At 41.4% G+C, this 66,134-nt stretch overlaps 5 protein-coding genes, 1 non-coding gene and 1 pseudogene across 6 annotated transcripts; 3 read left to right on the forward strand and 4 right to left on the reverse strand.

The window, feature by feature from the left end:
* The first annotated feature begins 5,577 nt into the window (after nucleotides 1-5,577).
* On the forward strand, nucleotides 5,578-8,824 carry LOC130724991 (uncharacterized; annotated as a pseudogene).
* An 8,012-nt stretch (nucleotides 8,825-16,836) lies between these two features.
* Nucleotides 16,837-23,995, forward strand: LOC130722195 (protein RETICULATA-RELATED 5, chloroplastic-like). The gene is made up of 7 exons (XM_057572852.1): nucleotides 16,837-17,725; nucleotides 18,063-18,192; nucleotides 18,752-19,279; nucleotides 19,991-20,098; nucleotides 20,212-20,760; nucleotides 21,324-21,437; nucleotides 21,761-23,995. The coding sequence occupies exons 1-7, from the start codon at nucleotides 17,004-17,006 to the stop codon at nucleotides 21,911-21,913; spliced, it is 2,304 nt and encodes a 767-aa protein (XP_057428835.1). The 5' UTR covers nucleotides 16,837-17,003; the 3' UTR covers nucleotides 21,914-23,995.
* LOC130722196 (arogenate dehydrogenase 2, chloroplastic-like) lies at nucleotides 22,692-24,477 on the reverse strand. The gene is made up of 7 exons (XM_057572853.1): nucleotides 24,165-24,477; nucleotides 23,824-23,992; nucleotides 23,577-23,732; nucleotides 23,379-23,461; nucleotides 23,217-23,286; nucleotides 23,016-23,090; nucleotides 22,692-22,905 (listed from the first exon to the last, which is right to left on the reverse strand). The coding sequence occupies exons 1-7, from the start codon at nucleotides 24,347-24,349 to the stop codon at nucleotides 22,840-22,842; spliced, it is 804 nt and encodes a 267-aa protein (XP_057428836.1). The 5' UTR covers nucleotides 24,350-24,477; the 3' UTR covers nucleotides 22,692-22,839.
* A 3,088-nt stretch (nucleotides 24,478-27,565) lies between these two features.
* On the forward strand, nucleotides 27,566-28,030 carry LOC130724992 (uncharacterized). Its single transcript, XM_057576253.1, has one exon. It carries the CDS (start codon nucleotides 27,566-27,568, stop codon nucleotides 28,028-28,030), a length of 465 nt encoding a protein of 154 aa, XP_057432236.1.
* Nucleotides 28,031-33,055: 5,025 nt separating this feature from the next.
* On the reverse strand, nucleotides 33,056-34,018 carry LOC130724993 (uncharacterized mitochondrial protein AtMg00820-like). Its single transcript, XM_057576255.1, has 2 exons — nucleotides 33,706-34,018; nucleotides 33,056-33,189 (listed from the first exon to the last, which is right to left on the reverse strand). Exons 1-2 carry the CDS (start codon nucleotides 34,016-34,018, stop codon nucleotides 33,056-33,058), a joined length of 447 nt encoding a protein of 148 aa, XP_057432238.1.
* A 4,744-nt stretch (nucleotides 34,019-38,762) lies between these two features.
* Nucleotides 38,763-39,377, reverse strand: LOC130724994 (uncharacterized mitochondrial protein AtMg00310-like). Its single transcript, XM_057576256.1, has one exon. The coding sequence runs from the start codon at nucleotides 39,375-39,377 to the stop codon at nucleotides 38,763-38,765; it is 615 nt and encodes a 204-aa protein (XP_057432239.1).
* A 2,079-nt stretch (nucleotides 39,378-41,456) lies between these two features.
* LOC130727096 (small nucleolar RNA R71) lies at nucleotides 41,457-41,563 on the reverse strand. The gene has a single exon (XR_009015135.1). It is a non-coding gene; the product is annotated as a small nucleolar RNA R71 (small nucleolar RNA).
* Nucleotides 41,564-66,134: the final 24,571 nt, after the last annotated feature.

Below are 66,134 nucleotides of genomic sequence, written 5' to 3' on the forward strand. Positions count from 1 at the left end.
TTCTATAGCTAAAATACGAGCTACGGTCAAATAAGGTATTAATATGCGTAATAACTATAAGGTCAAGCTTAGACAGTATAAGTAAGTTAGGTGTGTTTGCACACGCTACGAGAGTAATGGAATATATTATACTGAAATGAGAAAGAATGGTTAGAAAGTTACCATCGTTCTGTTAAGTTAGACAAACAGTTAGTACTCATCATAAGATAGCATTTCCATAACTATACAATATGATTAAGCAATAACTTCAATCAATTTAAAGCGAAAAATCGCTTGCAGACAATCAATTTTCACTCTTTGCAGAGTCACACAACCTAGCACAGAAGACCTATTCCCCAACAACTCCCGAAAGACTCGACAAGCTCTGATACCACAATGTAACACCCCGATTTCGGTGGCGTCACTTTAGTAACCAAAAGTAAACTTAATGCGGAAAAACGTAAATATTTTTTTTTGATAATAACTAAGACAAGACTGAATTAAATAAAACACAAAAGCGAAAAGCAATAAAACTAATATACAATATATATAAACAGCCCCCGCTGTAAGTAGCAACCTCGTCACGAGTAAACCTCCAGTGGCGGGTAATAGAAGAGTAGCGCCCGTAGGCAAAAGGTACAATCCACGAGAAAGGTCAAGTGTCCGCAACACCATCCCTCAAAACTGAGAATAAGCTGGCCCATCGGCCTGAAGCAAGACCTCCTAAGTCCAACCAACTCTCTGTGATTCTCGTAAAGAACCACACAAAAGCTATAGGTGGGAAACTACCCTGTCCCCAAAGAAAACAAATGATGTTCAGAGCTAAGACTCTACTCCTACACTAATCCCATCTCGAGGAGCTCACACCAGCACTAAAACCTACATACTAGCATGATCGTCGCCCGAATCTGAATCCGGAACGACCTAGTCTATGTACACCATCCATCCTCCTCTCGCTACCGCGATACGCTCCAGTTCCCGCATCTCAACCCTAGTTCCTCCCGAAGGATGAACCATCATGAATCAGCCCGCCAAAGACATCTGACAAAGGGCGTTTGTTCGCCAAAGCACACACAGAAGACGCGAGGGTCAACTCCAAAGAATTATGTAAATAATAGCACCAATAGATATAAATAAGATAATAGCCACTTAGGCTTATAACTAGGGATAACATCCTAGGGTTGCATATTTCTCAATGAACATCAACGACAGTAAATCACAGTTAACATGCCTCAAATAGAATTAACAAGTACCAAACACACTCATCAACTATGTCAGTATGCATGTTGCATGAAATGATATGCAGGTTAACCCAGTCAACCAATATGCAATCCGGAACGGATGGACATCAACGGATCAGCCCTTCACCAGCCACGGTGGTGCCATTTCGGCCCGCGTGCCTCTTACACCACACAAAGGTAGTCAGATCAGCCGTAACCCGTAGGTCTGCCATTTCGGTCTGCTACCAGAGACGTTTACAAACGCTCTTTCACGGAAATCCGGGTCTTATGACGATTTTGGAATCCGACGAGGTCCAGAGTACGTCCTGTGTTAATACCCCATTAATGTTGCATGAATGCAGGATGATTAGTCAACCAACGTCTCCGATCTCACTCGACACGTCGCCACGTGTTCTAGGTAAATTAAAGTTTCTAAAAGCTTACCCTAAGGTAAAGTCGATTCTGCGACAAAATACAATAATCATAAAATGAGTGCAACCACTCACGATGACTCTTCGGGTCATCAATGCTCTCACGAAGTCTCACGCTTCAGTGAAGTTTCATGCTCTCACAAGGTCTCACGCCTCAGTGGAGTTCCATGCTTTCCACAAGGTCTCACGCCTCAGTGGAGTATCCCGCATTCACAAGGTCTCACGCCTTAGTGAAGCTTCATGCTGTTCACGAGGTCTCACGCCTCAGTGAAGGTCCATGCTTTCCACAAGGTCTCACGCCTCAGTGGAGTATCACGCATTCACAAGGTCTCACGCCTCAGTGAAGCTTCTCGGCTCATCCCTTGGATGGCTAACAAACTGCTCAACGAGCGAAGGAGTACCAACATACTCAGAACTTACCAAACTCCTCAACACTTGGATCCGACGACACTCCTCGTTTTTCCAAAACTATGACTTGACTTCCAATGCCTTCCTTCGAGGTTGTTATCATTACTTAAAGATTTTGAGGTTATTTAAGGTCTTATGAATTTTCTTTATAAAATAGATTCCATTTCGTCTTATCGCAAGTCTTATACATTTGCAGGATCTCCCAATCCCAAGTCGCTTCCAGAGGATGTCTCGATCCACTAAACAAAATTAAGGCCCGAACCTCGTTCGTCCTATCAAACTTTCTCAAAACTCTCAAAATAAAATCGGCATGACCTGCCCGCTATTCTCACCATTCAGAATCTCAGATTCCAATACAGAGCATATTTAAATCATCACAATCAACAACATGTCATATATCAATAAATCGCATCATAAACACTTAGCACTTAGCATATAAAGCATGCACCACACATCCTAGATTACCCACATAGCACATAGCATGTAAGACAATCTCAAAAACATTCAGTAGATGAAGCATCTACATTGTCAGCCGAAGCCTCAGAAAACATTTTCCAATCACACACAATTCCAGTGCATAAACAGTAAACAATGTCGAAACATCGACCCTAAGCATTAACTAGAGATTCAGTGAGAAGCCCTCACCTGTAGATTCTCCAGGACGATCTCCTAACTCTTCCTCACAAGCAAAGCGTTGCTCCTCAGGAAATTCCTCAAAAGTTCCTTTAAAGCAAAGTCACAGAAATACTATCAGAATCTATCGAGAACTAAGCTATCGATACTTACTAAGGTTACACGAAGTAATCTATACTCTAAGGTACGATAATCTAGCATGAAAGACAAGTTTTCGGAAAAGGAAATTTTCCTCCTCCCCCTTAATAGGGCTCGGCCACTTTGTGCAATTATGGGGCTCGATTTTTCTTCGATCAAACTTGGTTCCTATGCTTTCATTAGCCGTAACTAAGGGTATTCTGAACTCGGAAAAATTATCGGATCAAAAACTGTCGCAGGGGTATTTTGGTCATGATTTTTAACTTAGAAATTTCAAAACTGAAATCCCAAAAACCAAATTTTGCAGGGACGTTACTAACGACGTTTATGACAACTAATCCTACTAACACTAAGCTAAGGCGATAGTTTTTAGCCTAAAGGTTGAAGCTTTACCTCAAAAACTCCAAAAATGGGTATTTAAGGCTAAAATTGATTCCGGCGGAATTCCGGCGACATAACGGAAAATCTAACCCGGCAGAAGTGATCTTGGGCACATATAGAAGAGGTTTAGAATCAGAGATGAAAGATTCAGGATAGTTTTGCAAAAACCCATAAACTATCAGCTCAGAAAACTCTACAGAAAAGCTATGGAAAAAGCGATCAGAGGTAAGGATTAGCGACTATACCTCGAAACCTTGAAGTAGCAACTGATTGATCGACGATCGAGCAAGAAATGAAGAAAATCTCTCCTCCTCCTCTCCTATGCAAACTCGCGGCCTTGAATGGGTTTTTGGGTGAGTTTTGTGATTTTTTTCTCATTTCTTGGCTATATATAGAGGTTGGCAAAACGCGGTAAAATGAAAGTTTCGCGAATCTGATTTTTCCGGCTTCATTCTCCATGAATTCTAAGATAGGTTTTGGCGAAAGAATTCCAAAACTAAAATGAGGTCTCCTGGTATTTTTAGTGACTAATGCATAATCGGTATAAAACTATTTTACCCGATAAGTTGCTTTTTGCATCGAATGTCGGAATGGAAAACTTCCTTCTGAAGAAAGATTGAAATCATCAAGAGAAATGGGTGTACGCGTGTAGAATATTCATTTGAAGCTCTGAATAGATAAAATCTTCATTGCCAAGAATTTCTAGGGTTTTGAAATACCAGGGTTTCGGTTTCGGCAAACTTCCGATGATTGGAATCGGACGTTCGTAGATCCTAGAGTTTCGCCTCGAAACGATTGTGATATATGGAAAAAGAGAAGTTCTAACATTTCTCTGAAGATTTTTGGAATTAACTTCCGTCGTGCCTATAAATGAAAATTAGCTATATATTAGGGTTTCTGACCTAAGTTTAAGCGTATAACGATCGTGCTATAACTTTTATCGACTTCGATACGATCCTTTGCCTTTTCCTGAACTTTCTCCTTCATAAATTTATTTCATTTGGTAAACTCTTGTTCAGGTTTCCTTTCACGATACATCAAGCCTAATCGTAAATGGAAATCTCTTCCACTTATTCTAAGCTTAAAATCTTGGGTCTTACATATCTCATTCCATCCGTTATATTATTTTCCTTAATCTAAACATAACTTTATATTTTCGAGTCTTGAAATTTAAAATTTTGTGAAATATAATGAATATAGGCCGTTAGTCAGTGTCAATCACATCATACCACGTTTTTTTTATTAGCAAAAAAGCATATATTTTGTGTTAAAAGAAAAATATATTAACTTTCAGCAATCACATCATACCACGTAAAATAATGATAACTTTCATCTTCAAGTTTAGTTAAAAGAAAAATATATTTTTTGTTGCGGTAAAATTGAGTGAGATGAATTTGTGACACACCCTTAATTCAATTTTTGTGTTTATATGTCTCTTTCTCTCTTGGTACACTTCATTGAATGGTTTTGCAATGCTGGGTGAACCCTCACCAAGACATTCGTTCTCTCTTCCTCGCATTCGAGCGATTGTCCTTCGCTAGTTCTCACTGTAACCCGTGACGCGATTTGAGTTCATCATCTTCTTGAGTTCTTTCTCTCTTAACACCGGTATTGTTTCACTCTAAGATTACAATATTTCCTTTTCATTGCTGAACTCATTGTAGATTTCATCGTCTTTTTTATTATTGGTTTTATAAATTTTTTATTAGAGAGAAATGTTTATTTAACAGTAACAGAGCAGCTTAATTCACATTTTATGCTATACAATGTGATCATGTTAATATTAAGTTTATCAAATTTTATTTAGTTTGAATGATGAGTATGAAGTGGTTAATGATATAATTATTGGGGATTATTCAAATGTCATTTCAGGATTACTGTTGTGGCATGTTTTTGTTTGTGTTTTTCGCGCTGAAATCATCCTTAAGTTATCTTTTTAAACTTAGATTTATTAAAAGGGCTTAACTTTTTTCTGAAAGAGAAGTATCATTCTGTGGAGATTATCTAGAGATGCCCTTGATCACTCAATCTTATCTTGTTGGTTTGTTACAATTTCTTTCTTTGGGTGGTAGAGGGGGTGGAGTGTGCTTGGGTTTGTCTTAAACTCTTAAACTCCTAGGACTCTACATTTCTAGTTAAGAAAATTGAGCTAAATTGTAAACATTTTTTGTTTTTAATTAGATTTGGGTTGGAATGGTGAGTTTATGCCTGATTTTGTGAGTGTGATTGACAACAACAAAAAAATAGCCCAAAAAATCCCCAAAACGATAGGGTTCGTTCCCCATCTGTGGCAAAGGAAGGAAATCAATGTGTTGTTTCCAATGTTCTTAAAATCGGACTAGACCGACCGGTTGGACCGGGAACCGGTGTGCTGACTGGTCTGAATCATGGGCATAACCGGCGATGCAGAAAACCGGGTGTGAACCCGAGAAACTAGTCAAAACCGGCAGTTTTCCGGTTTGAGCCGGTTCAATGAAAATAGCAGTGTTAGCGTCTTTTTTGTTTCCAAATTTCATTCTACATCCTCCTTCAGCTCATGACTCACGACTCGTTGATGTAAAAATTGGAGATCTAGTGGCAGTCTCATATATGAAGAAGGAGTATTTGTGAACATGAAATTGGGGATGATAGAGAGATGGGAATAGACATCAGATATCAGACAGAGGCACAGAGCATGGGGGCGAGACTTGGAGTATTTGTGAACATGCCCAGCTTCTTTTTAACTTTTAAGTTACTTTTAAGTAAAAGTTGGGCCAAACACAATTTTTAATAAGATCTTAAAAATTAAGTTACTAATTTTTTTTCAAAGAAATATAAAAAAGTAACTTTTAAGGAAAAAGTTAAAAAAGGAAGCTTTTTTTTCTAATAAGCTGTTGAGAGTGTAAGAGTGTTGACCCTTATTCTACCTTGCAACACGTTCTCGTTTAGCCTCCATCGTTCTCATCGTCCCTCCTCTGGTATGTTTCTCTTCTCTTTTTTTTTTCTTTTCCTCTCTTCGTTGCTTTCTTTGTTTTCTGCTGTGTACGTGGCTCTTCCATGCTGGTGTGTTGGGGCTTTTTTTGTGTGTTGCGGGCTGTGTTCATCCTTATTTTTCTTGTTAGTGGGGCTGTTTCTCTTGGCTCTTGATTTTTCATTGTTGGTGGTACAAGCTGTGTTCGTTGATTTTTCATTGTTGGTTGCGAGTTGTGTTCGTCCTAGTTCTTAGTTGTTTTTTTTCTTTGTTTTGTTTGTTTGTTATTGCTATTTTGGACGATATAATATGGGGTGTTTTGTGTTTTCTTCCATATAATACTAGTCCAATCATATTGCTTCATGTATTTGAATTTTGTGTGGCCAAAATCATGCTGCTTCATGTATTTGAATTTTGATCTTTCAAGGACCAATAACTTAGCAATAGAAAAGATAAAAATCAGTCATTCATATAGTACGTAGATCTCTTCCCCAAATGAACATGTAGTAATTTACGGTTAGTAGCTTAATTTGAAAGTTGGATGACTAGTGATTTCTAATACATTGCAGCCTATGAATATCACTTTAAAAGAGGGTGTGAGTAATTCTGAATCAAGTCGGAAAAATGCAAAGTGGATACATACACTACGAAAGTTTTACTTGATCTCTGTATGGATGAAATTCGTAAGTGTGGAAAACCGGGAATATCATTTAAAAGTAAGAAATGGGAAGAAATACGTGACGAATTTGAAAAACACACCACTAATAGCTATGCCCAAAAGCAGTTGAGGAATAGGATGGATAGTTTGAGGCTTGATTGGCTTACTTGGAAACAACTACGGGGTAAAGAAACTGGCTTGGGTTGGAATAATCAGACAGGAACTATTGATGCTGATCCTGCATGGTAGGATGCTAAGATTAGAGTGAGTATTGTGAATATCCTTTACATTTGTCTGTTGAAATGTACATAGTAAAATTTGATTTTTAAAAAATCTTATGGACATGCAGGAGAATCCAAAATATGGGAAATTTAAATATCAAGGATTGGAATTCCACGATGAATTGGAATTCATTTTTTGGGAGACAGTGGCAACAAGTCAAGATGCATGGACACCGACTATGAGTGTACCGATTGAAACAGGTCCCGGAAATACAACTCCAAATGTGCCACATGAAGTTATTGATTCTGATAGTGATGATTTCAATCTTGAAGGTGATTTTAGTCCAGTGGAAACCCCTCAACCCAAAAAGAAAAGAAAGGTGTCACAAGATAACAACAACGAAGTGACAATGGCTAAGGGAAACGTTGGGACTGCAACAGCTATGTGAAAAAGTTTAGAGCGCTTAGTTGAAGCAGCAGAGAATCACAATGAAGCTGAAAAAGAAGAAACTGCTGCCATATCTCATGTCCATGGCCAGTACTCCATCCCGGAATGCATTCAAGTCTTGAAAAGTCTAAAGGAGGAAGGGCGTTTGGATATACGCCAACATAGCTATGCATTAGAATTACTTAGAGATGAACAAAATAGAGTCATTCTTATGTCCTTAACAGATTCAATGGAATCTTTGGTAGCTTGAATTTTGTTTAAGTATGTGCCGTAGGAGCATCTCTAGTCACTTGGGTGAGATTTTGCTTTATATTTTTTATAAACGTGTTTAACATTAAGACCTTGCATTGGATTTTATATTTATGAATTTGAATTATTGATATAAATGTGTATTTGCATTCGATGATGTTATTAATACATTGTTTTTAAATTGTTCTATAGATGACTTCTATTCAATCAAGTGAATATTCAAGAAAAGTTAAAAAAAGGAAATGTGCAAAGTTCTACAAAATATGTTATAGTGCAGCAGCTATTGCATGTGTATATCATGTGAAATTTTGACTGAAACAGGGTAATAGATTTGTTTATTCTCAAGGACGGAATTGGGTTCGGGAAACACTTAACACTCCAGGTGAAAGTTATAACATGTTTAGGATGAAGTCTCATGCTGTCTTGAAACTTGAATAGTTATTGGTGTCTAGGGGTTGGTTACATCCATCTAAGGAAATGACATCCTTGGAGGCACTTTCTATGTTTCTTTGGATTTGTGCACATAGTGAGACAAATAGGAATGTACAAAATAAATTTGGAAAGTCAGGAGAGACGGTAAGTAGGAAGTTTGGTGAAGTTCTGGATAGTTTATGTTTATTAGCAAAGGAAATTGTAAAGCCTCCGAATTTTAACTTTGTTGAAGTTTCAACTAAAATTAAAGATGATAGACGATTTTGGCCTTACTTTGAAGGATGTATTCGTGCTATAGATGGAACACATATACCTGCCATTGTCCCTTCCAAAGATCAAGTTCGTTTCATTGGTAGAAAGGGATATCCAACACAAAATGTCACGTTAGTGTGTAACTTTGACATGTTATTCACTTTTGTTGTTGTTGGTTGGCCTGGTACTGCACATGACACACGTATCCTTTCATCGACGATTGAAGAAATGAAAAATGTGTTTCCTCACCCTCCTGATGGTACATAAAATTCTATTTTTCTAGTATAATTTGCTATGTGCATATTTTTGTCATTGAATTTTCATACAAACTGATGATAAAATATTTTAATCTATAGGAAAGTACTATCTTGTGGATGCTGGATATCCAAATATGAAAGGTTATCTTGCACCATACAAAAGGTGAAAGATATCACATTCCTGATTTTAGAAGTGGCAGTCCAGCAGAAGGATTACAAGAGGTATTCAATCATTCACATTCTTCACTAAAAAATATCATTGAAAGAACAATTGGGGTGTGGAAGAAAAGGTGGCATATCTTATGTGATATGAGACCATATCCATTGATCAAACAACAAAAGATCATAGTTGCAACAACAGCTCTCCATAACTTCATTCGAATATGTGGTGTTGAAGATGAGGAATTAAATAGATGTGATAATGTTCCAGGATATATGGCTGAGTATGAAGGAGAAATGATTAATAATGAACATATGAGTTCATATAATCCTAGGCGAGCGTTAGATAACGCTATGGATCGAGTTCGAAACCAGATAACACTTGGATTAATAGAAAATAAAAACCATTGACATGGATTCTTTTATGGATTTGTAACTTGCAATTTTTTCGAGATTTAGAACCTGGATTTCTTGCAAAATATATTATCCTGGTGTGGTTGTATTTTTTTTGGTACTAGATATGGATATAGTTCAGTTTTTATTTAACTTAGTTTATATAATTTTTTTCAATTTATAAGTTTAACACAAAATTAAAACTTTCAAAAATATTTTATCAAACAACTTTTAAGCTATTAAAAAATGAAAACTGACAAACAGCTTTTGTCTTTTTTAAAGATCTTATTTTGAGCTTAAACTTAAAAGTAACTTAAAATCTAGAAAAAAGTTGGGCCAAACTCTATATATTTTTTGGGTCCATGTTTTTACAAACTGATGGGCTCACAGCTAGGTCTTTGTTTTAAACTGCTTTCATTGTGTCTTTACCAATGTTCTGAAAACCGGACCGATCATTAAACCGGTGGAGATTCTGGTAAGAGTCTTGTTCTGTACTAGAGAAGCTTACTTAAGGAAAGAGGAAAAAGCTAACCCTAGCAGAGCACCAAAAATGGCAAAGATGTCATAAAAGGTAAATTCTCATTAATGTTGAAAAAAGTGGTTCGTACAAGTTCATGACCTCCCCTTTTATAGAGGATGTGGACATGGTATGGACTTTTCCTATATTTGGGTCTGACAATCAGGGCCCAAATCCCTATGTATATAAGACAAATCCAAAAGAATCTTCCAGCTGGCTCGTGGGTCCTCCTGAAGTAAGGGTGAGGATATTCGTTGTGTCGTTGATTCCCGCCATGGCTGTCTTCGTTCGGTTGAATGCTCATTTTGGGCAGGCATAAGAATCCTTTATGTCCCGCCCAGTCCACATGCCCCCAAGACATGAGGCTCGGGTAAATTGAGTCGAAATGTCTTTGATATGCTTACTTCATCGCCTGCCTTCATTGTTTACCTTGTGATTTGTCGTGATATCTCCGTTCATCATGGTCGCGGTCACGTCGCCACATTTTGTTTATTCATTTCCCGCCATATTAATTTTGTTGATATGGCGCCACTTCAATGTTCATTATTACATCGCCAGTTTTATTTTAGCTGACTCGGCCTGTCCATTGGTTTGTGGATGTTCTACCGAGGCGAATCGCATTTCAATTCCCATTTCCGCGCAAAATTCCTGGGTGACATTACTTGTAAATTGGGTCCCATTGTCCATTACCAATGCCATGGGAACCCCAAATCTGCACACAATTCTTCGCCACAGAAAATTCCTGACCTTAGCGGCTGTGATAGTCGCCACTGCTTCAGCTTCTATCCATTTGGTGCAGTAATCGACCGCCACGATGATATACTTCATTTGTTCCTTTGCTACTGGGAATGGACCTAAAATGTCAGTCCCCCACATAGCGAATGGCCAAGGTGCCATCATGGTTGTTAACTCTTCCGGCGGGGCTTTATGTAAGTTAGAAAAGACTTGGCATTTTTCACATTTCTTAACATATTCCAGACAGTCCTTCTTCATTGTCGGCCAATAAAATCCTGCTCTTAAAACCTTTACTGCCAATGATCGCCTACCGATATGACTGGAGCACACTCCTTCGTGGACTTCCGCCATTATTCCCGGGGCATCCTTAGTGTCAACACATTTGAGCATAGGAGACATAATTCCCCGCCGATATAACTCACCATCCACCAGTGTGTAAAAACTAGCCTCCCTACGTTTTGCTCTCGTGTTCAGATCGTCATCCTTTGGAGGGTTCTCTAGGAAGATCTTGATTGACTCCATCCAAGAAGGCTCGCCTTCAATCACAGACTTCACTGCTTTTAACTTTATTTCTACCAAATCAATGCTTGGGCGAGGCAGGGTTTCTTGAATGACTGTTTGATAATTGCCCAATCGCCCCGTACTTGCCAATTTTGCTAACACATCAACTCTCTCATTTTGACTTCTCGGAACATGTTCTATCCTAATATTTTTGATCTCCATCATTAATCTGCGCACCACTTCCAAGTTTTTAGAAAGTTGCGGATCCTTCACTTGATACTCGCCTTTTACCTGCTTAACAACCAACTGCGAATCTCCTTTGATGAATAACTTCTGGACGCCTAACTCAATGGCTAGCCTTAAGCCGGCGATCAAAGCCTCATATTCGGATTGATTGTTGCTCGCCTTGAACTCGAATTTCAGAGATTGCTCGATGACCATTTTGTCTGGACTTTCAATAGTTATCCCAGCCCCACTTCCAGTGTCATTGGAGGATCCATCCACAGATAGGACCCATTCTCCTTGAGTTTTCTCACCTTCCGTGGGTGTTAATTCCGCCACGAAGTCGATCAAAATTTGGATTGTAACTTGGCCCCTTGGCTCGTATTGTATATCATATTCTGATAACTCAACTGACCAGCTGACCAATCGCCCTGATAAATCAGGCTTCTAGAGTACCTGCCTTAAGGGAACATCGGTTTTAACCTTGACTTGGAAACTTTGAAAATATGGCCTAAGGCGCCTCGCTGTTTTCAGAATTGCCAAAGCCACCTTTTCAATTTTTTGGTACCGCAATTCCGCCCCCTAAAAAGTATGGCTCACAAAATATATAACCTTCTGCTTTTTTCCTTCTTCCTGGAGCAACACCGTACTCACCGCCTTGTCAGTGACTGCTAAGTAAAGTATCAAAGGAACGCCTGGCGTTGGCTTGGAGAGTACTGGTAGCGTTGCTAATGTTTCTTTTCAACTTGGTAAAAGCTTGTTCGCATGCCTCTGTCCATTGAAACTTCGAATTCTTTTTTAAACAGGTGAAGAATGGGGCCGCTTTGTCACCCGCCATTGGCAAAAAACGTGATAAGGCGGCCATTCGTCCTGTTAAATGTTGAACCTCCTTTACACTTGTTGGGCTTTTCATTTCCAAGATCGCCTTCCCCTTATCAGGATTCACTTCTATCCCCCTTGATGTTAACATGAAACCCAGGAACTTTCCCCCCTGAATCCCAAAAGAACACTTCTCGGGATTTAACTTCATTCTATATGTTCTTAATTGAGCAAACGCTTCCTTTAGATCATCGTCGTGGTCACCAGCCCTGGCCGACTTAACGATCATGTCATCCACATATACCTCCATATTCCTGCCTACTTGTCTGGAAAATTTTTTATCCATGAGCCGTTGGTACGTAGCTCCTGCATTCTTCAAACCAAAAGGCATTGTCTTGTAACAATAATTCGCCTGATTAGTCATGAATGCTGTACTTTCCTCGTCTGAGGGATGCATCATAATTTGATTATAGCCTGAATAAGCATCCATGTGACTTAAAAGTTCATTTCCAGAAGCTCCATCCACAAGCTTATCCACATTGGGAAGTGGATACGAATCTTTAGGACACACTTTGTTCAAACTTGTGTAGTCCGTGCACATTCGCCATTTCCCATTGGCCTTCTTGACCATTACAACATTGGCGAGCCAAGTTGGGTACTGCACCTCACGGATGAAGCGAGCCTTGATTAGTTTCTCAGTCTCCAGTTGCACCGCCTTATTCTTTTCATCACTCATTCTTCGCCTTGGCTGGATGACTGGTGTCGCCCCAGGTCGTATGGCCAGTTTATGAGTGATCACATTGGGGTCAATCCCTGGCACATCATTGATGGTCCATGCAAAGAGATCCAAATTATCACCTAGAAGGGCGATCAATCTTTTCTCTTGCTCCTTCGTTAAACTGCTACCAATCTTTAAAAACTTATCCTTGATTTGCACCTGCTTGGTTTCTTCCAGAGGTTGTGGGCGAAAATCATCAGCATCGTCTCTTGGGTCTAGACTAAATCCTTCTTGTGGAAAGATTTCTGTAATTCGGTGGCTTTCCTTGGCGGCCTTTCGCCCATAGAGCGCCACACTTCTTAGATAACACTCTCTTGCTGTGTTCTGGTCTACGCGCAGTATCCCGACCTTCCCATTGCAGGCTGGATATTTGACAGTTAAGTGAGCAGTTGAAATGACAGCGCATAACTTGTTGAGGGTATCTCGCCCCAGGAGTACATTGTAATTGGCTCTACACGCCAAGACTAAGTACTTCACCTGAAATTTCTTAACGAACTCTCCTTCTCCAAAGGCAGTTGGTATTTCCACGTATCCCCGCACATTGACACGGTACCCTGTAAATCCCACCAAGGTTCCTTTATATGGTTTCAAGTCTGATTCCTTCAACCCCAGGCGATCAAAGGCATTTCCATAAATGATGTCCGCCGAAGATCCCTGGTCTAAAAACACTTTTTTCGTCATGTAATTGTTAACCCTGATTGTTACTACAATTGAGTCGTTGTCATGGGGAATAACATGCGCAAAATCCTGAGGGGTAAATATAATGGGAGAGTGATTCAACCAACATTCGCCCTCGTACGCCTCATGTACTGAGTGTACTGCCGCCACATAACGCTTTCTAGCCTTGCTTGAAATTGCACCCCCTCCAAATCCTCCCGCAATGGATGAGCATTCCCCAACAGGATCGCCCAACTCTTCAACTATCTCCTTTCCCTTGCCTTTGTCCCCTTGTATTATCTTAGCGGCCTCTGGTGTTGTTGTGTCTTTAACAAAATTTGCTAAATGGCCAGCCTTGATCAGGCGATCAATTTCCCGCCTCAAGTTCCAACAATTATCCGTGGTATGCCCCAACGCTTTGTGGTACTCACACCATCTATTTGTATCCACATTAGGTGGCGGCCGCCGAGGCGGCGGTGGATACTGCACAACATTTGTCTGCCCAACTGCTTTTAAAATGGTACTTAGGGGAGCATTCAACTTAGTAAGTGGAACTGGAGCTGGCGAGGCACCATGCTGGCCAGTTGAGGCCGCAGTGGGGCCTTGGGAATTTCTGTGCCATGTATTTTGAAATCCAGGTTTGGAGTTTTGATATGGTCCAGGTCTTGGTATACGCGGAGTTTGTGCTACCCTGGTTTCCTTCCCCGCCTTGAGTTTTTCCTATGGAACACCGCCAGATTGGGCCTGCTTGCGCCCTTCCTCCCTCTCTTGTTTTTTCTGATCATCTTGTTCAATTAGGATGAATTCCTGAACGCGAGCGCGAAGATCCATCATGTCCCTCGCTGGTCGCCTCGTTAAGTCCCGATTCAAATCTCCTGCCCTAAGGCCATTTTTGAAAGACGCCAAGCATACATCCGGGTTATCCTCCTCCAACTGAACCACCATCTTACTGAAGCGTGCCATGTAGGTTTTTAATTTCTCCCCTGGCTGCTGATGTATGCTGATGAGATCAAACATTGTTGTTTTTGTAGTTTTGTTGGCGGAGAATTGAGTCAGGAACTTGGTAGACAGATCAGTAAAATTGTCAATGGAGAAAGGCGGTTGTCTGATGAACCACTGCATCGCCATTCCTTTGAATGTTGAAGGAAATAGTCTGCACTTCACCGCGTCCGTTGCCCCACCAATTACCATTTTGGTGTTAAAATATCTCAGATGTTCCATGGGATCAGAGTCGCCTGAGAAGGCGTCTAATGCCATTGTTTGTAGATGCTTTGGTATGTCCACCTTGGTAATGGCTGGAACAAAAGGTTGAAATTCGACTACGTCCTCTGCCTCAAGACGTTGTCCTTGCTTAAAATCTTGCCTCTGAGTTAGATACTCGACTTGGGCTTGTAACTGCTCGTTTTGGGTTTGCACCTTCTGCAAAGTATCTAACATTTGTTGCAAAGCCGCGGGCGTGATACCCGTCACTACTTCCTGCGTTTTCCGTGGAGCACTGGTTTTAGGGTCTTCTAAGTTCACATATTCAGGCGGCGTTGATCGTCGCCTGACACCTGGATCTGACTTGGCTATCAGATCTGAAGGTTTTTTCGGAGCTACGTTCACCAGCGACGCTGGCGACTGCGCCACTTAGTGGACCCCCTCCGAGGAAGCCTCCTGCTCTTGCTCGTGAAGCATAGGACGATTGTTGTCTCGTCCGCCGCCGCGGCCGCCGTGACGTCCACCACCTCTCCGGCAATGATCACGGCGACCCACGCCGCATGAACGAGTCTCCATGAGTCGTAACTCCCACCTTCTCCGTCACTGGTAGATCTAGGTTAGAGCCACAGACGGCGCCAATGTTCTGTACTAGAGAAGCTTACGTAAGGAGAGAGGAAAAAGCTAACCCTAGCAGAGCACCAAAAATGGCAAAGATGTCATAAAAGGTAAATTCTCATTAATGTTGAAAAAAGTGGTTTGTACAAGTTCATGACCTCCCCTTTTATAGAGGGTGTGGTCATGGTATGGACTTTTCCTATATTTGGGCCTGACAATCAGGGCCCAAATCCCTATGTATATAAGACAAATCCAAAAGAATCTTCCAGCTGGTTCGTGGGTCCTCCTGAAGTAAGGGTGAGGATATTCGTTGTGTCGTTGATTCCCGCCATGACTGTCTTCGTTCGGTTGCATGCTCATTTTGGGCGAGCATATGAATCCTTTATATCCCGCCCAGTCCAAGTCTCCCCCAAAATAAGGTAGATTTGTTTTACCTCCCTTGCGCTCATGAACAAAACAAGAAGTTTATATTCTCTCTTTCCCTTTCTTCCATGCCTCCAATCTTCTTAACCAAACATGGTAAGAGTCTTCCCTCCTCTTCTTTGAAACAAATACTTCCTTCGAGAATTTCAATTGGTGGAGATTATTAGAAATTTAGAATTTAAACCATTGTGCTGGTAGTTGTTATTTCAAATAAAAAGGCTGTGACTATCAGGCCCGACTCATATCTGACTCAGATCATATTTATCTCATAAGAAAATTCCAAAACCATGGGAGATAAGTAGGCATGGCATCGGGTAGGGTCGGGTGCGGGTTTCACCCTGCCCAAACCCGAACCCGAAATGACAAACCCGAACCCGAACCCGAACCCAAACCCAAACAAGTTTCGGGTACACGCCCACACCCACACCCGCACCCGATGGGTTTCGGGTTTCCACACCCGAACCCGAAACCCGTTGAGAACATGTACAATTTATTTTTTTAACCAACATGTACAGCTCAATAAACTACATTTTGGAAAAGAAAAAAAGCTAATAAGTAATTGTTCTCATTTCCCACCCTTGATTCATAAAAACCTTTTCTCATTTCCTAACTAATATATATATATATAAAGCTATTTATGTAAATTGAGGCATATAATCGGGTTTCGGGCAAACCCGAACATAGGTTTTATAATCGGGTAAAACCCGAACCCAAACCCAGTCAACTCGGGTTTCACCCGTCAAACCGGGTCGGGTCGGGTCGGGTACCGTGGGTTCGGGCCCCACTGCCATGCCTAGAGATAAGGAGACCATGCCTAAATCCCACTTGGCATCTCTATCTCTGTGGTTCACGGCCAAGTCCAAATTTGAGGCCTTCACAAATCTACGTGCCAAAGTCATGAAACGCTCAATATTCATCTCAATTTATTGTGACCACGTTAATTACGTGAAAAATAAAAATAGTGTACTATATTTTAGCTGTATTTTATGGAGTGCAAAAAAATAATGATTATGTCGACGCATGTGGACTTAATTAGTAATATTGTGGATTTGATTTTCACTATTTTTCATGTGAGATTGTATTGGTGAACAATCGATAAGTAACTCGTAACTCGATAACCATCTATTTCAAAAGCAAGTCTCGACACGTAATGGTGATTGGAGCCGATCGGACAGACTTTAAAAATAACATAAAGATTATGCAATATTTGTTGTAAGGCTGAAATTCAACCACTGCTTGTTTCATTGTTTATGTCACTGAATGAAAAGTGAGGTGACCAAAGTTCACTAGTTTGTTCATCATCATCACAAGGTTCCATTGAAGGGAGATGAAGCCTCACACTCAGGCTTCATTCGCCACCGGCCCGCCGCACGTGACCTATTTTCGTCGCGCACGTGCCTCGCCATCCAAGACTCATCTTCCGCTGCCGCACCACGAAGTCCGGCGCGTTTGGACCGCCAAACGCCGCCGTGTCAGCTTATCCGTCCGCCACCCGAACCGCGTCGTCGCCGCATGGAAACCCGAACATTCCGACCGGAGCGAGAGGGAAGACTCCGTCGAGCCAACAACGGATAGTGCTCGAGCTCGAAGCAGCCGGCGAGGCGTCCTGGTCGCGCCGTTCCTGGCCGCCGGCGCGTCGTTTCTGCTCTCCGCAGCGAGAGCGGAAGAGAAATCGCCGCCACCATCTCCGTCGCCGACACCGTCGTCTCCGGCGGCGGCGGAATTGACGGCTGTGAAACCGGACGAGGAGAAGAAGAAAGAGGAACCGGCGGAAGTGGTGACGTCGAGGATTTACGACGCGACGGCGATAGGGGAACCGTTGGCGATAGGGAAGGAGAAAGGGAAAGTGTGGGAGAAGTTGATGAATTCTCGAGTGGTTTATTTGGGGGAAGCGGAGCAGGTTCCGGTTCGTGATGACAAGGAATTGGAGCTTGAGATTGTGAAGAATTTGCAGAGGCGTTGTGTTGAGAAAGAAAAGCGATTGTCTTTGGCTCTTGAAGCTTTTCCCTCTGATCTTCAGGAACCACTCAATCAGTACTTGGATAAGAAGTAATCCTTTGACTTTGAATTTGAATTTTGCTATTCTTTTCAGTGTTCAATTAGCATGATAGATTGATAGCTAAGTTTCTAAGTACCAATTTGCTTCCATAGCCTCTTGCATGAATCAATTGTTATCTATTATCTTAGATATAGTGTTTAGCATAAAACTGTTGAATTGTCAATCTATATTGTAATAGTTGGTCAAAATTTCACATAGGTTAGCTATGGATTTCTGACTGTTTTTCATTTTCTAACTAGTTTTCTTGTAAACTCATCTCTTTCGCATTGGTTAGGTTGCTTCCCATGATTCTGAATTACTTATATGATAACTTGACTTACATGGCAGGATAGATGGAGAAACTTTGAAGACTTATACAGGGCATTGGCCGCCTGAACGATGGCAGGAGTATGAACCTATTCTTAGTTACTGCCTTGAAAATGGAATTCGACTTGTAGCTTGCGGTACTCCACTGAAGGTACGCTAACATTTTCATCCTCACTGATGAAGATCCTTTGAATGTTCATTTTGTCTCTGAAATTTAGAATGTTGACTAAAGTAGAACTGAAAAGTACTATATTAGACACTCAATGCTACATGCCAAATTGACTTACAATAGGTGCACTTGGAAGGCACAATAAAGAGGAGTCTACAAGGATTTTAATTGCATTATGAGATTTAACCTAATCAAGAAAAGACAAGCCCTGAATTAGAAGGGAATTAAGAATAGTCAAGGTTCCCAAATCAATAATTCAGATTTTTTTTAGAAGATTATGGAAACTAGCCTCTGGTGGTTTGGTCATATCATGATATAAGAACAAATTGTATGTAAAAAGGGTGAAGTACTGAGAAACCTTTAGGAGCATTAAGTTGTCCTGGATTAAATGGTTTACTAAATTTTTGGTATTTCATAGAGAAAATTGGTTTCAGTTGATCCATATAGCCAATTTGAACCAGTCTGAATAGGCTCAATTCTTTTATACCTAGATCAACACATAAGAATGATAATTAGGAATTGACAGTTTTCTCTTCAACAGATCTTAAGGACTGTCCAGGCAGAAGGAATTCGTGGTCTTACAAAGGCTGAACGTAAATTATATGCACCTCCAGCTGGTTCAGGCTTCATATCTGGCTTTACTTCTATCTCGCGTAGATCTTTACTCGATAGCACTCCAAATCTGTCTTTTCCTTTTGGTCCTAGCTCATACCTATCTGCACAGGCTAGAGTAGTTGATGAGTATACTATGTCCCAGATTATCTTACAAAATGTGCTTGATGGAGGAGCAAATGGTATGTTATTAGTTGTGACTGGTGCGAGCCATGTTACATATGGATCTAGAGGAACTGGAGTGCCAGCAAGAATTTCAAGAAAAATACAAAAGAAAAACCAAGTAGTCATATTACTTGATCCTGAGAGGCAATTCATTCGCAGAGAGGGAGAAGTTCCAGTTGCTGATTTTTTGTGGTATTCTGCTGCCAGACCCTGTAATAGAAATTGCTTTGACCGTGCTGAGATTGCTCGGGTTATGAATGCTGCTGGGCAGAGGCGAGATGCCCTCCCACAGGTTAGCAAACCATTACATTCACTCATTTCTCTGACTGTTACTTTTCTTGCTCTGTAGAACGGTAGAACCCCACCCAACCCCCTTTTCTCCTTCAAAATTTTAGCCTTTTGTGTTCTCTTATTATCCATTTTGGTGATACAAACCTGAGAGATTTTTCATGCTACCATGTGTCACTTATCAGTGCTATTTTGCATATTACCATCTATCTTGCATCTGTCAGCTTTTAAATTTTTTAGATTAATATATTTTAGTTACTTCATAGCCATTTTATCCCTTTTAATCGAATCTTTGTTTGGTGTTACCTGACACAAATTACGCATCTGAACCTATTTGTGGGGGCGTTTCACTTAAATACGTAACATTTCATAGTACTTTCTCTCGGTTCTTTCAAGTTCAGATTTATTGCACCTATTATAGAAGGAAATGAAAACTTTGGGATGGGTAGCTTGTGATAATGAAGTCTGTATTTCTTTGATTTTTCAAAAAATAAACTATCTCTGTTCAATAATTCGCATACATGGATCCCAAGTTTTTCAAGATTGTAAATGTGCAATCAGTAGTGAATAGTGATACCAAGTGAACGTTGGTTGCATACTTGTATTTGATGATTAGGTAGTTTGTGTGTTTCTAGTTCTTTCTTCTTTATACTTGTTCAAACTTTTATGTAAACACCCTTTAGACAGTATGGCAATAATGTCCTTTCGGTTTCAGGATCTTCAAAAGGGAATTGATCTTGGTTTAGTATCACCAGAGGTTTTGCAAAACTTCTTTGATCTTGAGAAGTATCCTCTGATTTCAGAACTCACACACCGTTTCCAGGTAGATTTGCATTTAAAAATGAAACCTCTTGCTTTACTTTTTCATCATGAGAATATTTCCTCTCATTGTTCCTTTCCCATTCCTTCCTTTTGATCTGGTTCTTCTTTATACAGGGTTTCAGGGAAAGATTGTTGGCAGATCCCAAATTCTTGCATAGATTAGCCATAGAAGAAGCTATTTCAATAACAACTACATTAATAGCACAGTATGAAAAGCGGAAAGAAAACTTTTTCCAAGAGCTTGACTATGTTATTACGGATACTGTTCGAGGATCAGTTGTTGATTTCTTTACAGTGTGGCTCCCTGCACCAACGTTGTCATTCCTTTCATATGCTGATGAGACGAATGCACCTGATAACCTTAATTCTCTAATAGGTCTTCTTGGTTCTATCCCTGACAATGCATTTCAAAAGAATCCAGCAGGGACAAACTGGGATCTCAACCATCGAGTTGCATCAGTTGTATTTGGTGGTATAAAGCTAGCTAGTGTTGGATTTGTTTCAAGCATAGGAGCCGTGGCTTCATCAAATTCTCTGTATGCATTTCGTAAATTCCTTAATCCAGCCGCTTTCACGAATCAGCAGATTGTAAGGTCACCAATACTTAAAACAGCACTCGTTTATGCATGCTTTCTTGGACTATCTGCAAATCTCCGTTATCAGGTATGTGGGGAACCTGTATGTTAAATTTAAATTTCTTGCTGCAACTAACATATGAAAAAAGACTTTAGAGATTAAAGACTATTGGACCTAGTTTCTAGGAAATGGCATCTATATTATCACTTTGATGGTTTTTTTTAATATATGATTATTGAAGCAGGAACATGTAATACAATTGGGAAATTTAAGTGTGTTGACATTTGAAACCAGGACATGACCAACTGTTCTTGAATAAATAGCCCTCGAATTAGCATAATCAAAATATTGGACAGTAATGTAGTTTGCTTCTTATCTCATTGATACCTTTTAAAATAATTCTGAGAGAAATTGTTAGTTCAGTAATAACTATTTTTGTCTTGTTAACTTTCTCCTTCTTTTTACTTCATCAGCTTTTCTGTCTGCTGGATGATTTAGTGAGAAATTTTTCTTTGTCAAAATTGGATTTCTTGTTCTCTGGTTATACCATTGGTTATATCATATTGTACCGTAAATTTTCATTCATTTAAGGTCTTCTACTTCTTCTTTATCTATATGAATACTGAATTTTCAACATTTTTGTTATGCAGATAATTGCAGGGGTAGTCGAGCATCGCATTTCTGATCAGTTTGCTTCCCAAACATTTCTTGTGAATATGCTTTCTTTTGTATCACGGACAATCAATTCATATTGGGGCACCCAGGTCAGATTATTTATTCTTATTTGTATCTGCTTTGTTTCATTTTCATAGTTCTCAATGCTCACAATCTCCTCTTAAGTAAACCATTTCATTTATATATATGATCGAAAACTATAAATTCTTTTCTATAATGAACAAGGATGGCAATTGGATCCTGAAGACAATTATAAAGTTGGGAGAATTTGTTTTTGAAAGTGATAAATCATTCAAAATAAATTTTTGAAGCCGAGCATAAATTAGTTTAATGTGATTCATTCATCTACATATAAATTTCAAAAATTGACTAGGATTTTCCAAATTTGATTTTTTTCGGTAAATTGTTGCAGCAATGGATTGACCTTGCACGCTATACGGGACTGCAAGTCAGAAAGACAGAGTCACTAGATTCACCAGGGTCACCTACATCAGATACTCCAAGTCAAGCTGCAGTTTTATGCAACGAAACAGAAGAAGCTAGCATTGATGAGCCTAAAAAGTAAATGAGGTGTAAATATTCCTGCGACACTTTCTTAGTAATTTGCATTTTGCACTATTTTTTTGAATAGCTGGTTAAATAGGCACAAAGGAATAGGTTTTTCTTTTCATAATAATCTCTCTCCCCCCCCCCCCGCGCTCTCTTTCTCGATGAGTCTGTTTACAATTCTTTATTTGCTGAATTGTATATTTTTTTTTCAATATATACCCCCCTTCCCAATTCAGTGAATGTAATAGTTTTTGGGTCTTCAGTTACATAAGAAAAGTATGGAAGATGTGTGTTTTTTATCTATTAAGGTGTACTAATGTTGTAAGGGCTCAGTTCAAGTCGAAACCAAAAAAGTTAACGCCTGTTTAGTTACAAGGATATCTCTTGGTAAGCATTTCTAAAATGGTGTAAAAAATAGGTGCACTTGTATTTGGACTTTCTGATATGGAGTTTAAAGTTTGGAGATCTACAAAGATATAGTATTATTATGAAGTCAAGAACCATCATATTGATCTCCAGTAATCACTTTTGAGTAATTTTGGGTTATTTCTCTATAATTTGCAAGGGAATACATGTTCACTGCTTAGATTCCATTGATTGGAAGCCTAGAGGGTGCGTGTCAAGATCCTAGACGATCACAGGGTAGTGTTGTGATTTATATATTGCTAGGAGAGGAGATACTTGAGATTTGGCATGAAATCATGAATCCAGTATGGTGAAACCAACTGGATTTTGTAAATGGTGATTAAATATCTGTCTTTTGAGTTTCTGAAATTACTGAGAATGTACTGTGATTCTGTGAACCAGAAAGCTTGAGCCTTGAACCCCTTTATTACAAGTGATTGAACAATAGAATGTTTGAAATACAGTTCATGAATATATCTTCGGCGGCATATGGCATATGGCATATTATGCATTAACTTTCAGTCTTTCTGGACCCTGCTACTCATCTATACTTTGAATCAGCTTCTCTTTAACTTTGTATAAGGCTTGTTCAAGGTTTTCCAGCTGCATATGTTTCACAACTCATCAGTGTATTGAGTTACTTGGTTTCATAATTTAAGTGTTATTTTCATGATGCTTATTTGGAAATAACCAATTCGCTAGCAGTTCATTACCTCTTGTCTGGCAAATCTGTTATGCACGAATAATCCACTATACAGATCATAACTGCTTCCCATGACAGTATCCTTCTGCAAGTGATTTTTTTATGTTACAAGAACACATCAATTATACCATTCCTATTTGTGTAAAAAAAATAAAGAAATGATAGCTTTTGGAGGAAGTATTCAAAAGAAAGAAAAATATATGAAGTTTACCACTTGAATGAGTGCCTGAAAGCCCTTGGTGTCAACAGGTGTGGGTTTAATATCCATTTCACCTAATGCCCTGGTAAAGACACCAAAAGTTGCTGCTAGTGAGCATTTATTCAAAATTTTAAATGCTTTTCTGGTTGTTTAGGTATGTAGAAGGCTTCATACCTGCCTATTGTGTGTGTGATAAATTGACTCTTCGCAGCTGCTTTATCATGTTCCTCACAGGTCATTTCTACCATTTTGCAACCCTGCGCAAAACTAAAAGTTGCAAATTTACCTACCTTAAAGCTGAAATCAATTTCAGTGAGAAGCTTCTGTGAGTGACAAAATTAATTCCGAGGAAAATAAGCTGATCCAACCTACCTCTGTTGCAAAAATCTGAAGGTATTTAAAGCAGGTAGCTTCATCTCGTATTCTAACTTTATCAAACATGAAAGTGAGATCTGTCCACCCATTCTTGCCACTCACGGGTCCAAACATTGGGTGGGTGCAGAGTATGTCTGACTCCTCTGGCAACACCTTAACAAACAAAGACAAAAACAAACCGCTGCAATTGAAACTAAAGTACAAGTAAACTAAAAGCACTGGCGTGGCTAATATAACTGCGTACTTTAAGCAGAACGTCCTTTGGGTGCTCTTTGACTGAAAGTACATCAACAAACAGCGTTGGTCGCTTCAGACGATCTAGTGGCATTGACCCGACAACCTCAGACAGCGACAAGATCGATGTGCATAACAAGATGACATCCATGCCAGCATCGAGGAATGCAGTGACATCCCTGCCGTGTTTGATATATGTAAGAAGAAAGAGATATAAAGAAAATTGATGTGTCTGTTGCATATATGCACTATTACAATAAATGAAATGGTTGATTATGAGGGAATAGATGTTCAGTTCTGGATCCCTTTGTTTATTATGTATGCATGCAGATGCAAGATTGATTTAGTTACCTGAAAAAATGGATGCCCAATTGGTGACAGAGTTGAGAGTAATCTGTTCGAGAAGTTGCCATTAAAGTGTGGCCTTGTTTGATCATTGTCTTTGCAAGAAATTGGCCAAAAGTGCCAAACCCAACTATGCCAATTTTCAGAGATTGTGATGAAGATGATGAGGAGGAGGAGGAGGAGGTTGACATGGTTGAAAAACAGATATGATGAGGAAAACAACACGGTTTGCTAGCTCTAACTGGAGGCGGCTATGATATGAGAACCATTCATTTAGGGTGAACGCAACAAGGTCTATTTAAAGTTTAATTTCTCTTGTCTGTTTCAAGAGCCGAAACTTGAAAGTTACAACTGCTAGCTACTCAACGACATCGCACAATTAATTTTGCGTCAAGTTTCAATTCTTGATTCTTAACGCGGCAAGCAATCCACGAATAAAGGAAATAATGCTTAAAGTTTTTTTTTGAAAGGAATAATGCTTAAAGTTGAATAAACTTTAATTAGACAAATTTTTTTGAAACTTTTAATTAGACGAATTAGTGCTTCAAATTTGTCATGTGAGCATCATTTTCATCGATAAAATAGTAACTGAGGAATTTTATGTGGGGTGTTTACTGTTCAGGGATTAATATTAGGGTTAATTAAGCTTTTGGTCTTGGAAAAATAGAGTCGGTCCAAATATAGTCTCTCATCGGAATTATGTTGCTAAATCATCCTTAGAGCATCTCCAATGGGAGTATGTAATGTTAAATACATACTCTCACCAATATCTATTACCATTGGAGCATATTTTTAATTCTAACATGACTAGTGAGGGTATGTTTTTTTTTTTGATAGGCAATGACTAGTGAGGGTATGTGAGAGTAGACACTCAATTTAGTCATGAAAAGTGTGTTTGCATTTACTATTGCTTAATGTAAAAGGTTTAAATAAAATTTGCCATTAATAAAATAATTTTTTTATATAAACTTTTAAGAGTTTTTGAATTGGAGTAAAAATTAATAAAATGATATAGATGATGTGACATTATTGGAAGTTGTAAAAAGTAAAATGTAAATACTTTAATAAATATCATAGTTAAAGATGCTCTTAATATTTAGGAAATAGGTGATTTTGATTTTAGCTGAAATCTAAACTCTAAAAGCTTTATCAATTATCACCACTCACCACCGTGCCTATGTGACACTAACACAAGATTTAAAAAAAAAAAAAATAGACACTAACACAAAGCTTATGTGCATTTTAAATATATTTTTCAATTGAATCTTAATTTTTACATATATATAATTAAATAATTGATGGGTTTGCCGGAAGAAAGAGGAGAAGAGAGGGAGGTGGGACATTGGGGTTGTGTGGTGGTGGGGGATTGGGTTTGCACTGGGGCCGGGGTCGGTGTTGAGGTTGCTGTGGGCGGGGGATTAGGTTTTGTTTGATTAATATTTTGAATTTATGTATTTTTTTTGGGTTGTTATTGTTGTTGTTTAGGATGAAGATGACGGGAAAAGAATGATTAAAATTATGAGTTTGAATTTGGACCTGTCATGATGAAGAAGAATGATTATAAATTATGGATTATGAATTTTTATATTTTAAATCGAATTATTTTATTAAGTTCATTTATAATCATTTTTTTATTTTTTATTTTAATTAAAAAATTAATTTTTTTCATAACTATATAATCTAACGTGGAATTCAAATTAAATACAGAACAAAGAAAGAAAAAATTCAATTAGGATTCATGGTAGTGCCACATAGGCGCGGTGCCGGTGATGATGAATTAAAAGGTAAAGTTGTCGGAGTTCACACTTTGTCGAGGACTAAAATCTACTATTTTCTAAATATTATGGACGGTTTAGCAACTTTACTGCGGCGAAGGATTACATTTAGACTATCATATTTTAGAGAGACTAAAACCTTAATTATTAATGTTGTGTCTCCTAATTACCAATTTTTTTTTTGTATTTACACGTTTTATTTATTTTAATGTTATCGTTTATGATTTCAAATATGATGTCATTTGATGTGCGGGTCTAACTTCAAGGGAAAGCCAAATGAAAAGCGATGCCTATCTAACTTCACCGAGAAGCTGAATGGATGAAAGGTGATATGTGCGTAATGGTGTTATGTCCACATATTTTTAACAAATTGATTTAACTTCATAAAAATTATGGATCGCATGTCCATATTATTAGGACATAGATTTGATTTTAGGGTAAAGGGTGAGCATTTTTCCCTGAATACGATGGATTGTTTAGATAGTCTTTACGGGTAAAAAAATTTATGATCATCAATACGAGAAAACATAGGTCCTCTGGTGGTCATGTGATACCACATAAGTTTGGATAAGATAAAAGAGTTGGCTAAAGATATTAGATATGGTAATATAAGAGTGACACTTTTGGCTACCTATGTTGTTATGAAGAATTTTGCTGCTTTATGGTGCAGGAACTATGCGTCTTTTGAGAGGTGTGATATTTTGTCTCTTTCAAATGTAGTTGGACTGGGCGAGACCCAGGACCCTCCCCCAGGGGCGCTTGTCCCAGGGCAGTGATGTGAGTTAGGGAATTTGGGCCTCCCCCGAGAGGCCCAACTGGCCCACCAAGGGCGGTTAGGGGCACAAGGCCCAACCCTAAGCCTATAAATATGGGGCGGTTACCAATTGTAAGGGACTCTTAGTTCATTTGAGAAATAACAAACTTGAAATTCAGTTATATTCTCTCTCTAAGCGGTTACGTTCTTTCTCTCTAAGGTTCTCACATCGCAATCCTCTCACTTTAGGTACTATACCTCATCTTTATGTTCTTGGATAGAACATTTGGCACCGTCTGTGGGTAACGATAGATTTTGATTCCCGGACTACATGGATTGTGATTTTGTTGAGAGAAGTTTGATTTTCTGCAGAATTTTCTTTGATTTTCGTATTTCCGGCTGAATTCCTAGTTGTGATTGGAATTTGATGGAGACATGTCGTCGACGACGCGACAGAGAGCTGGAGCAGAGACGCGGTTCACCATCGCGTTGTGTAAGAGGAAGGCCACGCCGGGAAGAGGTTCGTCGCGAGCAACCTGAGCAACCGACTTCTCCTCCGCCTCCACCACCGCCTCCTCCTCCTTCTCCGACGCCTCCGCTACCTTCTCCACCGTCATCACCTGAGCGACAGGGATCCCCGGCGCACTCACCGGAGATCTCAGGAGATGGAACGCCGCTACCTCAGGCTCCGATCACTGCCGAGATTGGAGACGCCTGATCCGCAATGTTGATGACATACGGCAACAAAACGATTACTTGCAGGAACAGTTAGAGTACTATCGCCTCGAGCAGCAAGACGAAGGAGAGCGGGAAGCAAAAGTCGTCACGGAGTTCGAGCCGTTCCAGCGGCGGTGAGGGAAGTGGCCATCCCGGACAACATGAAGAACCTTGTTCTCGAGACGTATAGTGGGAAGACCGATCCAAAGGATCATCTGCTTTATTTCAACATGAAGATGGTCATAAGCTCAGCTTCCGACGCAGTGAAGTGCAGGATATTTCCGTCGACGTTTAAGGGCACATCGATGGCCTGGTTCACGACTCTGCCTCGGGGATCTATCACAAATTTTTGCGACTTCTCGTCGGAGTTCCTTGTTCAATTCTCTGTGAGTAAGATTAAGCAGGTAACGATCGACGATCTGTATAACGTCCGCCAATCAGAGGGTGAAACTTTGAAACAATACGTGAGGCGGTTCAGTGGAACATCTGTTGAGATTGAGGAGTCGGAACCGCATGCCTATGCGCAAGCTTTTAAGAATGGACTGCAGCCAGGGAAGTTGAACAATAAGTTGAGTCGTAATCCCGCTCGGTCGATGGCAGAAATACGTGCTCGGGCGAACACCTAAATCTTGGATGAGGAGGATGACGCTTTCAAAAGGAAGCGCACAAAGATGGAGAAGGACAGCGATCAGAGGGATGTCTCGCCGGCGGGCAAACAAAGTCGGGAAAAAGGGGAAAGCAGTAAGCGGAAGGACAATAGGGGCAAGTCAGTTGAAAAGTTTGCAAAGGAGCAACTCTACCCAAAGAAGGAAAGTTTCGAGCGTCGACGCCCATGGCGTTAAGCCGATTCTCGCCGGCGAGAGGAATCGGGCAAAAGTCTGAGCGCACATCTGACGGAATTGCTCCGGGAAGTCAAGGCGACACACGCAGTCGAAGAGGGCGAGAGGGAGGCTAACCCGCCTCGGGTGGCAGTGGATAAAACCAAGTGGTGTGAATACCATCGATCGGCAGGTCATGACACCGGAGATTGCTTCACGTTAAAAAACGAGATTGAGAGATTAATCAGGCAGGACGCTCCCAGTTGAATGATCAAGGTGATCGTTGGCAAGGCGATCGACAGCAGGGAATTCGATACAAAGGGACTTGTCAGCAGGATGATCGCAGACGGTACGATCGTCGTCAAACGCCAACAGTCGACAAGAAGGAGACGTTGGCGACAAGAAAGAAGGGAGCTGAAGAAACCTTCAACAAAGATCTCGAACCACCGGTGGGGACGATAAATACAATCGCCGGGGGTTTCGGTGGAGGCGGTGATACACCTTCGGCGAGGCGCAGGCATGTCAGGGCGGTAACATCAGTGCAAGAGTATGCAACCCCATTCATTTTTCATCACCCGGACATAGTGATATCATCGGCAAATTTCGAGGGAATCAAGACGCACAAGTATGATCTTGTGGTGGTAATGGTAAGGATAAATAACTTTAATGTGCGAAGAGTACTTTTGGACCAGGGAAGTTCTGCAGATATTATTTACGCAATGCGTTCGAGCAGTTGGGACTAACAGATAACGACCTGATGTCGTACACTGGGACTCTGGTAGGTTTCTCAGGAGAGCAGGTCTAGGTGCGTGGCTACCTGGATTTAGACACAGTCTTTGGAATTGACGAGATCACCAAGCTTTTGCGTGTAAGGTATTTGGTATTGCAGGTTGTGGCGTCATACAATGTCATCATTGGGCGGAACACGCTAAACCATCTCTACGCAGTAATTTCAACGGCTCACCTAGCGGTGAAGTACCCACTAATCTGTGGCAAGGTGGGAAAGATCGTGGTGGATCAGCGGAGGGAGAGAGAATGCTACAATAATTGCCTTAGTTTGTAGGGAAAGAAGGGAGTCAGTGATGGACACATATGTCACGAGATCGAGATCTTGGAAGAGGGTCAAGGCCAGCAGGGTTTTCAAGGCCAAGGGCGAAACGACGCAGGGAGATTGGAGCAGATGGTTGCTCGAAAGAGTGAGAGACTAAGGTGCAGCCAAGGTCAGAGAAGGTTAGACGGTAGGACGGGAAGAGATGGGCAGTTCACTGATGCCTATGCCGAAGAACGCTGGGCGAACATAATCGAGGACTTGGAAATGTACAAATTTAGCAGAGGAGTGCTGGCGATTGAGCCCGAACTCACGGCTAGCCAAGAGAGGCGCCTAGAGAAACTGGTGGAGGAAGCCGACTCTGGGGATTGCCCAGGTTTAGGAAGCCGACTCTTTTAAGCACGAGCCAAGAGAAGAGTAGAGAAAAGGGGGTGGTGACGCAAGATGTGGTTCGAGTGAATCTAAAACAGGGAGGCGTCGAGCAAAACAGATGGAGAGCATTTGAGCAACCCCAGGGCAAACCGGAAAAGGTGCGAAAACGGAACCGAGCGCGCCGCCGCGAGAGCAAGAAAAAGGGCAAGGCCGGATACTAGAGGCCAGTGGGATCGGCGGTTTTTAAATCCTCAAGGCCAGCTAAGCTCGACAAGCAAATGGCGAGTTAGAAGAAAATCCTCTTTATCGCAGGGCGGTCTGGCCTCGGAAGAGCCAACAGGAGGAAGCGAGCACATAAGGTCTGAAGGATGGGGTGTTTGGCGTGGTGCTCTGATCAGGAGGGCAAAAGATGGGGCAAGGGCGCGACGAGTTAAAGCAGGATTAGGACAAAAATAAAGATGCACTCTTTTTCTCCACCACGAGAGTTTTTTAATGAGACATCCCTCAAAATGTAAAAACTTTTTACAAATCAAATACAAAAGGATATTCTCAGCAATACTCCTAATTCACAAACTGAATTGTCACGGTCGCCCGGTGGGAAAAATTCCCTGAAGGTGGCGATCCCAACACGACCTTGATGTCTGAGGATCACTCCGGAAAGTCCGGCGCGAACCGTTGATCACTCGTTGGCGACGTGTGCGGATAAGCTTCTTATCGCAAAAACCTCCCCGAAATATGGGCGAGCATTCAAAACTAGGCTAAGTCTCGGGCAACCCACATGGCCATTGGGACCCCAGCCACTGTAAGTCCTCGCCAGGACAAAACTGGCAAGGCCACACTTGATCTTACGGGAAAAATGGTGTGAACGAAGCCTCAGTTCAAAGCTGAGCGAAAGTCCTAGTTTTCTTTGACACACATTTAAAATCGCTACACGAAACTCAAACTCAAATCGTAAACAGTCGCAAAAAATAAAACGCGGCAGGGCGATAAATAGAAGAAGGCAGAGTAACACCACGACAAACTTTCATTAATAGGTAGCCCGCAGGGAAATAATAATTACAAAAGTGGTAAGGGAAAGATAATTACAAGTATTTAGACTGCATTAATATTTTCTTCTCTCCTTGCATTTCCAGCAGCCAGAAAATACTCTGCATTGAAGCCTGGAGGATCGTTGGGGCCGACCAAACCCTCGGGGGTAACTCTCTTGAAAGCCCCCATCACGCTAAGATCCAGCCCCTTGTAAAGGTGCTGGACCAGGGCTTTAGCGAGGAAGAAACCACGGCCACGCTCTTCCACGACCTTAGCAGCAGCTTCAATCTCCAACCTCGTTATAAGGGCCCTGGCCTCAGAAGACGCTCGAGTCTCCGCCTCCGCGATAACCCTCTCTTTCGCTTCGAGCTGGGTTCTCACCGTGGCGCGGGCCTCATCCGACGCCGCCAAGTCACTACGCAAGGACGCAAGTTCCTTATCTTTGGCGTCACAAGCTGCCTTGCTCGCAGCAATAGCCTCAGCCCTCGCCTCTACTACCTTCCGCATGTCGTCCAGATCATTCCCAGGTTGAGGAACAAATATTCGTAGACATAAAAGAAATGGGGTCTCTTCACCCCGTGATCAATCATACGGTGCTGGCAAGGCCGGCGGTCGCCTGGGCACTTCCTGGTGACAAGAACGTCCTCAAGAAGTTTCTCGTAGCAGAGCCCGCCAGCTTGGCGAGCTGTTTCGATGACGGAGTCGTCTGAGGTCTGCTCGGAGGGCTGACAAACGGCCTCCTGGGTGGGGGTCTGGTCCGTGGGCTCTAGAAGAGTGGCAAACACCCGGAGCCAAAAGGTTTCGATGTCCTCGTCGCCAAGGGGAAGTCCTCCGGAAGGGGGAGGGGCAACTAGGGATGGAGATGCAGGGGCGGTGCTCTGAGAACGGGAGGATTTCTTAGGACGGCGTTGGGAAGTCATTTCCGCTAAAAGCAAAGTAAGAATGAGGATGGGAAGGGGTGCTAAGTGGTTAGCTCTTTTGCAGGATATGAGGATTCCAAAGTGGCGAATGATGGGGTAAAAAGAGGATGAAGAGGTTAAAAGGAGTAACGGCTGGGATCGTGGCCGCGTGTGGAGGATTGTGGGAGATCGTGTCCCATAATGACAAAAGGAAATGATTACTTTTGAAAAGTAACATGGATTTTGGGGAATAGGAGCGGCGCATTAAATGGGAGTTACAACGACTGAAGCCGATTGGTTTGAAATTCAAATTAGCAGGCTTTATCATGATTTGAGGGGACGTTTCGAGGGCAGTGGTTGGGATTCTTCAGATTCACTGACCTTTGCACTTCTTCAGTACATTACAAGTGGCCTACACTCGTCAGGCAACCATGATTCACGGCGGTCACAGCTGGGACTGGGGGAGAGGACCAAGCACCGTCGCCACAAGCCTACTTGTGGACTCGAGGACTCGGAGGGACACGTGAAGGGAGTCAAAAATTAGCCTTAGCTTTACTTACTATGCCATGTTGGCAATCATTCTTAATCACTAAGCTTTGGCATTAGTTAAGTTTTCTCATATTTTGCCCGGGGTTTTAATTATCGAACACAAGGATTGTGTGAGTTTACTTCTAAATTTACCAATTTAGTTGCAAGGACGAAAAACGAAAGTAAAAGGGGATTTAGTTGGTTGATAGAACGAAATAACAAGAAAACGTAGAAAAGATAATAATTGATTTGAAATTACGTAGAGATAAGCGCACCGGGGAATTGATTTCGTTTATCCTTTGCTATGTTTCTACTCGCTACAATTATATATGAAATTAGTTAAATCTGTTCATAGTGCTAAGCCTATATGTTTACTTGCTAATCCCTTAGTCAAGCACCCCTTCTAGTTAATTAGTGATAGCTAATTCCTTAGTACCTAATCCTAATTAACTAGAGATTCAATTTCATGTTCAGGCAAACATAAATAAATTGCTACCCTTATCCTTAAGGCGTAGAGACCCTTATTCAATTTCTTCTTAGATCCCTATCATCTACCAACTTTGCAATTGTGCAAACGATAGCATGAAACCCTTTCGCGATTGGATTCAATAAAAGCAAAGAAGAAATTCATGAACTAAAATAACCATTCATATATAACTGAAACGTATCAAAGCATAGTTTAGAGAAAACTACATCAAATCCCTAGTACAAGAGAGGATTAGTTCCTCATAGTCATTCGAAACAATTCAAGAAAAATGTAGCAAAACATCAAAATTACAATAGAAACCTGTAAGGGATCCTAGAGAACTCAGAGCTCTGCCTCCAAAAGTCTCTCCAAATGTTTCAACGTGAAAACATATCTAAACTAGGTTAAAAACGCACTTAAATAGAGTCTGGTTGATATTTCGCGCAAATGCACGAACTTTGTGAAGGAACTCGTGCAAAACTGTCCAACAGCTACTTCCTTGGCGCGTCTGCGCGAAATGCAAGAGGAAATTGGTGCAGAATTGGCGCAAATAAATCCAGATTGTTCCAGGATTCGAAATTCATATCTTTCTCCCTTGATTTGCTCATTGTTTCCACATCTTCTCCTAAAATAACAATAACAATAAGGGAAAATAAGTAAAACCTAATAGAAAAGATTAACTAGAAGATATAATAAGATCACCAACCCAAATTCGGATGCAAGAAGTGCCATAATGGATTTGCGGAGATCATGAGATGAAGCAACGAGGATGATGTCATCAACTTATAGCAGAATATAGGCAATGTCAGTACCCCTCAGAAGATAAAAAGGGAATGATCTGAACCGTTGTGGTGGAAGCCAATAGAGGAAACATAGTCAGCAAACCGTTGATACCAAGCACGAGGCGCCTGTTTCAGACTATAAAGAGACTTCTTCAGACGACAGACATAGTCCGGGTGCTGAGAGTCGCGGAAACCCAATGGCCGATGCATGTAGACAGTCTCATGGAGATCACCATGCAGAAAGGCATTCTGGACATCCAACTGATGAATGGGCCAGGATTTGGAGAGAGCAATGCTGAGAACTGTCCGTATAGTAGCCGGTTTCACCACGGGGCTAAAAGTTTCATCACAATCCACACCTGCAATCTGAGACCTGCCATCACCTACAAGACGAGCCTTATAAAGCTCAGACAAACCATTAGACTGCTTTTTATGGCGAAAAATCCACATACAGCGAATAACATTAACAGCACAAGGACGGGGAACCAACTCCCACGTATTATTTCTAATAAGAGCATTAAATTCAGACTGCATAGCGGACTTCCAATTGGGATCAGATAAGGCTTGTTTTGGGTTACGAGGCAAGGGTGAGATGGACGGGTCATCAATAGAGACCGAAAAACTAAAAGACTTTCTAGGTTTGGAAATGTCGTGCATGGTACGGGTAGTCATGGTCCGTACGGATGGGGCAGGTCGGACCGGATGCAAGGGCAAAGGCGAGGGAGAAGCAAGAGGGGAGACGGGAGCCGATAAGGGAGGCGAAGAGTCAGTAGGACTCGACGGCGGGACCGGAGGGTCAGGTGGTCGGGAGGATACGGTTTGCCAATGGTGGATCAAATAAGGAGGGAGGTTTTCGGTGAAGCACTCATAAGAAGGGGCAGGAGTCAGGGACAGGTCGGCAAAAGGGAATCGGGTTTCATCGAAAATGACATGCCGCGATATTATAATTTTTCTGTTTGACAAATCATAACATTTATAACCTTTGTGATTCATCGGATACCCTAGAAAAATACACGGAGTCGATCGTGGTTGCAATTTGTTAATTGTAGCGGAAGGAAAGAGAGGATAACATAAACAACCAAAGACACGTAAGTGTGAGTATGAAGGGTCACGATGATACAACAACTTAGTAGGAGAATCATTCTGAAGAGTCTTGCGGGGCAGAATGTCCAGAAGGTATGTTGTCATTTGAAGGGCATGATGCCAAAAAGAAGGAGGAACAGACGAATGAGCTTGGAGGGTGCAGATCATTTTATTTATGGTGCGGATTTTTCGTTCTGCTTTTCCGTTTTGAGAAGAAGTGTGAGGGCAAGAGAAGCGAAAAATAAGACCATTAGCATTACAATACCGGTGAAAAGATTCATTGTCATATTCACGTCCATTATCACATAGGAGACATTTGATATTTGCTGAAAATTGAGTTTTAATAAGTGTAGCAAGAGTAGTAAATATTTCATAAACCTGAGATTTCTTACCAATTAGAAACGTCCATAAAAAATCAGTGGATCATCCAAAAATAAAACGTAATAACGATGACCAGCAGTGCTTAAAATAGGAGACGTCCATAAGTCACTATGCAAAATATCAAATGCCTCAAAGTAATAGTGTCAGAGGAACTAAAAGGCAACCGAACATGTTTGCCTAAAACACAAGAATCACAAACAGAACTAGAACGCGATGGTTCACAAACAATAAGTTTATTATTCCTAAGGTGATTTAAATTTGAGGAAGCAGGATGACCAAGGCGATTGTGCCAGACACCAGAAGCAAGACCAGCAAAATGAGAGGAACGGGTGACTGGGTAGAGGTCGCCAAGGCTGTTACATCTCAGGAGAGGCATCCCCGTCTAGAAGTCCGACACCGAGAATCCAAATGGATCAAAAGAAACAGAAACATTATTATCAGTAGTGAGTTGTCGCACATAAATTAAGTTTTTAATAATTCGCGGAGTGTGCAAGACATGATTGAGTGCTAAAGGTTTGTGAGGGGTAGGAACAAAAGTGTATCCCGAACCCCGAATTGGAATGCTCTGACCACTACCAACTATCAGTTTCTGATTTAAATGACTTAAATAAGAATAAGACGTAAGAGTACCTTGAGATGTCGTAGTATGAGATGAGGCACCGGTGTCCATGTACCACATGCTGTCTGGAGGAGTCAAAGACATGGTGTGCATGGCAGCAACGATATCAGTCGGTGCTGGAGACGCAGTAGCGGTGTAGGCGTGAGGACGCTGACCTAGAACACTGGGTTACTGCGGAGGACCCATGGGACACGACCACTGAGATGTGGGGTAAGGACAAGGAGGCATACCCCAAGGGGAAGGAGCCCAACCAGGGGGAGGAGCCCAACCCCAAGGATTCCAGGACGCTGGCTGGGGCGGGCGCCATGGTGGAGGAGCTGCAGCAAGGGAACCAGAGGAGCCAGATGATCCAATATAGCGGGAGCCACCTTTCTTTTTAGGTTTACCAGAATTACCCTGATAGTTACGATGTTGCCCTGACCCAGAACGGTAGTTGGAGTGTCCCTGATTGCTGCGGTTGGTGGTGCGCTGCTGAGAAGAGTCATCGGAGGCCCGTGGAGGGGAAGCAGAGGTGTGCAAAGCAGTCTGAGAGACAAGACCTGACATCTTGGCGAGACCGGATTCCTCTAGAATCAGCATGGAGCAGACCATGAGGAATGGAGGCAAAGACTCGCTCTGACGGATCAGGGTGGCAACACCACGTAAAGGCTCATTGAGACCAGAGACCAACTGGAGAACAAGACGATGATCACTGACTAGGGCACCAACATTCCTCAACTAATCAGAGATATGTTTCAGACGCTGACAATAGGCCGAAACATTAGGAAAATCCTCCATGCGAGTGGAGATGAAATCTTGGTCGAGAGCGACAACACGGGAGTTCTGATTGTCCTCAAACATATAAGCTATACGGTTCCAAGTAGCCATAGAAGTAGAACCTTTCTCCATAACAGTAGCGAGAAGGTCAAAGGAGATGGTGGAATAAATCCATTGTTTGACAGTAGAGTCAAGAGTGGCCCACCGGGCATAGGAAGCATCGGTGTGCGCAGGAGGCTCCATGTCAGCTTGAGCAATGATGTGGTGGAGCACCTGAGTGGCGTGAGCAAGAGTTTCAAATAATTCAGCTCACATAGCATAATGATCCTTGTCTATCTCGAGTTTGAAAGGAATGTTGTTTTTAATATTGGTGACGGCAAGGGCTTGATGAAAATCGGGTTTAGCCGGCGAGACAGGTGGAGTAACCATAGTAGTGGTGGTGTCACTGGTTGGGGCACCGTTGGGAGAACCCGGGGTTGAAGCAGATGTAACCATGTAACCTGCAAAAAAAATGGAAATTTGATTTTTTTTTTGGGTTGTTGGCTGTTAACCGGTTTGGTTGAACCGCTTATGTGGAACCGGAAATGAACCGGCCGGTCGGGTGACCTTTGGAAGAAGCGAATCACGGGAGATCCGTTTTCCTGCTATCGGATCTGTTTGGCTGGAAGTTGCCAACACGGATCCGCTGCAGAGGATGATTCCGGAGCGTCCTGGGCGGCACGGCGGGAGAAGTGGTGGCGCGAAGAGGCGGCGCGGCCAAGGAGCAGAGCCAGCGATGCGAGAAGGCTGAGGATGGGCGAATCGCAACCTATGCTTGGCAGAGCAGGTTGTTTGAAGGCCGAGAGACGAGCACGCGACAAGGCGACGTGCGGAGGTGCGACGGAGGGCACCGGTGTTCGATCGGGCGGCGAAGAGACGTTGCCGGCGGCGGGCACAGAGAACAACAGAGGGCGGAAGCATGTATGGAAAAGAAATAAGAAATAAAATAAAATAAAAATTAGGTCAGAAAAGAGGATCTGAACCTGCTCTGATACCATGAAAGGAATCAAATTCGTGAATATTATTGATGGGTAAACACCATATTTATACAATTACATTGTTGACTATTAATAAAAACTAAACCCTAATTAAAGGCATCGTTACATAAGAATAAATAAAAGAATATTCTATTCTATCACGCTGCCCAAGACCCGTCAAAATTAACTTTAATCGTCCCCTGTACTGAACTCGCTGAAACCGGAGGTGGTTGACAAAGAGGAGCCGACGACAAACAAGCCACCACATTGAGCATGGATGCCTGCTAAAGAGCCTTACACAGTCGAAGATCCTCCCCTGAAAAACCTGCTTGTTCCGCGCTTCCCAAAGGTCATAAGACGTTGTTTGCCACCGCGCCACTACCTCTATATCATCACCAACCAGAAATTGTGACAAGAAATCTTGCAAAGAAGAGAAATGGTCTAACCTTAAAGCAAGAGGATGAGCAAAACAAAAGCCCTGTGACACCGGGCATTCAAGCCAAAGATAGGTCACAATCTCATTAACCACACCACAGAAATGGCACATAGGGTCAACATCGATACCCCTTCGCCATAATGAAGCACGAACAAGAAGTAAAGAACGTCATAAGACGTTGTTTGCCACCGCACCACTACCTCTATATCAACACCAACCAGAAATTGTGACAAGAAATCTTGCAAATAAGAGAAATGATCTAACCTCAAAGCAAGAGGATGAGCAAAACAAAAGCCCTGTGACACCGTGCATTCAAGCCAAAGATGGGTCACAATCTCATTAACCACATCACAAGAATGGAACATAGGGTCAACATCGACACCCCTTCACCATAATGAAGCACGAACAAGAAGTAAAGAATGTCATAAGACATTGTTTGCCACCGTGCCACTATGTCTATATCAACACCAACCAGAAATTGTGACAAGAAATATTGCAAAGAAGAGAAATGGCCTAACCTCAAAGCAAGAGGATGAGCAAAACAAAAGCCCTGTGACACCGGGCATTCAAGCCAAAGATGGGTCAAAATCTCATTAACCACACCACAAAAAGGGGACATAGGATCAACATTGACACCCCTTCGCCATAATGAAGCACAAAGAAGAAGTAAAGAACAACAAGCCTGCCATGCTAGGTCCTTGCACCGCGGGAGGGCCGGTGATTTCCAGAAAATCACCCATAGATTGGCTGGCAAGGAGATGCAGCCAAGGAGACAGACGTCTGAGACCTTGCTTTGTTCTCCTTAAGAAATGAATACCCCAATTTTGAAATGTACACACCATTAACAACACCAGACCAAAAAAGAGAGTCCGCTACACCTCCATGAACCGACATCGAGAGGGAGCAAAACTGCAAGGCAGTGTTAGGATAAAAAACATATTCAATCAATTGCCTATTCCACTATACACCAGAGTTTACCAACAAGTCAGACATAGTTTTAATATTCAAATTAGCCAAGAGGTCATTACTATAAATAACAGGACAACCATGTGGTAACCAATTATCACGCCGAACATCAACTAATTGGCCATTGCCAATTTTACAACACCCACCTATCTCAAAGACTCATTTAGTTCCCCAAATGCTTGACCAAGCATAGCTCGGGCGCCAACCCTTCTGAGCATTAATAATAGTTCCATTCGAAAAGTACACTCCTTTGAAAATCTGAGCAAAAAGGGACTCCGAGTGGGAATAAATTCGCCACCAATTCTTGGCAACAAGAGCTATATTAAAAGCATGAAAATCACGAAAGCCCAGCCCGCCATCACATTTAGAGCGACAGAGCTTACTCCAACTAGTCCAATGAAGACCCCTTTTTAAGACATTTCCACCCCAGTAGAACCAGAAAATCATACTCTCAATATTTGCACAAAGACCATTAGGAAGCATAAAGCAAAACATAACATAAGACGATATAGCTTGCGCTACCGATTTAATAAAAACCTCTTTTCCTAACCTCGGAAGAGAACCCTCTTTCCACCCCTTAAACTTTTTCCAAACACGATCCTTAACAAATTGAAAACTCTGAGATTTAGACTTACCAATAATAGTTGGTAATCCCAAATATATGTCAAAGTTTTCCACTGCCTTGACTCCCAAAAGTTGTTTAAGCTCATAATGATGGTTCTGAGGCATATTTCGGCTAACTGAAAACATTGACTTGTCCAGAAGCACGCTCATAGGTGGAAATGATGACTTTCACCGTCTCAGCCTCCTGATCAGTAGCTCTAGCAAAGAGGATGCTATTGATGACCCTTGTTTAGTGGTGTTTTTAGGGTCATTTCTTTCTTTGTTTTGAGTCTTTTTGTGGAGTCTCATGTAGTGTTTCATGCATTCTCATGCATTTTTATCTTTCTTTGAGTCTTTACTTCGTTTTGGGAATTTTGTAGTTTTATAGAGAGATTTCTTGCATTTTAAATAAGTTAAGGACTTGCATGGTTTTATTGTGTTAATTGAAGGATCTTTTGTGCTAATAAGCTCTTTGAGCTTCTGGAATTTTCCTTGGCTTGTTGGTTAAGTTTGCAGATCAGAAACTGAAGGTAAAAGAAGGCCAAGGAACATGGAATTGAAGGAGGACTTGAAGGGGCTTGAAAGAGGAGTTACAAGAAGCCAAAAAGTCTTTTCCAACGAGCTTGAGCGCCTAGGCGCTGGGAATTGGCGCCTAGGCGCTAGTTTTATTTTCTGAGCCTCTTGGAATTGGCGCCCAGGCGCTGGGAATTAGCGCCTAGGCGCCAATTACCTTCCAGAGAGCTTGTTGTTGGCTGGAATTGGCGCTCAGGCGCTCTGAATTGGCTCCTGAGCGCCCAGTCTCGACTGTTTTGCCTATATATTGGTTTTTAGACATTTCTCTTGGGACCTTTTGTCAATTTCTCATATTGTAATAAGTTAGAAGAGAGGGTTTGAGTTCTGGAGCTTGAGGAGCTTTCTCTTAGCCTTATGTTCTAGGTTTCATCTTTACTTTCTTGTATGGATCTCATAGCCATGCTTGGCTAAACCCCCTTTGCTTTGGGTTCTTTGTAAGACTTTGAATGTTTTAGCTTTCAATCCTTTTCTATTCATGATGTTCTGAGTAAACCCTTGAATCTCACTCCGGTGCTTTATCTTTCAAGCTTGAATGCATGCTAGCTTTTTACTTTTCTATAATCACAATGATAGTCTGTTATAGAATTGGGACTTGTTGTGAGATTACCTCTACTATACTTGCTGCTAGGAATAAAGGAAGGGTTGGGGTTTGTTGGCCTGAATTGCATGCTTAGTGCTTCTAACAAATGTTTAGGTTATCAAGGAATTGAATCTATCTTTTGATTAGAAAGGGTTTTCTTTACGAGGCATCGATAGATGACTATCTAGGCTAGAACATCAAGGAGAGACTCAGGATTTATTGAATAGGAAGGTTTGCTAAAACTGAATTTGTTGAGCAAGAACCCAAGGCAATCTCATCTCTATATTTCAATCGCTTTATTACTTGATCACTTGTCTTTTCACAAACTCAAGAAACAACCAATCATTAAAACTGAATTTTACTCGCTTTTCAACCTTGAACTTGAGTCTTAAACTGAATTTGCAATCTAATTCCCTGTGGTTCGATAATTTAAAACCGGGTAGATTCTGTACACTTGCAGATTGGCCAACAAGTTTTTGGCGCCGTTGCCGGGGAATTTTTTTGCGATTTTTGGTTTAAGTTTTTAGTTTGTGGTTTTATTTTTGTTTTGAACTTGTCTAGAATTGGTGCTACTAATCTTTCTCTGTTTAGTATCAAACTTTCAGGCTACTCTCACAAGAGACACTGTCATGGGTGGCCATATGACAGAGGAGGAGATACAAGCCCATATTGAGGCAAGAATCCAAGAGGGTATCACCCTCCGTTTGCATGAACAAGAAGTTAAGAATGCCAACCGAACTCTTCGGGAACTTACTTTGGGGTTAATGAGCTTTGACTATCCCGGAAGTATTGTTATCCCCGAAGGAGTGGGGAACTTTGAGTTGAGACCGGCATTCATCAACATGGTGAGCCAAAGCCAATATGGTGGAGGTTCCTCGGAAGATCATCATGCTCATTTGGAAAGGTTCATCCGTATTTGCAACATGTATCGGGTGGTGAACGTTCCTTCGGAAGCAATCCGGTTGAGCCTATTTCCATTCTCTCTGAAGGACGCAGCAGAGGATTGGCTGAACTCACAACCTCAAGGGAGTCTCACTACTTGGGAAGACCTTGCAGAAAAATTCACAACGAGGTTCTTCCCAATGTCCCTCTTGAGGAAATTGAAGAATGACATCATGACTTTCACACAATCCTCAGACGAAAGTCTTTACGAGGCTTGGGAGCATTTCAAGAAGCTTTTGAGGAAATGTCCTCAACACAATCTCACCCAAGCTGAATATGTGGCGAAGTTCTATGATGGGTTACTATACTCATCACGGTTTGGCTTGGATGCGGCTTCAAGTGGGGAGTTCGATGCTCTTCCCCCACAAGCGGGGTATGATTTGATAGAGAAAATGGCGATGAGAGCCATGAACTCTGAGAATGAACGCCAAATCCGAAGAAGTTATTTTGAAGTGGAAACTTATGACAAGCTCATAGCCTCCAACAAGCAACTCTCCGAGGAAGTAGCGGAAATCCGGAAACATATACAAGATACCGAGTCAATTGGAGCAAGAGTAACTTGTTTGGAGTGCAAATTTTGTGGTGAATCTCATGATAGTAACCAGTGTACTATCAATGATGATGTTAGCAAGGTCAGAACATTGACTCAAGGAGGAAAAGCTCCAACCTCAGAACAAGGTCCTCTTGACCAGCCGCAAATTGTTGTAAAGACGGTTGGCAAGAAGAGTCTTGAAGAGCTGATTGAAGGATTCATTGATCATACATCGAGCAATTACAAGAGCCATGATATGGCTATAAAGAGCTTGGAGAGTCAATTGGGACAGTTAGCAAAGCAAATGTCCGAAAATCACCAAGGTAAGTTCTCTTCCGAAACTTTAACTTTGACTGAGCAAGAAGATACTGCTGTTGTTTCTACTAGGAGTGGAAGAGTGTTACATGAGCCAGAGAAAAAAGTTGAGGGACAGAAAAATGAGGAAGCTGAGGTAGAAAGAGATGAGAGTGTTATGGAGGAAAGAGCTAGAGAGCCCACTAGGACTAGGGTTGTCAACACTCATACCCCTGAGCTCCGCAAGATTCCATTTCCCAAGGCTTTGGTGAAGAAAAATTTGGATAAACAATTTTCTAAGTTCTTGGAGGTTTTTAAGAAACTCCATATTAATATCCCTTTTACTGAAGCCTTGGAGCAAATGCCAATCTATGCTAAGTTCATGAAAGATATCCTCAGTAAGAGAAGGAAGTTGAGTGAGGTCGATGAAACTATCTTGATGACCGAAGAGTGTAGTGCCATTTTGCAAAGGAAGATGCCTAAAAAGAGGAGAGATCCCGGGAGTTTTACTATTCCGGTGGAGATAGAGGGGTTAACGATGGTAGAAGCCTTGTGTGATTTAGGAGCGAGTATCAACTTGATGCCGCTTAGTATGTTTAGAAGGTTTAACTTAGGTGAGCTTACCCCAACTATGATTTCTTTGCAAATGGCGGATAGGTCCTTAAAAATCCCTTACGGGATCATTGAAGATGTTGTGGTTAAGGTGGATAAGTTTGTCTTCCCAGTGGATTTTGTCATTTTAAACATGGAAGAGGACTCTAAAGTTCCTCTCATACTGGGGAGACCATTCTTAGCCACAGGTGAGGCTGAGATTAAAGTGGCTAAGGGAACTCTAACATTGAAAGTGGGTGAAGAGAAGGTCCTCTTCAATATCTTTGACTCTCTGAAACACCGAGCAGATGAGGAAGTTTTCCGGTGTGAAGTAGTGGATGAGCTCGTGTGTGAAGAGTTTGTTAGGATATCTATTAAGGACCCCTTGGAAACAACAATCATGGAGGGGCTAGAAATGGAGGACCAAAATCTTGAGAGTGAACTTGATTTTTTGTACCATGAGGTGAATGCTACACTATCTCAATTAGAATCTGTCTCATCCCTTTCCACCGAAAGCATGTGGAGAGAAGAGTTAATTAGGGATGAGGAGATTCCGATTGAGGAGAAGAGTGAGCTCAAGCCACTCCCTTCCTCTCTCAAGTATGCATATCTTGAGGAAGGTGAGAATAAACCTGTTATTTTGAATAGTGCTCTCACTCCCTTGGAAGAGGAGAAACTCCTCAGAGTTTTGAGGGATCATAAGTCAGCTTTGGGTTGGACTATTGATGATATCAAAGGTATTAGCCCTGCGATATGCATGCATAAAATTTTGTTGGAAGAAAATTACAAACCTATTGTCCAACCTCAAAGAAGACTTAACCCTTCCATGAAGGATGTGGTGAGGAAAGAGATAATAAAATTGCTTGATGAAGGTGTTATTTATCCAATTTCGGATAGTGAATGGGTAAGTCCCGTTCAAGTGGTTCCCAAGAAATGAGGCATCACTGTGGTTGCCAATGGGAACAATGAGTTGATTCCCACTCGTCAAGTGACGAAGTGGAGGGTTTGTATTGACTATCGAAGGCTGAATTCGGTAACTAGAAAGGATCACTTTCCTTTGCCGTTCATAGATCAAATGCTTGATAAGTTGGCTGGGCATCAATACTACTGTTTTCTTGATGGCTATTCCGGGTACAACCAAATTTGTGTTGCACCGGAAGACCAAGAGAAGACGGCATTCACTTGCCCTTATGGCGTGTTTGCTTATAAGAAAATGTCATTTGGGCTTTGTAATGCCCCAACTACTTTCCAAAGGTGTATGTTTGCTATTTTCTCTAACTTGATAGAGACTTGCATCGAGATTTTTATGGACGACTTCTCTGTTTTTGGTCCAAATTTTGATGCTTGTCTAGGGAATTTAGCCTTGGTTATGAAAAGATGTCAAGAGACCAACTTGGTCTTGAATTGGGAGAAGTGCCACTTCATGGTTAGGGATGGCATAGTTCTTGGACACAAGGTGTCCGAAAAGGGGATTGAGGTTGATAGAGCTAAGATTGAAGTCATTGAAAAGCTCCATCCCCCGACTAACATCAAGGGTATTAGGAGTTTCCTCGGGCATGCTAGATTTTATAGGCGGTTTATTAAAGACTTTTCCAAATTAGCTAAGCCTATGACCAACTTGCTTGAGAAGGAAGCACCTTTTACTTTTGATGAGAATTGTTTGAGAGCTTTTGAGTCTATTAAAGAGAGTTTGGTGACAGCCCCGGTAATTGTTGCTTCGGATTGGTCTCTACCATTTGAAATCATGTGTGATGCTAGTGATCTAGCTTTAGGGGATGTCTTGTGTCAAAAGAAAGAAAGAGTGTTGAATGTGATATACTATGCAAGTAGAGTGTTGAATGAGGCCCAAAGGAACTACACTACAACTGAAAAAGAGTTGTTGGGTGTAGTCTTTGCTTGTGAAAAGTTTAGGCCTTACATCTTGGGTTTTAAAGTAATTGTTCATACTGACCATGCTGCTTTGAGGCATTTGTTTGCTAAACAAGACTCTAAGCCAAGGTTGATTCGATGGGTCTTACTCCTTCAAGAGTTTGACCTTGAGATCATTGACCGGAGAGGCAAGGACAATGGCGTGGCAGACCATTTGTCAAGATTGGAAGGTGGGGCGTGCAGCCCAATACCTATTCAAGAGGAGTTCCCGGATGAGAAACTCCTAGCTGTTTCCACCGAGGAACCCCTACCCTGGTATGTACATTTTGCTAATTTCCGAGTTGCTGGACTTATTCCCCATGACTTGACATGGCAGCAAAAGAAAAAATTTCTGCATGATGCAAAATCTTACCTCTGGGATGACCCTTTCCTTTTCAAAATTTGTTCTGATGGAGTCATTAGAAGGTGTATCCCAGAAGTTGATTTTGATGTCTGGGGCATCGATTTCATGGGACCTTTCCCACCTTCTTTTGGTTGCCAGTATATTTTAGTGGTTGTTGATTATGTTTCCAAGTGGGTTGAATCCGCTGCACTCTCAACAAAGCCGCTGCACTACCGAACCGCTTTCAAAACTTAGATTGGTACCTCTCCTTTCCACTTAGTTTTTGGGAAAGCGTGTCACTTACCTGTGGAATTAGAACTCAAGGCCTATTGGGCCATAAGGAAATTTAATTTTGATTGGAAAATTGCTAGCGAGAAGAGACTCTTGCAATTGAATGAGCTTGATGAGTTTCGACTCCGAGCTTATGAGAGTGCTAGCATCTACAAGGAAAAAACAAAGAAGTGGCATGATAGAAAAATTTTGAATAGGGAATTTGTCTCAGGGCAATTGGTACTGCTCTTCAATTCTAGATTGAGACTCTTACCTGGGAAACTTAAGTCTAGATGGTCTGGACCCTTTGTGGTCAGGAGGGTGTTTCCTCATGGTGCTGTTGAGGTTGAAAACCCAGAGACCAAGAATACTTTCACTGTGAATGGGCAGAGGTTGAAAGTGTACCAGGGTGGTGAGGTTCTGAAGTTGGAAACCATGTTTTTCAAACATCCTTGATAAGGGGGATAGTCTACCTAAGACTATAACAATGGGCTGCTTGGGAGACAACCCAAGTTTTGTTTTATTTTGCTTGTTTGGTTGTTGCATTGTGCAGGGATTGAGAAGCTAAATTCTGGAGTAGGAGGTGGCTCTAAGGCCTCCATGGTAATTAGTAAAGAAGGTCAACTCTTCCCTTTAGTTTAGCTCATGTATTTTTACATATTTTTTTTGTAGCTTTTATTTTTCTTTTTATCATGCATTGTTATTTAAGTTTTTGTTTTTTGGGTCTTTTACTTCCCTATACTCACACGCTTTTAGCTATAGTTTTGTTTACTTACATGTGTTGTTTTTGAAAATGCTTTTGTGAAACTTGTTGCTGTTTTTGGGGATGAGTGGTTGCATGTTTGGGGAAGAGAGGAGGAGACTTTGGTCTTCCGAGTGTTTCTTGAGAAAGGAGTCGAGGTGAGTCCATTAAGGGTCTATCTTTGACCCTTCACCATAAAATTTCCCTGGAGGATCCTGATTCACTTGCAATTATTGGTTCTGCATTAATTTAACTCATAGCATGCTTTGTGATTCTTGCTTTATTCTTGAGACTTGTAGGATTTGTTGAGATTCTGAATTAGTTGATTGAACATTGTCTTTAGTTGCCCCACTTGAGCCTTTTTGGAGATTTTATTGTAGCCAAGTGATTGGGGCGGATGTTTGGTTGGAATATTGGGGAGTGATGGTCCTTGATTATATTTATATGGAGCTGAAAAATTGTGAAATAGTCTCTTACCCCAAGAAAAATTTGAAAAAAAAAAAGAAAAAGAACTCCGGAACACAAGCTGGAGTTGTAAAAGAAAAAAAGAAAAAGTTGAAAAAAAAGGGGGGTACAAGAGACTTGTGCTAAAAAGTTTATTGTGAAAAGCTCCGGGGGGTTTTAGAATTGGACCACACTCAATGTGCTTGAAGCCTAGAATTTCCTTAGGGACCAACCACCATCATATTCTACCTAGCTAATGTTTCGGCCCTTTTTAAAGTCTCTTTGAATATTTGCATGTTTGATCTTTGTTGCTATTGAGTGAATGACATTCAGGACCTATGAACTTGCTTGTGTGCTCAGTGCACTAAATCAACATCTCATCCTAGGATTTTTAGTTCTATATGCTTCTCTTGAATGGACTCTACACTCTTCTCTTTTCAATAGATGCATGAAGGAGGTTGTCGGGTCTTTCTCTTGGAACTAGCTGTGATTCCTTTGTCCCCCTATTTTTTGTGAAGTATTCCTTGTTGAGAACGCTTGTTTGGGAGCATTTCTTGCGCTTGAGGGCAAGCGAGTGTTATTTACGCTCGAGGGCGAGCTGTCGTTGAGTATAGTGGTGTGATGACCCTTGTTTAGTGGTGTTTTTAGGGTCATTTCTTTCTTTGTTTTGAGTCTTTTTGTTGAGTCTCATGTAGTGTTTCATGCATTCTCATGCATTTTTATCTTTCTTTGAGTCTTTACTTCGTTTTGGGAATTTTGTAGTTTTATAGGGAGTTTTCTTGCATTTTAAGTAAGTTTAGGACTTGCATGGTTTTATTGTGTTAATTGAAGGATCTCTTGTGCTAATAAGCTCTTTGAGCTTCTGGAATTTTCCTTGGCTTGTTGGTTAAGTTTGCAGGTCAGAAACTGAAGGTAAAAGAAGGCCAAGGAACATGGAATTGAAGGAGGACTTGAAGGGGCTTGAAAGAGGAGTTACAAGAAGCCAAAAAGTCTTTTCCAGCGAGCTTGAGCGCCTAGGCGCTGGGAATTGGCGCCTAGGCGCTAGTTTTATTTTCTGATCCTCCTGGAATTGGCACCCAGGCGCTGGGAATTGGCGCCTAGGCGCTAGTTTTATTTTCTGAGCCTCCTGGAATTGGCGCCCAGGCGCTGGGTGGCGCTCAGGCGCTCTGAATTGGCGCCTGAGCGCCCAGTCTCGACTGTTTTGCCTATATATTGGTTTTTAGACATTTCTCTTGGGACCTTTTGTCAATTTCTCATATTGTAATAAGTTAGAAGAGAGGGTTTGAGTTCTGGAGCTTGAGGAGCTTTCTCTTAGCCTTATGTTCCAGGTTTCATCTTTACTTTCTTGTATGGATCTCATAGCCATGCTTGGCTAAACCCCCTTTGCTTTGGGTTCTTTGTAAGACTTTGAATGTTTTAGCTTTCAATCCTTTTCTATTCATGATGTTCTGAGTAAACCCTTGAATCTCACTCCGGTACTTTATCTTTCAAGCTTGAATGCATGCTAGCTTTTTACTTTTCTATAATCACAATGATAGTCTGTTATAGAATTGGGACTTGTTGTGAGATTACCTCTACTATACTTGCTGCTAGGAATAGAGGAAGGGTTGGGGTTTGTTGGTATGAATTGCATGCTTAGTGCTTCTAACAAATGTTTAGGTTATCAAGGAATTGAATCTATCTTTTGATTAGAAAGGGTTTTCTTTACGAGGCATCGATAGATGACTATCTAGGCTAGAACATCAAGGAGAGACTCAGAATTTATTGAATAGGAAGGTTTGTTAAAACTGTATTTGTTGAGCAAGAACCCAAGGCAATCTCATCTCTATATTTCAATCGCTTTATTACTTGATCACTTGTCTTTTCACAAACTCAAGAAACAACCAATCATTAAAACTGAATTTTACTTGCTTTTCAACCTTGAACTTGAGTCTTAAACTGAATTTTCAATCTAATTCCCTGTGGTTCGATAATTTAAAACCGGGTAGATTCTGTACAGCTATCATCTGCAAAAAGTAAATGCGACATAACAGGTGCATTATGCGCAATTTTTATACCATGCAAGGAAGAAGAAGATATATACTTTCGAATAAGGGCAGAGAGAACCTCACCACAAATAATAAACAAATATAGGGACAACGAATCACCTTTCTTGAGATCTCTTCTCGAGATAAAACCTGGTTGAGGATTACCATTAAGCATAATAGAAAATTTCACAGAGGATACACGACTCATCATGAGGTCCACCCAATGAAGAGAGAACCTCATTTTTGTCAAAACATCCTGTAAAAAGGACCACTCAACTTTTTCGTATGCCTTAGACATATCGAGTTTTAAAGCCATCATGTCTTTTCGACCAGAGATCTTCTTTTTCATATAATTGAAGCACTCATAAGCAATCAAAGCATTATCTGTGATCAAACGACCCGACACAAAAGCACTCTACTATTATATATCAACTCAGGCAAGATAAGCTTCAATCTATTAGCAATTCTTTTTTTGTAATAATCTTCAAAATCACATTACAAAGACTTATGGGCCTATAGCATATAAAGGTTCCTTGATCTTAGGAATTAGAACCAACAAAGTCTTATTCAAATTACTTGGTGATTCATGGCCATTTATAACACGCAAACTACAATGGGAGACATCATCCCTAACTATATGCCAATTTTTTTTGTAAAACAGAGCTGGAAAAGAATCCATTCATGGGGCCTTGGTTAGGTGCATCTGAAAGATAGCCTCCTCCATCTACTCCCCGGTGAAATGAACTACAATAATAGATAGGTGGTCCTGGGAAACCCTCCCTGCAACGAAAGACATCACATCCTCTATTCCAGAAGGATTTGAAGAGGTAAAGAGCCTTTAAAAATATCTCATAAGAACATGAGATATATGCTTATCATCCTCCACCTCTCAGCCTCTATCATCAGTAATCACCTCAATAAGATTTCTTCAATAAAAATTGTATAATAACTCAAGTGGTAAGAGTGAGTGACATATGAGTTGGGGAGGGAAGAATCCAGGGTTCAATCCCTGAATGGTGTAGTTTATCATTTTGATGTAAAAAAAATATAATAAAAACTGTATAATATTTTTTTAATTTAGCTTTTCAATTTAAATAAAAAAATATTAATTATATTGGGTAACATATGGATTTTAAGTCCCCGAAAGATAGCTCTAATGGTAAGAGCTAGGGGACATATGAGTTAGGTGGGGGAGGTCCGGGGATCAATCCTTCAAGGGTGCGTTTATCTTTCTGATGTAAAAAAAAATGGATTTTAACTTAGAGTAGCAAGAGATAAAAAAAAGTATTCTGATGTATCAAAAAAGCAAGAGATAAAAAATAGTTTTATGTAAGTAATATCAAGTGCCAAGAAAAATTAGTATATATTTACTACTAATAAATAAATATTTATGAGTGATAGTCTTTTTACTATTACTAGTGTTTTTTTACCCGCGCGTTGCACGGCGAATATGTCTATTGTATTTGATACATCAATCAATACCTTGATTATTAAAAAATTAATAAACAACAAATGAAATAGAAGAGCCTGGAATGATGGGCAAAGTGGACAAAAGGACTTAAATTGAAACTCGTGCATTCCGTGCAATCTATAGTTTTATTTATATAAATATAAAAAGTTGTGAAAAAAACACTTTAAATTATATTAAACTTTTATATTAGTTTTAATATCAATTTTTTTTTCATAAAAGTTTCTTTCCGTGTGATTTAAGTTTAATTAATTGTAATCGTATGTATATACATACACATGAATTTTTTTTAATCCTTGTACCTCATAATTTTACTATTAAATTTTTATTTGTAAGATTAAAAATCTTAATATACTCGAAGTGCTGAAACCAACAAAACAAAGCAAAACATAGAGTAGCATTTTAAAGATATCCTAATAAAGGAGATTCATTTATAAACCTGAATCTTTTTTCTCACCCATCAAAAGGCTACCTGAAATTTTGTACACACCCATCAATAAGTAAAAGGACTAAAATTGGTTAAATATACAGGTGCAACTTCCTCTTTCTGACACTCACATAAGAGAGATTCCAAGTATTCTCTTCTATCTTAAGCATTACAATACACCATATGCAAAAGAAAATTTAGCCATCAAAACGATTTTGGTCAACAAACACCCAGCTTGGGCTCAACAGCTGCCCTGACTTATCCTTCAACAGTTTGATATCACTTTAATGGAGTCTCAAGCCTCAGAGTTTGCTGTTCCATAAAAAAAATTGATTACAATATAAACTGCAAAGTGAAATACTTCTTCTCTATATTTTCAATCAGATTAGAATTGAAAAGTGAAATACTTCTTATCTATATTTTCAAAGTGAAGTACTTCTTATCTATATTCTCAATCAGATTATGATATCGGATTTAAACTAACTCATAAGTACTTACTACTTGTGCTTATAAACTCATTAAAGGAGACCAAGATTATCAATAACAAAATTACCATTGCTTGCTTTAATTTGATTTACCTATAAATTCAAAATTACCAAAAAACATATAACATGAGCTCTGGAAAATGGGCTTATGTTTACTAAGATACAACAATGAAGGAAATGAATGACCTACCAAGAATATAACTTGACAAACAAAACCTACCAAGAATATAACTTTAAATAACTTAATTCACTCCAAGGAAAGGAATGGCCTTTAGAGGTATACTATCAAAGCAACACAGAACCAAAATCTCTCAAACCTAAATGAGCATAGCAAAGCAAAATCAAAAGAAATTTACAACTATCTGTAAATGCAAGTATAAACTCCACGGGAACCTAAGGGTAGGAAGGATCAAACAATCACAAGACTTACCCAGATTAGACTCATCTCCTAACGTTGTTGCTATTTAGTCAGAGTTCACCTGGTGCGCCATATGAGTCATGTAAAGATCTCTAATCTGCTCCATTGGGTATTGCACGTGCAGGAATTCCAATAAACCTAGCAACCTACTGAGGGAAAAATAACTCGCTTTCCAACATAAGAGGGATCCGTCTCTCCCTTGTCGATGAAAAAGTTTCTCAGATTTAAAATTTTCAAATTAGCCAAGATAGATTTGTTTTAGAAATAAATTTTAGGTGCAATATGGTAATACAACAAAAGCAAGTTGAGTTACCTTATAAATTCCACAGCACAAATTTATAGTACAATTAGCTATTCAAGCAATGGAAGAAAAAACTTGAAATTACCTCCATCTGCAACATTCACAATCAGTCCAAGGCAGCAAGACAAAAGCCAACCAAAAAACAAAAACACAAAAAATTACCATCAGTGAAAAAGCAGAAAAACCAACACAATCCATATCTTAGGAGAAATAAACCAGAAAAAGAGAGTATCTAAGTCATTACATAAAACACATAACAGTCACAATAAGAGTTAGGAAAACATAGCTTTTATGAACGTTAATATGGTGGATACCACAAAAGTATATACGTAATGCTTAACCACACATAAACCACTCCAAATCAGATAGTTGTCAATTCATGAAAAATATGAAATGGAAATCCACAATTGGTTTTTTAGTTTGAACATTCAACAAACATGTTGTACGGATCATATTGGTAATGAGTACTCACGTAAAAGAAAAGGGTTTCATTAAAAATATGAATTGCAGATCCACATTTCTACACCAACTGTAATCAACCTTGAAAGCTCTGGTCAATTCTACCCCAATTGTAACAGAACATAACATACATTTGAATTGCCATTATTTCACAGTCCCAAAGTGAAGTAAAAAATGTGATATTGAAGCAGGTAGTGAAGAATTGGTAAAAATAGGAGTTCATTGAGATAATAATATAAGCATAACTTGCAATGGACATATTTTCGTTTGGTAACTGAAGAGTTAAAGCATGATGGAGAAATCCAAACAACCATACATCAGTTTTTTCATCATAGATCATAGCACTAACCTGAGCAATATCGTGAGTCTCAAAGGTAAACACACTGCTCTACCATGGGATTAACCCGTCTTTGCGAATACTTTCTTCATCCTACAAATGAAGGAGAAAAAATCACATATGTTATTTAACTCAAAATTCCTAAAAATGCAGAGAAGCCAAAGACATAGAATGACTCAAAAGTCTTAAAACTCAGTTGCAAAAGAAAATCAAAACACAACAAGGAAGATCTCAAATTGGGGAAACAAACAAAAAAATAAACAGATCATGAGGAGATTCCGTCAATTAATAATCATTGCAACATTTATGTCAAACATTTACACAATTATCAGCACCACATAAAGCAAGTTGCATACTCGAGTGATCTTCCTCATTTTTCCTCCATGCCAACCGGTTCACAGTAGAGACATGTAGGGGAGGAGATGACAGATGTAGTATTAGAAAGGAGTAATTTAGGTAAATCTTAGATAATTAAGGGAAATATTTTAAGATTTTAATATTTTATGAAAAAGTTTCTCAGATTTAAAATCACCTTTAAAAAATTGGCTTCAAGATTTGTTATGGAAATAAATTTTAGGTGAAGAAAAAGTTTATTTTTAGAGTATTAATTAAATTTTATGTTATTTTTATTGAATTTTCGGATTTTTATTTAATTAAGGATTTTATGATTTTTTATTGTGATTTGATAGTTTTTATTAATTAATTTTTGGCTTAATTGCAGTTTTTGTCCCTGATGTATACCCCCCCTTGTGCAATTTTGGTCCCTTTTGTTTAAAACGAGCAATTTTGGTCCACCAAAGATCTGGACGTGACAATTGGGTCCTTTCGTTAGTTGCTGTTCAATTCCTAACGGAATATTCTTTTCTAGATTCCTTTTTACTAATTTCACCACCAGAAATGACACATCAGTAAATAAATAAAACAAAAAAACAAAGTAAATAAAGCAAATTAATTAAAAACTAAAATTAAATCACATTGAACCCTAATCCCAAATATCTAACATCTCAGTTCAGAACCTCCAGCCCACAACCACCGTTGCTCCTAACTCCCCTAAATTCTTCTCAATCCAACAACCAACGCATCAAGCCGATCCGGACATGGCCTCTTTTCCTCCGCCTTTGAGCATGTTCATCTTCCTCCTCTTCATCTTCACACACGAAGAGAAAGAGAAAGCCAGATCAAGAGTGGATGAAGGTGAGTCTCCAGATCGAGGTTGTCTTTGGAGCGGTGGTGCGCCTCCAGAAAGAGAAAAAGCCAAATCCATGTTGTCTGTAAGACCTGAATTTTCAGAACAAGCTAGTTTCCGACTCACGCGTAGGATCAGTGTAAGCGTGACAGGAGTTTGATATTTGAGGAAGATTAATGAAGAAGAAAGTTCAGGAATTGCTTGAGGAATGTTGCGTAGTCGTTTTCGGAGTTAGTGCGAGTCGTCTGCACACTTGCCTTAGGGCGAGCGTGTCCAGAATAGGCTATTTCGCTCTTAAAGCAACGTTTTGAGTGAGATTTCGAACTCAGGGAAAATTTAAAGATTCTCTTTATTTTTCCATCGACCAGCGTTTCATTTCGGAACTCTGGACTGTACGCACGATAGGTTTCACTTTTCCGATGTCCGCCGACGCTAATTTCTTTGCTTCGAAACCCTATTTTCGAGCAATGGATGAAGATTTTTTCTATTCGGGACTTCTAACGAAGATTCCGTCCGCGTTGCCAGACTTGTTTCGACATTTCCAATCTTTCTTCTGTTGGAAGTTTTGTCGTCTGAGCATCACAGCAAAAAGTAGTTTTTCGGGGCAGATTAACCGACACCGCTTTTGAGTTTTTCGATATCGTTTTTCCCAAATCCTAGATATTTGTTTTGAGTTCTGGATTTCTGACGCCAGAATCTCTCTTAGAATTCCTTGGTGATCGTGCTGCAAAAATCGGAATCGCGAAATTTTCTTTTTCCCGCGATTTCGCCCGCCTATAAATAGGCGAAAAAGCAAAATCTTGCCATTTTCTTTCCTTCAAGGCCGAGAATTGTAGAGAGAGAGGGAGAGGAGAGATTCTCGCGAAATCTTGACCAATCTTCGTGCAGTTCGTCCCTACTTCTAGGTATCAAGGTAACTAACACGATTCCTACCTTTGATTGTTGTTTCTGTTGCGTTTCTGAAGCCGTTTCTGTGCTCTAAGTTTTGAGCTTTTTCTAAAATTGTCCGATTTCTCTGATTTCTCGCTTGGGTTATGTTCCTTATGTTCCCCTGAGTCTAAAACCTCTGTCAGTAAACTCTGATTGCGATTCAGTTGCCCAGGATCTGAAAAATTGACTCAAAACTCTTTTTGTCTCACATTTCGAAACTTTATTGTCGTAAAGCTATAATCTGACTTCGTGCCTTTAGGATTTGTTGTCACGGATGTCATGAGGATCGTTGCTGTCAAATTTGTTTTCAGAACTGATAACTTTGAAGTTTTGAGCCTTTATTTTGGACCAAAATGCCCCTGCGTAGTCGTATTTCGACCCGATTGTCCGAAAATTGTTCTGACAGTTTCTTTGCCTTAGTTTTACCCTAAAACTACCTTGTAAACTGATTTGATCGAAGAAAAAGAGCCGAAGCCCTTTTCTCCTTATGGCCGTGGGCTATTTCCTAAGGGGGGGGAGTTTTTCGTTTTCGAAAACTTGTCCTTTCGTACCCGTTTGTCGTATTCTGAAGCTTTGATGCTTTGTCTATCGTTTATGTATTGTTTTGCGATCGAACTAATCGATTTTGTTTGAATTCTGCTTTGTTTTTCTCCGAGGTTCAGTTGAAGGAACTTTGGAATATTCAGAGCAACTGTTTGAGGACAACCTTGATTTCGAAGCTGGAACAGCTCGAGGTTAGGGCAACTTACTATATATTAGCTATGACTGCATGATAGGCGTCGATAAATTCGACTTATGTTTTATCTGATGTTGTTTTTGATGATGAGTTGATGTTATGATGCTTTTCCATACTTGTGATGTTGTGCTTTTGTTGGATTGAGCGTTTTGACGCAATTTCGGAGTGGAGATTCATTGATCTGGTGATCTTTGATATTTCGGGTTGGATGAACAACCCTAGGCAAGTCCAAATGTGGGGTTTGAGACTTAGCCATATGTTGGAATTCTTAGACTTTCCCCGGGAAATGTATTTTGGGTGGTTGATCTTTGAAAACTTAGAATGATAGAGCTTTGAAAAACTAAAGACTTGGGAAACTTAGACTTTGAGAAATAAACTCATAACTTGACTAATTCGAATTGAAACAATTTTTATTAACGTTTAAGCATAGGAGAACTGAAGGGGAAAATATTTACGAAAGACGGGGAAAAGTCGACTTTGTTGTGGGTTTGGAGAGTTATCGGAATTGGGGGAAGCCACTAAGGTGAGCTATGGTGATGATTGAAAGTCACCGAGTACTCTGGTACTCTTGGGGAGTGTTGTGGAGCCGTGTTGTATTGACCGACACCTAGTGCTCTTGTTGTTTGGGCTGTGTTGTATTGACCGACACTAGACCCTTGTGTATTCTGTGGATGGAGTTGTGTTGTATTGACCGACACTTACTCCGAGTTGTGTTGTATTGACCGACACTAACTCATGGGTTTGTTGAGATTGGGTTGTGAGCTAAACACTTTCGTGGTAAGGACGATTCGTTGTTTGGCTAACCACGTTGCATTCAATCGGGTGAATAACGGGAATGGTTCACCTGTGCATATCATGGTGAATAACGGGAATGGTTCACCTTGCATTAATGATGAATAACGGGAATGGTTCATCATTCGGTGAATAACGGGAATGGTTCACCAAGGATGAATAACGGGAATGGTTCATCCAGGATGGATTTCATCCAGGATGGATAACGGGAATGGTCCATCCATAGTGAAAATGCTTCACTTGTGGCGAACGGGAACGCGTCACAAATCCGGATTCATATTGTGCATTTCACGCATACATTCATGCTGACTGAGACTGTGTGCTGTTTGTTTATTGAAGCAATGTTAGAGCCATAACATGCTAGGATTACTTATATGCTTATATAACAACTTATATATATACCCTGTCACATGTTGTGTGTATATGTACTTATTGCTGTGAGTTGACCCTAGCGCCTTGGCTTTGTTTGTATGTTTGTCTTTGGGCGGTCGGCCTGCTGCCAGATGTCGATGGCCGACTGGTTCTCGACGGTCTCTCCCTCGGGGGGGATCAGATATGAGTTGCTGGATAGGGATGCCCCCACCGCTTGGGTGATCGATGTGGCTGGTCATCGGGCGACGTATAGGGGAAGGGTCATGGAGGACCGGACGGATGAGCGAGGACGCCTGACGAGCGGAGTGCTACGGCGTATGGAGCTGAGTTTTGACTTGCCGCCCTCAGTTCATTGTGGACCAGGCACTGGACATGCACCACCTGCACCACCTCCGACTTCACCTTCTGTCGAGGAGGACCCAGAGGAGATCGAGCCTGCTGCTGCTGCTATATCTGTTGTGCCACCTCCGGCTACTGCCATCGCTTCTACCGACGTGGCGTCGTCCTCTAGGCTCGTACAGTCGAGGAGGGAGTCTGTTGTCCCATCTGCCTCACGTCTCTTATCTTTCTCTTCACCGCACGGCTACCGTGTGGACCCCTTGATGAGGGTGGAGGAGGAGGATGTTCTCACAGGAGAGGTGGATGTGGAGACCGGCTCGACTAGGGCGGTGCGCAGGACAGTGAGGAGGGAGGTTATGGATTTGGACACCGAGATGATTACGGTGGATTCCGACTCTGACTCCGAGAGCAGTGGGGAGAGCTACTCGCCGAGCAGCGATGAGGAGGAGGATGATTGGTGAGCTGAGCTGGGAGGGTAGGTTAGGATTAGCGACATTTTTTGTGTAGAGCTCTGATCGTCAGTTTCTTTTTGGGACAGGGTAGGTTCCGATGTGTGGCTTTTTGTGTGGTTCTTTTGAGGAGGATCACAGAGAGTCTGTCGGAGTATAGGGGTCTTCCCTTCAGGCCATTTTTGAGTGCCGACTTTCTCTTGGATAACTGTATTTTGATACTTTTACTCACAGTTCTGGTTTGTATATTTGCCTGCGGGCGTACTACTTTGGAGTCACTGCGGCTTCGCGTGACATGGAGTGCAGCCGAGGCTGTACAGATGTATATTTGTATATCGGTTAGTTTAGTTGTTGGGTGTTGTCTTTACTTCTTTATCGCTTTGATTTAAAGAAACAAAAAAAAAAAATTACCTGTTTTCCGCGTAAAACTTATTTTGGGTTACTAAAGTGACACCTGGAAATCGGGGTGTTACATTGTGGTATCAGAGCTTAGTCGAGTCTTTTGGGAGTCCTTGGGGAATAGGTCTTCTGTGCTAGGTTGTGTGACTCTGCAAAGAGTGGAAATTGATTGTCTGCAGGACGATTTTTCGTTCTAATTGATTGCATGGTTGTTTAACCATATGTAATAGTTTGGTGCTATTCTACGAGTAGGACTAACCGTTTTCTTGGGGCTAACAGACGATGGTGAACACGAATCAGCTAGCGGAGATGATGGCCACTATGGCCCAGGCAATGACTAACCAAGCAAATGACAATGCTTTGAGACGTGCTGCGGAGGAAGCGCGTGATCAACACCAGCGTCAGAGGGAGGCGACTCTGGATCAGAACAAAGGTTTGAATGACTTCAGGAGACAGGATCCACCTAAGTTTTCGGGAGGTACTGACCCGGACAAAGCGGAACTCTGGATAGAGGAGATTGAGAAGATCTTTGGAGTGTTACAGACTGCTGAGGGAGCCAAAGTGGGGCTGGCAACCTATCTGTTGTTGGGAGATGCTGAATACTGGTGGAGAGGCGCCAGAGGAATGATGGAGGCAAATCATGTGGAGGTGAACTGGAATTCTTTTCGAACTGCTTTTCTCGAGAAGTATTTCCCAGACAGTGCTCGTGACGAGCGTGAATCACAGTTTCTGACTCTGAAACAAGGAAGCATGAGCATTCCGGAGTATGCTGCCAAGTTAGAGTCTCTGGCAAAGTACTTTCGGTTTTTCCGTGATCAAGTTGATGAACCCTACATGTGCAAGAGATTTGTGAGGGGATTGAGGCCTGATATTGAAGATTCGGTGAGACCGTTGGGGATCATGAGATTCCAGGCATTGGTTGAGAAGGCAACTGAGGTGGAATTGATGAAGAATCGGAGATACAACAGGGCTGGAACAGGAGGACCGGTGAGGTCGACACCACAGAGTTTTCAGGGAAAAGGGAGGTTTCAGGCGAGGAAGCCATATCAACGACCTGCGGGGAGAGGATTTACCCCGGGATCTTACAAGCCGATGGCTGCTGCTACTTCTGGAGGGTCGGGAAGCCGTACCCCAAACCGTGAAGTGACTTGTTTCCGTTGTGGAGGAACGGGACACTATGCCAACAATTGCACGAGGCCACCAAGATGCTACAACTGCAATAAATCTGGGCATCTGGCTACGGAATGCAAGGCACCGAAGGTTGAACCGTCTGTGAATGTTGTTAGTGGGAAGCGCCCAGTGGCGAAGGGAAGAGTGTATACCATGGATGGAGAAGAGGCTGAAGGAGCTGATGGTTTGATCAGAGGAGAATGTGAAATTGACGGTAATCTTCTAACTGTACTCTTTGATTCTGGTGCAACTCATTCATTTGTCTCTAAGGATTGCGTATCAAGACTGCATCTGCCTATTACTACTTTGAGTTTTGATCTTATGGTAACTACACCTGCTAGGACTCTAATTGCTAATGCCGCATGCATGCACTGTTCAGTAGTATATAAAGATAGAACTTTTCATGCCAACCTAGTATGTCTACCCCTTAAAAACCTAGATGTAATCCTCGGGATGGATTGGTTATCCCACTACCATTGTCTTTTGGACTGTAGTCGAAAGAAAGTGGTGTTCCCAGACTCGGATCTTTTCGAGTATCTTTCTATTAACCACATTAGTGCATCGTTGAGCGAGGGCACTCAGAAGTACTTTTCATTGCTAAGTCTGGAGGGGAAGAAGGAATCGGATATTCAAGGTATTCCGGTGGTTCGAGATTTTGCGGATGTTTTTCCTGGAGATGTACCTGGACTGCCGCCTGTACGCGATGTGGAGTTTGTGATCGACATTGTACCCGGAACTGGACCGATTTCGATTGCACCTTACCGTATGGCACCTGTGGAGTTAGCGGAGTTGAAATCTCAGTTGGAGGATCTTTCGGCAAAAGGATTCATTCGACCAAGTGTTTCACCGTGGGGAGCGCCAGTGTTGTTAGTTAAGAAGAAAGACGGAAGGTCGAGATTGTGTGTGGACTATCGACAACTGAACAAGGCGACGATCAAGAACAGATACCCGTTGCCGAGGATAGATGATTTGATGGATCAATTACGAGGGGCTGCTGTATTTTCGAAGATAGATTTGAAATCAGGCTATCATCAGATCAGAGTGAAGACTGAGGATATACCGAAGACTGCATTCAGAACACGCTACGGACACTACGAGTACCTAGTGATGCCGTTTGGAGTGACAAATGCACCTGCTGTTTTCATGGATTACATGAACCGCATCTTTCATGAATTCTTAGATCGGTTTGTGGTGGTGTTTATTGATGATATACTGATATACTCGAAGGATGCAAAGGAACATGAAGGACATTTGCGACAAGTTTTACAAGTATTGAGAGAGAAGAAGCTGTATGCGAACCCTTCCAAGTGTGAATTTTGGCTGGAGAAAGTCAATTTCTTAGGCCATGTTATCTCAAAGGAAGGCATAGCTGTGGATCCGGCGAAAGTGGAGACTGTTTTGGCTTGGGAGCAACCGAAGACAGTGACAGAAATCAGAAGTTTTGTGGGTTTGGCTGGATACTATAGACGCTTCATTGAGGGATTTGCCAAGATCGTTGGACCTTTGACTCAACTGACGAGGAAGGATCAACCTTTTGCATGGACTAAGGCGTGTGAATCAAGTTTTCAGACTCTGAAGGAACGATTGACGACGTCACCTGTGCTTATTTTGCCGCAACCAGAAGAACCTTATGAAGTTTATTGTGATGCTTCGTATCAAGGCTTGGGATGTGTGCTGATGCAACATCGAAAAGTGGTGGCGTATGCTTCGAGACAGTTGAAGACGCATGAGAGGAACTACCCGACTCATGATTTGGAGTTAGCTGCCATTGTGTTTTCGCTGAAAATCTGGAGACATTACCTCTATGGTTGTACTTTCACGATATTTAGCGATCACAAGAGCCTTAAATACTTGTTTGATCAGAAGGAGTTGAACATGAGGCAACGAAGATGGATGGAGTTCATCAAAGACTATGAGTTTACGTTGCAATATCACCCTGGGAAGGCGAATGTAGTTGCTGATGCTTTGAGCAGAAAGATGCATGTCTCGTCAATGATGGTTAAAGAGCTGGAGTTACTGGAACAATTTCGAGATATGAGTCTAGGTGTGACACCGTCTGAGGGAAAGTTGAAGTTCGGTATGATCAGAATTGCCAGTGGACTGATGGAAGAGATTAGAGAGCAACAACTGCAAGATGAGTTTCTGCTGGAGAAGAGGAACTTGGTAAATCAAGGGAAAGACCCGGAATTCAAGATCGGAACGGATGATATTTTAAGATGCAAAGACAGAGTGTGTGTACCCAATAATCCAGAACTGAGAAGGATGATCATGGATGAAGGGCACAAGAGCAAATGGAGTATTCATCCGGGAATGACCAAGATGTATCAAGATTTGAAGCTGAATTTCTGGTGGCCAGGAATGAAGAAACAAGTGGCCGAGTATGTAGCTGCATGTTTGACTTGTCAGAAGGCAAAGGTAGAGCATCAAAGACCTGCTGGTATGCTACAGAGCTTAGACGTGCCAGAATGGAAATGGGATAGTATATCCATGGATTTTGTGGTGGCTTTGCCAAGAACACAGAAGAGACACGATTCGATTTGGGTGATTGTGGATCGTTTGACCAAGTCAGCGCATTTTCTACCAGTGAGAACTACCTACAATGTGGAGAAGTTGGCTGAGATCTATGTGGCGGAGATTGTGAGACTACATGGGGTTCCGACAAGTATTGTGTCTGATCGGGATCCAAAGTTTACTTCGCACTTTTGGGGAGCTCTTCATGATGCGTTAGGAACCAAGCTGAGGTTGAGTTCGGCGTATCATCCACAAACGGATGGGCAAACAGAAAGAACTATTCAGTCGCTAGAGGATCTACTACGGGCTTGTGTGTTAGATAACAGAGGAAGCTGGGATGATCTTCTGCCATTGGTTGAATTCACCTACAACAATAGTTTCCATGCGAGCATTGGGATGGCACCGTATGAAGCTTTGTATGGTCGGAAGTGTAGGACACCTTTGTGTTGGTATCAAGATGGGGAGAGTTTGTTGATTGGGCCAGAAATGCTGCAACAGACGACTGAGAAGGTTAAGCAGATCAGAGAACAGATGAGAGCTTCACAGAGTAGACAGAAGAGTTATGCTGATCAGAGACGTAGAACCCTAGAGTTTGAGGAAGGTGACCATGTGTTTCTACGAGTTACTCAGACTACGGGGGTTGGACGAGCTATTAAGTCAAGGAAGCTTGCGCCAAAGTTTATTGGGCCTTATCAAATCACTCGACGTGTTGGACCAGTTGCGTATCAGATTGCACTACCACCATTTCTTTCCAACATTCATGATGTATTTCATGTGTCGCAGTTGAGGAAGTACATTCCAGACCCGACTCATGTGATCGTGCCAGACAACGTTGAACTGAAGGATGATTTGACCTTTGAGGCACCGCCAGTGAGTATTGGGGATAGGAGAGTGAAACAGCTGAGGGGAAAGCAGATTCCGTTGGTAAAGGTGATATGGAACAAGGATACGGGGGATGCTACATGGGAATTGGAAGACAAGATTAAGGAATTGTACCCCGGACTTTTTGCTGAACTCTGAGTTTCGAGGACGAAACTTTCTTTTTGGAGGGGAGTATTGTAAGACCTGAATTTTCAGAACAAGCTAGTTTCCGACTCACGCGTAGGATCAGTGTAAGCGTGACAGGAGTTTGATATTTGAGGAAGATTAATGAAGAAGAAAGTTCAGGAATTGCTTGAGGAATGTTGCGTAGTCGTTTTCGGAGTTAGTGCGAGTCGTCTGCACACTTGCCTTAGGGCGAGCGTGTCCAGAATAGGCTATTTCGCTCTTAAAGCAACGTTTTGAGTGAGATTTCGAACTCAGGGAAAATTTAAAGATTCTCTTTATTTTTCCATCGACCAGCGTTTCATTTCGGAACTCTGGACTGTACGCACGATAGGTTTCACTTTTCCGATGTCCGCCGACGCTAATTTCTTTGCTTCGAAACCCTATTTTCGAGCAATGGATGAAGATTTTTTCTATTCGGGACTTCTAACGAAGATTCCGTCCGCGTTGCCAGACTTGTTTCGACATTTCCAATCTTTCTTCTGTTGGAAGTTTTGTCGTCTGAGCATCACAGCAAAAAGTAGTTTTTCGGGGCAGATTAACCGACACCGCTTTTGAGTTTTCGATATCGTTTTTCCCAAATCCTAGATATTTGTTTTGAGTTCTGGATTTCTGACGCCAGAATCTCTCTTAGAATTCCTTGGTGATCGTGCTGCAAAAATCGGAATCGCGAAATTTTCTTTTTCCCGCGATTTCGCCCGCCTATAAATAGGCGAAAAAGCAAAATCTTGCCATTTTCTTTCCTTCAAGGCCGAGAATTGTAGAGAGAGAGGGAGAGGAGAGATTCTCGCGAAATCTTGACCAATCTTCGTGCAGTTCGTCCCTACTTCTAGGTATCAAGGTAACTAACACGATTCCTACCTTTGATTGTTGTTTCTGTTGCGTTTCTGAAGCCGTTTCTGTGCTCTAAGTTTTGAGCTTTTTCTAAAATTGTCCGATTTCTCTGATTTCTCGCTTGGGTTATGTTCCTTATGTTCCCCTGAGTCTAAAACCTCTGTCAGTAAACTCTGATTGCGATTCAGTTGCCCAGGATCTGAAAAATTGACTCAAAACTCTTTTTGTCACATTTCGAAACTTTATTGTCGTAAAGCTATAATCTGACTTCGTGCCTTTAGGATTTGTTGTCACGGATGTCATGAGGATCGTTGCTGTCAAATTTGTTTCCAGAACTGATAACTTTGAAGTTTTGAGCCTTTATTTTGGACCAAAATGCCCCTGCGTAGTCGTATTTCGACCCGATTGTCCGAAAATTGTTCTGACAGTTTCTTTGCCTTAGTTTTACCCTAAAACTACCTTGTAAACTGATTTGATCGAAGAAAAAGAGCCGAAGCCCTTTTCTCCTTATGGCCGTGGGCTATTTCCTAAGGGGGGGGAGTTTTTCGTTTCGAAAACTTGTCCTTTCGTACCCGTTTGTCGTATTCTGAAGCTTTGATGCTTTGTCTATCGTTTATGTATTGTTTTGCGATCGAACTAATCGATTTTGTTTGAATTCTGCTTTGTTTTTCTCCGAGGTTCAGTTGAAGGAACTTTGGAATATTCAGAGCAACTGTTTGAGGACAACCTTGATTTCGAAGCTGGAACAGCTCGAGGTTAGGGCAACTTACTATATATTAGCTATGACTGCATGATAGGCGTCGATAAATTCGACTTATGTTTTATCTGATGTTGTTTTTGATGATGAGTTGATGTTATGATGCTTTTCCATACTTGTGATGTTGTGCTTTGTTGGATTGAGCGTTTTGACGCAATTTCGGAGTGGAGATTCATTGATCTGGTGATCTTTGATATTTCGGGTTGGATGAAACCCTAGGCAAGTCCAAATGTGGGGTTTGAGACTTAGCCATATGTTGGAATTCTTAGACTTTCCCCGGGAAATGTATTTTGGGTGGTTGATCTTTGAAAACTTAGAATGATAGAGCTTTGAAAAACTAAAGACTTGGGAAACTTAGACTTTGAGAAATAAACTCATAACTTGACTAATTCGAATTGAAACAATTTTTATTAACGTTTAAGCATAGGAGAACTGAAGGGGAAAATATTTACGAAAGACGGGGAAAAGTCGACTTTGTTGTGGGTTTGGAGAGTTATCGGAATTGGGGGAAGCCACTAAGGTGAGCTATGGTGATGATTGAAAGTCACCGAGTACTCTGGTACTCTTGGGGAGTGTTGTGGAGCCGTGTTGTATTGACCGACACCTAGTGCTCTTGTTGTTTGGGCTGTGTTGTATTGACCGACACTAGACCCTTGTGTATTCTGTGGATGGAGTTGTGTTGTATTGACCGACACTTACTCCGAGTTGTGTTGTATTGACCGACACTAACTCATGGGTTTGTTGAGATTGGGTTGTGAGCTAAACACTTTCGTGGTAAGGACGATTCGTTGTTTGGCTAACCACGTTGCATTCAATGGGTGAATAACGGGAATGGTTCACCTGTGCATATCATGGTGAATAACGGGAATGGTTCACTTGCATTAATGATGAATAACGGGAATGGTTCATCATTCGGTGAATAACGGGAATGGTTCACCAAGGATGAATAACGGGAATGGTTCATCCAGGATGGATTTCATCCAGGATGGATAACGGGAATGGTCATCCATAGTGAAAATGCTTCACTTGTGGCGAACGGGAACGCGTCACAAATCCGGATTCATATTGTGCATTTCACGCATACATTCATGCTGACTGAGACTGTGTGCTGTTTGTTTATTGAAGCAATGTTAGAGCCATAACATGCTAGGATTACTTATATGCTTATATAACAACTTATATATATACCCTGTCACATGTTGTGTGTATATGTACTTATTGCTGTGAGTTGACCCTAGCGCCTTGGCTTTGTTTGTATGTTTGTCTTTGGGCGGTCGGCCTGCTGCCAGATGTCGATGGCCGACTGGTTCTCGACGGTCTCTCCCTCGGGGGGGATCAGATATGAGTTGCTGGATAGGGATGCCCCCACCGCTTGGGTGATCGATGTGGCTGGTCATCGGGCGACGTATAGGGGAAGGGTCATGGAGGACCGGACGGATGAGCGAGGACGCCTGACGAGCGGAGTGCTACGGCGTATGGAGCTGAGTTTTGACTTGCCGCCCTCAGTTCATTGTGGACCAGGCACTGGACATGCACCACCTGCACCACCTCCGACTTCACCCTTCTGTCGAGGAGGACCCAGAGGAGATCGAGCCTGCTGCTGCTGCTATATCTGTTGTGCCACCTCCGGCTACTGCCATCGCTTCTACCGACGTGGCGTCGTCCTCTAGGCTCGTACAGTCGAGGAGGGAGTCTGTTGTCCCATCTGCCTCACGTCTCTTATCTTTCTCTTCACCGCACGGCTACCGTGTGGACCCTTGATGAGGGTGGAGGAGGAGGATGTTTCACAGGAGAGGTGGATGTGGAGACCGGCTCGACTAGGGCGGTGCGCAGGACAGTGAGGAGGGAGGTTATGGATTTGGACACCGAGATGATTACGGTGGATTCCGACTCTGACTCCGAGAGCAGTGGGAGAGCTACTCGCCGAGCAGCGATGAGGAGGAGGATGATTGGTGAGCTGAGCTGGGAGGGTAGGTTAGGATTAGCGACATTTTTTTGTGTAGAGCTCTGATCGTCAGTTTCTTTTTGGGACAGGGTAGGTTCCGATGTGTGGCTTTTTGTGTGGTTCTTTTGAGGAGGATCACAGAGAGTCTGTCGGAGTATAGGGGTCTTCCCTTCAGGCCATTTTTGAGTGCCGACTTTCTCTTGATAACTGTATTTTGATACTTTTACTCACAGTTCTGGTTTGTATATTTGCCTGCGGGCGTACTACTTTGGAGTCACTGCGGCTTCGCGTGACATGGAGTGCAGCCGAGGCTGTACAGATGT

The sequence above is a fragment of the Lotus japonicus genome, chromosome 6, assembly GCF_012489685.1.
Source record: "Lotus japonicus ecotype B-129 chromosome 6, LjGifu_v1.2".
Lineage (NCBI taxonomy): Eukaryota > Viridiplantae > Streptophyta > Magnoliopsida > Fabales > Fabaceae > Lotus > Lotus japonicus.

Excerpts from the sequence above, each read along its gene's own strand:
- LOC130722195 (XM_057572852.1), top strand. The coding sequence starts at position 17,004 with ATGAAGCCTCACACTCAGGCTTCATTCGCCACCGGCCCGCCGCACGTG. Across the intron at positions 19,280-19,990 it reads GGCGAGATGCCCTCCCACAG|GATCTTCAAAAGGGAATTGA; the intron begins GTTAGCAAACCA and ends TTTCGGTTTCAG. Across the intron at positions 21,438-21,760 it reads ATTCATATTGGGGCACCCAG|CAATGGATTGACCTTGCACG; the intron begins GTCAGATTATTT and ends AAATTGTTGCAG.
- LOC130722196 (XM_057572853.1), bottom strand. The coding sequence starts at position 24,349 with ATGTCAACCTCCTCCTCCTCCTCCTCATCATCTTCATCACAATCTCTG. Across the intron at positions 23,993-24,164 it reads TTGGGCATCCATTTTTTCAG|GGATGTCACTGCATTCCTCG; the intron begins GTAACTAAATCA and ends CAAACACGGCAG. Across the intron at positions 23,733-23,823 it reads CAAAGGACGTTCTGCTTAAA|GTGTTGCCAGAGGAGTCAGA; the intron begins GTACGCAGTTAT and ends TTGTTTGTTAAG.
- LOC130724992 (XM_057576253.1), top strand. The coding sequence starts at position 27,566 with ATGAAGAACCTTGTTCTCGAGACGTATAGTGGGAAGACCGATCCAAAG.
- LOC130724993 (XM_057576255.1), bottom strand. The coding sequence starts at position 34,018 with ATGACTACCCGTACCATGCACGACATTTCCAAACCTAGAAAGTCTTTT. Across the intron at positions 33,190-33,705 it reads TGGCAGGTCTCAGATTGCAG|GAGAAGATGTGGAAACAATG; the intron begins GTGTGGATTGTG and ends TTGTTATTTTAG.
- LOC130724994 (XM_057576256.1), bottom strand. The coding sequence starts at position 39,377 with ATGAGCGTGCTTCTGGACAAGTCAATGTTTTCAGTTAGCCGAAATATG.